The sequence below is a fragment of the Phyllobates terribilis genome, unplaced genomic scaffold (genome assembly GCF_046119375.1).
Source record: "Phyllobates terribilis strain yellow unplaced genomic scaffold, ASM4611937v1 Scaffold_4__5_contigs__length_816908805, whole genome shotgun sequence".
NCBI lineage: Eukaryota > Metazoa > Chordata > Amphibia > Anura > Dendrobatidae > Phyllobates > Phyllobates terribilis.
Window position 1 is genome coordinate 214361023 of NW_027362764.1, and position 72089 is coordinate 214433111.

Sequence of the window (72089 nt, forward strand, 5' to 3'; positions counted from 1 at the left end):
GGTGATGTATTCTTGGTTTTGATGATGAATTTCTGTACCACTCATGGTTCTGATGATGAATTTCTGTACTGCTGGTGATTTTGCTGATGAATTACTGTACTGCTGTTGGTGCTGATGATGAATTCTAATGATGAATTTCTGTACTGTTGGTGGATTGGATAATGAATTTCTGTACTGCTGGTGGTTCTGATGATTCTGATGATGAATTTCTGTGCTGATGAGGGTTGTGATGCTGTGTTTCTGTACTGATGGGGGTTCTAGTGATGTATTTCTGTACTGCTAGTGATTCTGGCGATAGATTCTTGTGCTGTTATTGGTTCTGATCTTGTAGACATGTAACAATCCATAAATTGTAAGATTACATGATATATGGCTTTGTTTATAAAGTGTTGTGCCGTCTGACAAGTTAAGGATTACTATGTTTTTATTTATGTTGGGTTGTCCAAGTTTGTGATGAGTCTGCAGTCATTCTATGTGACTGCGGACTTCTGAATTCTTATAGCGTGTACTGCTGTCAGCATTCTCTGGTGCCGGCAGTGAAAGTGGGAACTCACGACACTGCAAGTATGCGATTTGCATACATGCGGTCACATGCCGACTAGACATGCGTGGAAATGAATTGAGTGAGGCCGGACACATCTCTAGTCGGAATGTGGCCAGAAGTATACAAATCCCATTCTTGTGCTTACATGACAGTCCACTCTTGCCACCGGCAAGGGAGAATCCTAAAAGTGGGAAGTACATGAACTGTGAGAATTCAGAAGCCTGCAGTCACAGAGTGACTGCAGACTTTCATCTCAAACCTGGACAAGCCCTTTAATTATAAAATGAAGCCCTGTAGCATGCCAATTCTAAAAGAGTGTAATATACTCACTGTCAGGTTTCAGCTCAGCTTGCAGGTTCCAGCAGTCATCACATGGCCTCTTCACTAATGCGTTTTTCATACTTATGGTCACGTTACAACTAGCTTTTCTTCCTGCTTCTCTCAGTTTTTCACTGAACGTTGAGAGAATTAGGGAGAGCAGCTCGTTGGCACATGACTAAGTGTGCAAATCTCATATAAATGATTGGTCACATGATGACTACGTAAACTGCTTGGGGGGGGGGCGCCGCCAAAACTGAATTCTTGCCCAGGGTGCTGGAAAACCTAGATACACCTCTGCATTATTAAAGAATAACCTCTGTAAATAATATGGTAGCACGATATCAGAACCATCGACTATATCGATAATATATTGTAAAGTCATCAAGTAACACTGCCAATTTGCACTGCTTCATTAATGCTGATATGCAATAACCAAATAACAGTTTAATATAAATTCTAAACAATGCAACCCAAAGTATAGTGTTGATAACGTGTCCCAGCACCTTTCCTCCTACCACGGCTTCCTTTGCTCATCGAGGTACCATGATAACCCAGCGCGCTCCTCTGATGTCACCCTTTTGGCAGTACACCCAAGTATTCTAGTGGTTTGGCTTCCTTGACGCTATCATACCGCTGGGCTCTGCTTCTCCCTTCTAGTGTGCCTCTTAACACACACATAGATCTCTGAAGCCTGGAGTCTGCTGTATTAAAATGAGTGCTTCCTGACATATTCAGCTCTGCTGAGTTGCTGACTGTGCTGTATTAAAATGTGTGCATCCTGACATACTCAGCTTTAATGAGATGCTTACCCTGCTGTATTATTTTAAGTGTGCCTCCTGATATACACTGTTCTGCTGAAGACTCCACTTAATTAAAATGTGTGCTTTCTAACACACAGCTCTGCTGCAACTCTGGCTCTGCTGCATTATTTAAAATGTGCCTCCTGATATGCACCTTGGTTCAGGTCCCATCCATCCACTGGTCACTGTGCATGTGAGGGGAGCCGCTCAACACTGCACAAGCGCCGGAAGCCGCTCGATACTGCGCAAGCGCAAGTTTTTAGAGCGCATTCCCGTGATATCAGCGCACCCCGGAACATCAATTAGAGATGTGAGCGATGACAATATGACGAGCCTGTGACTGAAAGAAAAAGAAGCACCACCCCATGCCTGAAAGAGAAGGTACTATATAACTATACAAAGTGATTTTTGGAGATGGTTACGGCGCCGTTTTGATTGAAAACAACATGTTAGTGATGCACATTGCATCACTAACAACGCACTGGGGACAGTTTAGTTGTTAAAATGACATGGCAGGTTCCCTTTAAGTTCTCTGGGAGTGTCAAAGCACTTCCCAAGTCTCTGCGTCCCTTGCTTTTTACCCCACCCAGCCACACCTTCCTATGCTTGACTGACAGCTCACTTGCTTGAAGACACACTTCAGTGTACACAGAGAAGCCAAAAATGCCAAGCAGAGCGTTGCTGGCACAAAGGTCACCACTGCCCTGGTACAGCTGCCACAGAGAATCAATCTTGACACCGGACCAGGGTAGTTCAATCTTTTTTTTTTTGCATTACACCCACAAACCTAAGTGTATTTTTTGGGGATTTTATGTGCTATACCAACACAAAGTAGCAAATATATGTGAAGTATAAAGGAAATAATACATGATTTTCTAATTATATCTTAAATCTGAAAATTGTGATGTGCATTTGTATTCAGCCCCCTGTAGTCTGATACCCATAAATAAAATATGAGTAACCATTGTCTCCAGAATTCACTTAATTAGTAAATTGGGTCCACCTGTAAGAAGGGTTCTATGACAAGTCTGAAGGAGTCACAAGCTCTTACAAGATGTGAATGTTTGATCATATGAAGTGTGATTGGTGAAGTTTTCGGAAAACAATCAGTGGAAGAGGTGCGGAAAAACCCCAATATCATTATTAAAGGATATGACATTTTGGCTATACCATCATCACAATAAAGCATGGCACTGGGTTGTTCTTCGCACAATATCCTGAGAATCTTGGCAGGTTGAAGATAAAATAGATGCAATAATACACAATAAAGCAGTTAAATCATTCTTCAGTCTGCAAGAGAACTGTGACTTTAGAATATTACTTTCAAGCAAAAGAGCAGCCATGAAGACATTGCCAGGACATAAATATAAGAAAAGTGCAAGAAATACCAAAGTAAAGAAAATGTACAGGACACAAAGGACTCATTACCCCTGTGAGCAACATCAGAGTATTGATAGCCTGAAAGAGCAAAGGACTTCTTCTAGGGGCAGGGTACATGGCCATGATATTTTGAAATGTAGAATACTTTGTTTCTGTACTTTTTATTAAACAGATTTTTACATGATTCGGAGCTAAAAAAAAGTGAGAAGTGTTGAGTTTTTAAAATTTTTACTTTTGAATCATGTAAGTCTGGATTTCCTTTACATTGTAACTTATGTGGTTTACTTTCAATTGTACTGTAGCCAAAGCATCGTGTGACATCTGCTGGCAAACAGAGGAGATAATATAGCAGAATATATGTAGCAAACATCAAGCGAGCGAAGCGATCTATTTCTCCCCACTCTCCCCCTCTAAAGAACAATTTAGTGGTGGGTACCAGGCTCTTCATCCTGCCAACTGGAATAAGATGTGCTAGTGACTCATTTCTATAGAAATGTGAGTGGGAATCGGGGTTGCTAACCGCTCATATATTCCTAGACTGATCGTAAATAATAGAAATATGGGGATTTTATTTTGTGTTTGCGTAAAGAAAAATTAGACTTATATTATTATTTTTTTTATTATTTAAACTATAGATTCCTGTGCAGATTATTATGATTGTAACCACATTTTACGGCTCACAGTGAATTCTGCTGATGTGTTCACACTAGTATTCCAGGCTATAAAAACTTAAAACTTATTTTTTAAATTTATAATGGATTTTCAATGTGTCCATGAAATTTTTTTTATACATTTTCCTGGAAAAAGAATAACATGTTGGCATGTCTGGTGGTAGTGCCAAATCTGACATAATCTAAAATGACAGCCTTAAAAAGGGGTTGTCCAGGATTTAAAAAAAAAAAGTAAATATAAAATAGGTTGAGACCATGAAATGTGTTAAAATAGTAAAGCAAGCAATACTCATCAATTCAATCCCCCATCTATCCAGCAGCGATGACATCACGTCCATCATTCATATGATTGCTACAACTAATCATTGGCTTGAAAGTATGGCTTCAGTAGTCACTGCTGCATGCCTGATAACCAGCAAAGCCAAAGCGCTGGATCAGTGAGTGATTGAATATATATATATATATATAAATATATATTTGTGTGTATACAGAATGGCATGCCCCACTTCGCATTTTTCATGTTTTTATACCTCACAATGTCGAATGTCGCTGTTTTTTTGACGGTTTGCATCTGTTTATGTAAAGAACATGCCTACAACTGTGAACATTTTTTTTTCTGTTTATTGTGAAGCAAACAACAAATAGGTCAAAATATCTGAAAAATTCAGTGGGCATAACTATTCACCTCCCCCTAAAGTCAGTACTTTGTAGAGCCTCCTTTTGCTGCAAATACAGCTGCAAGTCGCTTTGGATAAGTCTCTATGAGCTTTCCACAGCTTGCCACTGGGATTTTTGCCCATTCCTCAAGGCAAAACTGCCCCAGCTCCTTCAAGTTGGTTTCCTCTGCTGAACAGCAGTCTTGAAGTCTGACCACAGAGTGTTGCTTTAGCACTATGCTTTGGGTCATTTTATTGTTGGAAGGTGAACCTCCGTCTCAATCTCAAAACACTGACAGACTAAATAAGTTTTGCTCAAGAATATCCCTGTATTTCGCACCATCCATCTTCCCCTCAACATGTACCATTTTCCCTGTCCCTACTATCAAAAAACATCCCCATAGCATGATGCTGCCACCACCATGTTTCATTGTGGGGATGGTGCTCTTGGGGTGATGAACGGTGTTGGTTTGGCACCAGACATAGCGTTTACCTTGGTGGCCAAAAAGTTCAATGTTGGTCTTATCTGACCACAGCGCTTTCCTCCATACATTTGGGGAGTCTCCCACAAGTCTTTTGGCAAACTCAAAACAAGGCTTACAATTTTTGTGTGTAAGTAAAGGCTATTTTCTGCCCACTCTTCCATAAAGGCCACTTCTATGGGGTGTACGGCTTATTATGGTCGTATGGACAGATACTCCAGTCTCTGCTTGGGAACTCTGCAGCTCCTTCAGAGTCAACTCCCTGACTTTTTTGGAGATCTCCTTGGTCTTCATGGTGTTTGATTCGTGGTGCCTATTGCTTAAAGGGAACCTGTCAGATTCCCCATGCCCTCCAACCCAGCAGCATTCACCTATGTATGATTACACCACTGCCTAATTAGCCTTGTAAAACGTAATTTAGATAAAAAAGCATTAATAATGTCCCCATTTCCTATGCTAATGAGGGCTTTGACTAGTCGATGGGGCGTTAGTTCCCCAGACTAGTCAGCCCTCTTTCCATTTTATCATGCCCCTGTGGACGTGATAACATAATTTGCATGAGCCGGCCTCATCCCTAGCTCATGCAACTCTGCGCACACACACGGCTCATTCTGGCAGCATCACTGCGTCTCTGAAGTCAGGTGTACGCTTCCTGGCTTCAGAGGCGCACTGTCCGTGACTGGAAGCCATCTTCTGAATATATGCAATATGTCCAATGGCAATTGTGAACCGGAAATCCCTGAAATAGTAAAAACAAAAGTTAAAACACGAAAGACACAAAAAAATATAAAATGTGCACATATATAGATGGTACGAATATATATATCTCTCACGCAGCAGACAGGAGATCACAAAAATCAGACAAAGCTTACGTTTTCGTTTAATCCAGCAGGATGCAGCGTATTTAGAGTCCAGATCCACCTGGACTCCAATTGAGCTAAGGGTTGCAATATCTTACCCACATGGATATCTAGTTTGATGGAATCAATGCCCCTAACCCTAAGGAGACCTCCATTCCAATGATGGTGAAATTTGAAGTGGCGTGGAATTGTCTTTAGTGTGGATGCGTCCGTGTGGTCCGCCACAGCAAGTATACCCAATACATGCTTTCGCACTCGTACCTGAAATTGGTGTGTGGTCAGACCAACATAAATGAGCCCGCAGGGACATATAGCATAATATATCACGTTTTTGGACGTACATGTGATATGTTTTTTAATTTTATAGCTCTTGGATCCACTGGATTCTAAAAAAGAATCACCGTGATCAATGTTAGGGCATGCCACGCAGCGACCACACGGAACAGATCCACACCTAGCGCCAATATTATCCAGAAATGTCACCCTAGGTTTGCCGGTATAGTGACTCTGGACCAAATGGTCTCGTAGATTTCTAGAACGGCGAAACGTGATAGTAGACTTATCTTGTATTAGTTTGGAAATTATTGGATCTGCCTTTAGGATGGGCCAAGATTTAGTAAGGGCCTCCCTCATATATCTAGCCTGTGAATGAAAGTTCGTAATAAATTTCACATGATCATTGGGCTGCATGCATCCACACTAAAGACGATTCCACGCCACTTTAAATTGCACCATCAATGCAAATGTGGTCTCCTTATTGTTAGGGCCTTGATTCCATCAAAGTAGACTTCCATGGGGGTAAGATATCGCAACGCCTTGCTCAATTGGAGTCCAGATGGATCCGCACTCTAAATACGCTGCATCCCGCTGGATTAAACTAAAACATAAGCTTTGTCCCATTTTTGTGATCTCCTGTCTGCTGCGTGATATATATATTCTTACCATCTATATATGTGCATATTTTATATATTTTTTTGTCTTTCGTATTTTTAACTTTTGTTTTTACTATTTCAGGGATTTCCAGTTCACCATTGCCATTGGACATATTGCATATATGTGCTCCTTCTTCTATATGTTATAATTCCATCTATATGTCATATTTTTATTCATAATGTAGAAAAAACTTCGGCACACCAAAAGATTCTTATGCAACTTGAATATATTTATTCAAAATTAAATCCCCTTATGGCAAAGTAGATGTGATAACCAATGTTTTAGCCCAACAGGGTCTTTGTCAAGGTATACAGGTGCATCTCACTAAATTAGAATATCATCAAAAAGTTAATTTATTTCAGTTCTTCAATACAAAAAGTGAAACTCATATTATATAGAGTCATTACAAACAGAGTGATCTATTTCAAGTGTTTATTTCTGTTAATGTTGATGGTTATGGATTACAGCCAATGAAAACACAAAAGTTATTATCTCAGTAAATTAGAATTAACAAAAAAAACACCTGCAAAGGCTTCCTAAGCGTTCAAAAGGGTCCCTTAGTCTAAGTAAGCTCCACAATCATGGGGAAGACTGCTGACTTTACAGATGTCCAGAAGGCAGTCATTGACACACTCCATAAGGTGTCAGAGTTCCAATTTTCATTTGGAAATCAAGGTCCCAGAATATGGAGAAAGAGTGGAGAGGCCACAATCCAAGCAGCTTGAGGTCTAGTGTGAAGTTTCCAAAATCAGTGATGGTTTGAGGAGCCATGCCATCTGCTGGTGTAGGTCCACTGTGTTTTATCAAGACCAAAGTCAGCGCAGACGTCTACCAGGAAATTTTAGAGCACTTCATGCTTCCCTCTGCTAATAGGCTTTTGGGAGATGGAAATGTCATTCTCCAGCAGGACTTGGCACCTGTCCACACTGCCAAAAGTACCAATACCTGGTTTGCAAACAACAGTATCACGGTGCTTGATTGGCCAGCAAACTCGCCTGACCTTAACCCCATAGAGAATCTATGGGGTATTGTCAAGAGGAAGATGAGAGACACCAGACCCAACAATGCAGACGAGCTGAAGGCTGCTAGCAAAGAAACCTGGGCTTCCATAACACCTCAGGTGTGCCACAGGCTGATCGCCTCCATGCCACGCCGCATTGATGCAGTAATTGATGCAAAAGGAGCCCCGACCAAGTATTGAGTGCATTTACTTAACATACATTTCAGTGGGCCAACATTTTGGATTTTAAAAACATTTTTTCAAGCTGTTGTTATAAAGTATTCTAATTTACTGAGATAATGACTTGTGTTTTCATTGACTGTAAGCCATAATCATCAACATTAACAGAAATAAACACTTGAAATAGATCACTCTGTTTGTAATGACTCTATATAATATGAGTTTCACTTTTTGTATTGAAGAACTGAAATAAATTAACTTTTTGATGATATTCTAATTTAGTGAGATGCACCTGCATCTACTATGTACAGGGGTGCCAGAATTCGCTAAGTTCGACTTCTGAGCACCCGACACCTGATGGTTGAGCATACTCTACATTTTAAATTTTTATTCATGTCATGGGCAGTCGTGTCAGTATTAATGTGTTTTTTATTCTGAGATTATTGGGTTGCCAACTTTAGTTGTTTCAATTGATATATATGTTTATATGCATTCCCACATGTTCTATTTAGCACATTTTATGCTATTATACATATGCGCCCCACTACTTACTATATAGTATACAATGAGAAACTCTATTACACATGTGTTAGATTGGCTCTAGTCCACACATGCTGTTGCATATAATATTTTATAGTGAAAAGATTATTGCCTTTGATGTAATATGAAGGCAATCTAACATACACTTAATATATCTTGATTCGCCATGTTTTTTTCCATTCATATTGGTCTTATTAGTAAGTACATTTCCATATGTACTCTTTCCCATCTATTCCTCTAGTATTAGTCATCTGATATGCGCATTCGTATTGCTATATACCCATGATACCGTACTATGTACCTGTAGGACCAGCACACATACGTGCTCCGACCCAGATATCCCCTCAGGCTTTCTGTATCTTTATGTGGCGGCCGACGTCTGAGCACATTCATCATGTGACTCTGATGTCGCCCGTCACATGATGCGGATGCCGGTTGGCATAGTAAAGCATGTGTCACTTCCGGTCCATAGTGTGATTGGTTCCGGTTCCCTTCTTAAACTCCCCACACTTTGCCCTGACGAAGGCTGGTCCAAAAAACGCGCGTCAGGGCGGAGGTACTTTGGAGCCCCTGTATACGCAGTAACGCATCGATTCAATCCTTTTGATATACATAATTATGCTTCATCTGCACTGATGTTTGTTGCCTATCATTGTGATTTGATTGCAGGGTACCCACATTAGTGGTTATATATTAGTGTCATATCATGCTTTACCCTCACTGATGTCTGTTGCCTATCTGTATGCAGGGTACTCATGCTAGAGCACGTTGTTTTTTATGTACACATATATTGTTTCCCTAGCCTGCTGTGATATTTTATATAGTAAAGTTTTGATATAATTCTACTAACTTGGAATCTTTTGATAATTTTTTTGTTCCCTCTCTCTAAGAACTATCAGGCAGTTAGTTGCTAACTACCTGCCTGTTCGCCTGATGCTGATCTCTGCTGGCGATTCAGTGGTTTCCACCGAAGTCAGGTCGACAGAGGAACAACTTCTCTTCCACGGTGTTCTATTGGCAGGGCGTGACTGCAGACGTCATGCTGATTGACAGCTGGCTCCCTACTGCAGGGAGCCAGCTGTCAATCAGCATAACGTCCGACAGTCACACTCCATCGACAGAGTAGCCCGTGAGAGTAAGAGCTGATCTGTTGATCTGAAGCAGCTGAATCGCCGGCAGGAGTGGTCAGTGATCACTCTGAGCCAGCGCCGGGTAGAACAGGTAAGTAGTTAGCAGATACCTGCCTGTTAGTTTTCAGGCCCATAGTAAAAATATATATATAAAATAGTCCTTGATAAGCCCTTTAATTGCTGCCAGACAATTCATCTTATATGAGACCAAAAGAATCCGGTTTTAAAATTCAACTTGCCCAATCCTTATCTCCCCGACATGCTCTGTTGGTAGAATGTTGGGAGGACCCCATACACTGGATGGTAAGTTTTTCCGCTGAAATGGGCGAGCTTGGCTAACTTTAATCCAATGTTTATCGGGGACTCTTAAGAACTTTTTTTGTGATAAAAATGCAACATAAAAGACAAAGGAAAAATTTTAAAATTTCATGGTAGAATTATCTGCCATTAAACTAATCAATCAGTTGCTGGAAATGACAGACATGACACTTTTTGTCAGAGTGTAGATGATTTATTAACCAAGACCCCAGTCCACAGATAGAAGCAAACATCTTTTACATGCAATGCCACCACAAACCTTTGTCTACATGAAATACAAAGCATTTTTTTTTGTTTTTATTTTTTTTGTTTTACATACAGCTTGGTAACTTACACAAAAGATTAAGTTGTTGGAAGCAACTTTGGAAACAATGCAAATCTGGATATGGTGTTGAGCTATGAATACAGTAGGCTTGTGAAAGGAAAAATACACCCAAACTGGGGGGGTTAGGCTCACTTATGTCTGAATAACATGCAATATTCTCCCTTGTTCTGGCACCTGCGACCAAGTAACCAACTTAAGTAAACATAATGGCTGCCTACTGTGCCATCGTTTCAGCAACTATATTATTAAAGGGTATGTTCACTGGCCAACACCTTTTTACAATTTATATATGAAATAATCCAGCTAATTGTGATTTATTTTGTAGTGATCCATAGTTGCAGCTGCAGTTCTACAGATTGTTTCAGGTGACAATCAACAATCTTGTCTAACAGCATGGCCGAACTCCTGAACAGAGTGGGACAGTTCAATTGTCATGCATTTAAGAACTATACATTGTACCAAACAATCATGATGCTTTCCAATTTGCAACACAAGCTCTGTGCAGAATGTGCACCAACAAGGAACAATGGGATATTTCTGTTTGAACCATGCAGAATTATGAATGCAGCTCTTGAGCATAATACAATTTAGAGAGGTTAAAGGCAGTCCGTCAGCAATTTACAACTGAACCTATATGCTAAAAAGCTAGCCCAATTTATAATGAGGGGGTAACAGAACCAAGATAGATAACCTATAAAGAAATGTATAGGTCATAAAGGTTGGCAGTGCTAAATAAAAGACATAAAAAGCTGTTTAAACACATATCTTTGTGCATATTGTATGCGCAAGTTTTAAATACCCTTTAGTGCCTCGAAAGCATTCCATTCCTGTGCAGTGCCCCAGGATCTCCCGAAACCCTGCCCACGAGATTGGCACAATGTACATGAAGGGACTGCCTTCAGCGCACTTTGGATGGCACCAAGGAGGAATAGAATAAAAAATTAAAAAAAATTAAATAAAAAGTCTTCTTCGAGGTCTTGCTGATAGTATGAACATACACAAAGATATGTTTAAACTCCTCCACACCCCTTCTTTCTTGTACTAGGGTAAAAATTGCTGACAGATTTCCTATAAAAGTAATAGGATGTATTTTGCAAAGATGCTTCATTTATTATTTAGATAAATTCTACGTAAATGGCGACGTGCCTTTAACAAGTAGACATACCCCTTAAAGTATATATATATATATATAACGTTCAGAACTTTACAATGCAAAATTAAATTATTTCAAAACAACTCAGCCAAAAGGTAGCCCCAACGTATTTTGGGTGTAGTATCCCTTTAATTGTAAAATGGATATGAACGTGTTGTTAACCTTGGAGAGGCACTACAAATCTGAATCATTTCAATGGGCATGTACACATTTTGCAGAATAAAAAGAATATTTAAAAATAAATTAAAAAGGTCCGCAAAGACCTCAAAAGTCAACCTCTCCGGTTATTACACACACATAACAGTAGCCAATCCCACCCAACTTTGTATTTCAAAGATTTAAAATAAACATCTGATTTAAAGAGTCTTTACTATGTCAACTTATTCTAGACTGTGGGAAGAGTCAGCCGCACAGAACAATGACACTGAAGACAAGATGGAAGATCTGAGCGGAAACTAGCATTTGTCTGGTGCCAAGTGTCAGTCCGTATGTGGATATGAATAGTCAAATGTGGTCTGGCGACTGGTCAGACTGATCCGGTTATTGGCCTATGGCTTCTTTAGTAGAGTGGATGAGCCAGAAATCAAATTGACTTAATAGTAAGTGGACTGAATGGAGGATAATGGAATACACTTTTAGCAACAAATGATTCCCAGATCAGCTATATTCTACTCCGATTGCACAAATCTTTCCAATATTCAAATTCTAATCATTCAGGATGACATAATGGTCTCATCAGGAGGAGAAGATCATGTATAAAAGGAGGACAGACCAGAATACCTGATGCTTAACATGCGATTAGGCTTCACACCGCAGATTTCTGCACTATTTCTTATGCAGGACTCCTGGAATTACATTTTAAGTTTTAGGTAAAATGCAAAGCAAGGCGATCTTACAGCAGTAAGTCTGCCATATACTCCATCAAAATCATCATTCCATCACTTTATAAAAACTTCCCAGAGATGAGATCTTTATAAAAGAAATAAATAAGTACTCGTTACCAACCCACCCCCAAACTCCCTCCACTCTAGCACTGCCACTCTAGTGGTCTCCATCAAAACGAGAATTGATAATGTCTATTTTTTTCCATCCACTGACCACGAAAGCCATGGGTTTGCTGCAACATCAGATGACTGGACGTCATTCTGCTAGAAGTGGGGATCCTGCAATTGGTGGGATCAACAATCAGGTGACTCTACAGACAGGGTGACATTACTTCAAGTTCTGGGAGAGACCCTCAAATCTGAAGTGGAGGGGTTTCTGAGGGGTACGTAATATTTTTTTTATAACAAGGTGGTGGAAAATCCCTTTAACCTTCTATGACCCATTTTGAAGTTACAATATCTTCCTTCTGCTTTCTAGGCAATTCTTCACAGATTGACTCCCCTGCCCGTGTCGTTTCTATACTCACTGAGAGCTCTCTAACTGCAAAATACTAAGAGCCAAGGAGATCCCACTACTGTAACAGTGGGATACTGTGAAGATGAACGCAGCAGAGAGATCAGGGGGATCGGATATGCGACTGTAACCAATGTATGGGAGGTGATATGGTGGATAAGGCGCATGAACTGCAATGAGAAATATCTGCCCGCTTGCACTGGAGTTACACTTTGACAAGTTTTCTAATACTTCCAGATAGAGCTATTGCAATGAATATGACAGTAACTGTCGCTTACTGCTATCAAATTACTGCATTTACAGAACTTTATCATTTTAAAGTTACTTGAATCTATTTTTTACAAAAAATTTGTAAATTTGTCAGAAATACTTATAAGTCTGGGCAAGCCTCCTTGTGTCTTCTATCATCTGTTCTGCATTTATTCCTCAAAATGAAGACTTGGAGGGGCGGGGATCTGACAAAAACATGGTGCTTGACAGTCTTGTTGTAGGCAATGTGTCATAGCAGCCAGACAAATCAGCTGTCCAGCCTACAGCTGATCCAACGCCATGCTGGACATAATGTCAAGCCAGAGGGTTCCCCATCTTAGAAGGTTTTTGTAAAATAACGTTTAGATGGAGAACTCATAAGACATCATTATGAAATTTAATCAATCTGACTAATTAAAGGGGTTGAACAAAATTAGAGCTTGTTTCTAGAAATAGCGCCACTCTTGCTCATGGGAGGTGTCTGGTATTGCAGCTCATCCCATTGTGCCTTCTTTTGGAGAGATAAGACAGAGGGATTCATCTGCAATAAATGGCTGCACCCTATACCACTATACGGGCATACAATGGTATAGCTAGTACAAAGGAGAAGAATGAGGGGAGTATTTTTCCTGTACGCTATTGCATAATAATTTACAGTGAGAATATGTCAAGGCATGGTGTATACCAAAAGGACACGCTTGGCATATGCCAAGTAGAAGTCCTATAGATAGATTCAGCAGACGTAGTTTACAAATGAAGAGTAAACAATGACTTACGTTACAAATGGTGGTAAGAAGTGGCGCCATTTCTGGAAATTGCCTTTAGTGACTTAAGATGTGAACATACTGTATGTTTCACTTACATATTACTAGTCTTAATATTTTACAAATGATGCTAAATTGCTACCATTGTGGTTTGTACTCACTTTAGACATCTTACTTCAAATTATGACAATACCTGTAGCATTGAAGTTGCAGGGTACATCTTACCCAATGAATTAAAGAAAAAATAAAGTATCATGTTAAATTAATATTACGTTGGGAGTATGCAGTTGATCTACATGCAATATTGTCATAATCCCCCCACTTAACTGTATGTTATGTAGTGTCAGCCCCGCTAGCAAAAAAAAGCAACAGGAGTCTGGAATGCAAGATATCTATGCATGCTATACTAATATGGCAAACTTGGACACAGTCGTCACAAGATCCTTGTCGCAGAAAGTGTTCAGATAGAATACAATGAAAGATTAATAATGAGTAATTTGCTAAATATGTTAAGGTATATATTTCCTGCTCTGTGTAATGAATTCCAGTTCAACCAATACAGTGCAAATTATGCAGCCCAGCAGAGGTCACCGGCATCTCACGAATGTCTGCAGAACATCCTGGGGCAACCTGCTGATAACCGGCGAGTGAAAGAAATCCTTAGACCGGTTTTACACGCCCAAAATTCACGGTCCAAGTACAGGCAACAGCTTCATAGGCATACATGAGGGTGTTGAGTACGGGTCTGGACATGGTAGTCCCTACTCAGATCGTGAATGTTGGATGACCTTAGTCTTCACGTCCACCATCACTACAATTCTCTTATCTGGTGCAATGCAGTGCCCCACTCGTAACAAGTACATTATGGAGGGATAGCATTACTCACAGGAAGCCACGATGTTTGTTTAACAGCAGAACGTATAGATGTGTACATTAAACAAAATTCAGCTTGGGGCTCTTCTCTCACAATTGACGTTCCTTATATTAAAAAAAAAAAAAAAAAAAAAATCCCAAAATGTATGGTTTACGATTTCGGTCTAGTCTACTTCTGATGAGAAATACCGATCTAATAGTAATATTGAACTTCTGCAGTTTGGAAGGACTTTTTCCAAGTACAGAACTCTCATATTTTTACCATTGTCTGTTTTAGTAATAAATAATGTATATAACATTTGTAATACATTAAATAATTTATCAGATGGACTACTTATTGGCCACTATGATTTATAACATTTAGATAACAAAATAGTTTCCTTGCCGTACGGGGTGTAAGAGTTTATTAAGCCATACCACCTCTAAAGCTCAGGAAAAAAGTGTATTTACTAAGGAATCCATTTCTGGGGCTATAAACTTCATATGTTAATATATTTTTTTTAGAATTGGTTGCTCATCTAAGAGGGAACATTTATCACTTGGTACACCAGCGCTTTCTATTGCTTCTTGATAAGGTAAGACATTCTGTAACGACTAGCCAAATTTGACCCAGTGTTTAGTTTGGGCATCTAGGTAACCAGGCTAAGTGACGCCCTTGCTCCTTCATCGAGATTTGATCACTAATAATGGAGTTTCCAAAAAAATCTAATTCTACTCTATGGGGGTGGGAATGTGTACTTATGGAAAAGAAAACAAGACATTGGATTTCTATTTGGTCTTCCTCAAAATAGAAATAATATTCAGTGCTCGCTATGTTCACTTAAAAAATGTCTGTCATGAATACTAACTTTGGGCCATGTTGTTTACAACCAATATGGCTCCCCATCCATTGTTATCGAATAGCAAATCCTATTAGTCAGATCCATTCCAAACTGAGCCCAACAACCTCAAAAACAATGATAAAAATTCTAGAATCAGAAATGGATGGAAAGCAACAAAACTCCCATGGAAACGCTGCTGTCGGCAAGCCTGATGCTCCGCTCGCTGTGAGTGTTTCTGCATTTTTGTCAAAATGTGTTTACTATTACATTATGTTGGGTTTGTTTTCCTTCCTATAGGGGATAGCCTAGGTCTTCTACTGCTGGCTGACCCCCATCTGCTGGTGATCTGCCTCTGGTTCCTCCTCCTCCACGTCTGCATTGTATTCTTCAAAAGTGTCGTCATCCACATCTGGGAGACCGAGTAGCTGTAGGAAATAAAAGAACGAATCCATCAGAGACCAGGACCCAGTACAAAAATAATATTAATAGCTCATAAAGAAAACAGCAAGTAGCACCTTGCGATACCTTTCTACATGATTAACATAGGCATTATTAGGTCTAAAGGCCTCCATACATATTAGACTAATGTTGGCCAAACCCGCCGATATCGACAGGTTGGGCAGCCATTCTACTGTATCTGGGGTCCTGCCCAACTGAATATTGTGGGAGATGATAATTAGGAATGTTTTATTCTCCAAGGCTGCGTGCCCACTATGCGTTTTTCAAGCGTTTTCACCACAGAATTTCTGCAGCGAAAACGCTTAAAAAACGCTTGGTAATACGTGTCCCATGGTCCCCAATGATAATGCGGAAATTTCCGCTGCGGATTATCATTGCGGAAAATTCCGCAGCATGTCTATTAATTTTGCGGAAACACGGCATAATCGCCGCCATTGACTTGCATTGAATCGCTTAATATCCGCATGACTACATGTGCACATGCGGATATTAAGCAATTCAATGCGCGGATGGTACCCGGGTCTGGAGAAGAGGGTCTCCCCTACACAGCCGGGTACCATAGTACCTGTAGTTAAATAAGAATTAAAATAAAAAAACATTATACTGACCTTCCAATGGCCCCCGGTCTCCTTCTCCGGTGTCTTGGGTGGCTCGCGGTGGTGTAAAAGGACCTTCCATGACATCATTTAGTCATGTGACAGGTCACGTGACCGCTGACGGCGGTCGCGTGACCTGTTACATGACTAAATTACGTCATGGAAGGTCCTTTTACACCACCGCGAGTCGCCCAAGACACCGGGGGCTATCGGAATGTGAGTATAATGTTTTTGGTTTTTTTTATATATTTTTTTACCATTTTTATTCTTTTTTTAACTATTAACTTGGTCACACTATATAAATCCATGCTGGTTGCATGGATTTATATAGTGTGACCAAGCTGTCAAGCACTTTTCCAAGTGATGGTTTTAAATTAGATTTTAAAAAAGGATAAATTATCATCATTTCTATCTAGGGAGAGCCATTGAAGAGGTTGTCGGGGCATAGGTATGATCCTCACTCCCGCAGCTTACTGACATTACAACTGCCGAGAGAAGAGCTGTGCCATACAACGCTATGGTGCCATCCTAGGTTTCAGGGTATGATGCCCCGGCACAGGGGAAAAAGAACACACCCGGAGAAGAATCTCAGCTAACTTCACCTTGGTTGAATAGGAAATTAGCACATCGGGTGCCCGAAACTTTACAAGACAATAACACCGCAGCGGAGAAGAGAAATAAAAACGTTGTTTTATTCAGCTCTTCAGCCCCTTTATGATGAGATAACAAGTTTAACATGTAAAAAGTAGCAATAGGTCCTCTTTAATATAACTTTTGGAGCCATTCAATAGTCACAGGTGAACATCTGCGAGCTGTGACCCCCACAAATACCCTAAGGTGCCAAGCAGGAACCCTCTGTGATTTCAGTTATTTAACACGGAAAATTTGATACAGAGAGCTAAGGATTTCAAGGGTGCTCTACAAATACCCCTAATGTCTGGTCATCCAATGTTAAGCCAGGACATTAAGCTTATCTTTTCACTACAAAGATAACCCATTACAGAGAATAGAGTTTGCTGAATAAGGCAAGGCACTGCAGAGTGCCTGTAACATGATAAGGGCACATTACTCCCTGTATTGTGAGCAAAGCGGCAGGGAAACCGTTTCATTGTCTTACTCATGGATAATGCAATATAATCATTAAGGTGTTGGCAAGATCCAGCAGCCCTCAGCATAAGTATGGAGTCTCAGAGCTTTGGCATACTGCGGGCAAGCCACAGATGTCACCATGACAAGGCCAGACATCACAAGGGTTAATGATGAAGCACTCCATCTGTATGGCTTTATCTCTAGCCGAGAATTACAGATCCTGTATTGGCTGCAGGAATCAGAAGGAATCAACCCGCGGAGCGGAATAATATGCATCCTGGGACTAGGGATAACCACAGTGATAAACAACAATAAAGATAGTACTTTTCAGCATCAAAATGATTCTCAATAAAAGTAAATATAAAGTGTGTCTTGCGCTGGTAAGATTAGGCCGTAGGAGTAAGATGGTTAGATTAGATAAATAAATATTAAGAGCATAGGTGTATTTCACATGAAATTTTTATTTTTAAAATAAGTTTCATTTTAAAAATTTTTTAAAAAGAAGATAAGGATTATAAAAAGTGATTCCTGAAGGGTAGAATAGGGCTCTATACGGGATTCTTTTTGTAGTGGGCCCGTGGATTTCTGGGCTGAATGGAGTTAAGCGTTATGGGGATAGTCCAGGGGGTTTCTTGGATTAAAGTAAAAGGGGAAAAAAATAGATTAGTGAGCGGGTTTACTCACCTATGGCCAGAAAAAAAGAGAAAGTGCAGTATACCTGGTTCAGATGTGGATCGGGGTTGGATCCGTAGCGTGAGACAATTTTGATAGTCGTGATAAATGGTAGCAAATCCCAGACTGTGGACAGCTCATATGAAGAGCATGGCCTGGAAGATACGGAGTAGGGTAAGTATTTGTATAGGCTTAATTTAGTACATAGATAAATCGAAAATTGAGCACATAAATAACAATGTGAGAAAGGAGGTTCAGTTACCTGTAGGGTGTTTATATACAGATTCAGAGCTATGCGGACTTGAGGTGGTCGCTGGAGAGCGACCCACCCAAGACTAGCTGCCTTCTACTATTTACCTAAAATACACAAATCACTTTCTCATCCCCCAGGTAGACCCATTATTTCTGGAATCCAATGCTTAACTTCCAATCTATCCAGATACATCGATAAACACCTACGAGATTTGGTACCCCTCTTGCCAGCATATTTAAAGGACAGCCAACATGTCCTTCGGCTCTTACAACAGGTTAAATGGTGCAACAATTTTATCCTGGGCACCATAGAAATCTCTTCACTCTACACAGTAATCCAACACGAAGTAGACTGTCAGGCGGCCACTCATTTTCTTCAGAAACAAAATAAACTACCAAATGAGCAAATCCAGTACATCAAGGAGTGCATGAAGTTTATTCTCACACACAATTATTTCAAATATGACAACAAATTTTATACGCAAAAGTGGGGTACAGCCATGGGGACCAAGTTCGCCCCAAGTTATGCGAATCTTTACGTTGGCCGGTGGGAGTAGTCTGCAATCCACCCCGGCGGGGCTCTCAGACCGAACCTGGTGCTATGGCATAGATTCATCGATGATATTCTCTTCATCTGGTCTGGGGATCAACAATCACTTGACTCCTTTCTTAAGGAGATTAACAATAATGAATTCTACTTCGAATTCACCTCTAATACCAGTCCACAACAGGTGAATTTTCTAGACCTCAATATTTATATACATGACAACAAAATCCAGATCAAAACCTACAGAAAACCTACAGACTCAAACAGTTTCATTTCGCTGGACAGTTGTCATCTCCCTAGCTGGCTTTTAAATATCCCAGGCAGCCAATATATGCGGTTACACAGGAATTGCTCGAACATTGAGAATTTTGATGAAGAATCTTCACAACTTACCAAAAAATTTTTGGGAAAAGGATATAACATACATTTTCTCAACGAAGTGAGAAATAAGATTCAAGCAATATCCAGGGACACACTTTTTAAGAATCATAACGCAAAACCTCATGTACAGGACCCCATGACACAACTCAATATCCCTATTATTACCCAATTCAATTCTAATACTCATCTATTAAAGAAAATTATTACTAAGCACTGGCATACTCTTCATGATGATAAAACGATAGGTGATCTCATCCCACCAAAACCCAGATTCATTTTTAAGAAGGCCAAAAACCTGGGCAACTTCATTGCTCCCACAATCTAAACTTCCAAACTACTGAACGATCTCCGTTCACTAAAGAAGTTTTTGGTTTCTCTACCTGTAATAAATGTGCAGTATGCAGTAAACTTCACACTACCAAACAAAAAAATCATTAAAGAAGGCCAAGTTACCCATAGCAATTCAGACTTCATTACCTGTAATACTGAAGGTGTTATCTATAGACTCAGATGTCCATGTAACAAACTATATGTAGGTAGGACAAAACGTCCCCTACATATACGTATTAAGGAGCACCTGCGCAATATCTCCAAGAAATTCGATAGAGTAATGTTTCGACAACGGGTGTCCGAGAAACACGGAGGCTCTATAAAGGGAACCGTGATAACAGGTTTACAGAAGGTATACAAACAATGGCGAAAAGGTGATTATTTAAAACAGATGTCAAGAATTGAAAGCAAATGGATCTTTACTCTAGACACACTCAAACCAAAAGGACCCAATTCAGAGATAGAACTATTTGCATTTAATGAGGAATAGATCTGACATCAAAGGAGTCACCATCCACAACAGCAATAAGCTATGTATTACACTGGAACTTGCAGTAAACTCCGCCCCTATTACTAGCATTGGAGGAGTGCACATATATAAGGGACCCATTTCCATCCACAGACCAACCCTGAAGAAGAGAACCGTAGTTCTCGAAACGCATTGGTTTCTTGGTCTGTTCAGGCCCCCGTACCGGTACGAGTCACGTGTGTCACGTCACGTGCACCTACGTCACGCAGGTCCTTCTGCTCCTTTGCCAGGCGCTCACCGCAGGTCCTATCCCGCTTCCTGCACGCAGCCGACGGAGGACGCTGAGAGCATAGTGGGATAACAGCTGGTCACCGGCCGGGTCCCTGTTCTACTCCCCTGCTCCCTCATTATCCTACCTTCCAAACGCAGTATTTTGAAGCTAAGAAGCAAGATTCAAAAGACGCCCCAATCCAGCATCGCCGAGGACACCATGCACTGGAACACCTCCAGACAAACTCACAACAGTAAGTGACGGAGCAGTGCTCTGATAAGAGTTTGTTGAACTATCCACTACACCGCACTGCATATGTATTGTATTAACAGTAACGGATCGACGCACTGTCACCCACAGCGCGCCAGTCACTATTAGCATCCCAGTCCGAGGACAGGCTACAACTAAGGTAATAACACGCCAATTGCCACACAAGGAGAGCGTAATTACCGCAGAAACGAGCTCTCCAGCGACCACCTCAAGTCCGCATAGCTCTGAATCTGTATATAAACACCCTACAGGTAACTGAACCTCCTTTCTCACATTGTTATTTATGTGCTCAATTTTCGATTTATCTATGTACTAAATTAAGCCTATACAAATACTTACCCTACTCCGTATCTTCCAGGCCATGCTCTTCATATGAGCTGTCCACAGTCTGGGATTTGCTACCATTTATCACGACTATCAAAATTGTCTCACGCTACGGATCCAACCCCGATCCACATCTGAACCAGGTATACTGCACTTTCTCTTTTTTTCTGGTCATAGGTGGCTAGTCTGAGAATCAAAATGTCAGAAATAGATTCTGGTCAATGGCTAATAGTAAAGATACGGTACACGAATCATGATGAGGTCTCTTTATGGGGTTTTTTCCAATCTCTAAGGGCAGAAATGAAGCAAACCAAAATAGTCTTGGCGTTGTACCAATCACAGGCTGCAGGGGTACTGACTTATGAACGGAGCAGGAATTGCATCTGGAGCCGGCATCTGCTAGATCCGCAGGAGAGCGGGAAGATGTGTTTGCAATGTTATAGTTTTATATTATTTATTATTTTTAATGCATCCATGCCTGAAAAAAAAAAATTCTATATCAGACAGCCCCTTTAAGCTTTCATTTAGAATTTCATTCTGTGACCCAGTTAGGGTCGTATTCCATATATGAAAAAGTTAAAGGGGACAAAGTCCCACGTGCAGTCCTCCAAGTATGTTCTGTAGGTGTTAAACAACAAAAGCAAACAGAAATTAAAGAGAAAGTAACATACAAGTTTGTCTTTTGCGCCGTATTTCCATTGTAAAATAGGATCTACCATTATATAATGATCGGAAAGGGAACAATCCTGGGAATGAAGAGGCTGCATCATCTTTAGTTTTTCCTCTGCGCAGAGTGTTCCTGGCAAAACAGCTGTGCAGGTATCTGCCGTCTGACCCATTCATCTGAATGGAGTCGTAGTGTAACAGGTGGCCTGGGAGCGCTCCTCTGCAGAGAAAACTCTGGCGAGGACACAGGACTGAAGACTCCTGTATTCTCAGAGATTGGACCCCCGTAGATTATTAAAGGAAATTATCAGCAAGATTTTACCCCCCCCCCCCAAACTATTTATATGCACATGTAGCTCTTTCAATGACAAGTCCAGCCATATTTTTACATGACCGGTCTGTTTCTCTGTTACTGAGAAATCAGCGTATGAATCAATATGCAAATGAGCTGAAGAGCTATTGTAGATCTGAAGCCTTTGTCACTCCAGCTCTATTTTCCCACCACCTCCTGCTTGACTGACAGCACCTTTGCCTGATATCACACAACATAGAGCCAGTCAGTCAACCAGTGAGGAATAGAGGAACAGAGTTGGAGTGACAGAGGCTTCAGATCTACCTTATCGATTTGCATCTCAATTAAAACACTTCACTTCTCAGTAATGGAGGAACGGACCGGCCATGTAATGGAATTGCTAGACTTGTCTTTGAAAGAGCTATATGCACAAATAAATAGTTTGGGGGATTACATTAATGATGGAATGTGGATAAGCGGAGACACCAGCAGAGGACTTTGACTACTTTCACAACGTATAAGTAACCAGTCACCTAGCTAAAAAAAACAGAGTAGTCATTTATGTTTACTGGGCTAAACATGGGACTTACTGGCCTAAAAGACTTGAAGACTTTCTCCAGTATTTCATGAAGAGTTTTCTTCCCACAAGATGAAATGTAATCCTGCGCTAGCTGCAGGAAAGGCAAGCAGTCTTCACTTTCACTCCACACATGCTGCAAGATAATGAAATAATACCAATGAGCCATTATTCCGCCACAAATATAAGACACATTATGTAACGAGATCGAGGCAGACCCCGCGCAAGGGGTAAAGGGTCATTCCCGCCTCTCATGTATTTAAGGAGACATCAGAGGATGTTTATTTTTACCCTTTGGACTGTCATGTCTTCTGCCCACATATCCGCCAAGCGCAGAGAATGCCCCATTGTGGTCCACGATAATGACTGGATAATTACACCAACAGAGCGAGGCTGTGACAATAACATTTGTGTCTTGTGTCGGATTATAGTGTTCTGCTTGCACAGCCATCGGAGCTAATCATCTTTGTGTCTACAGGCTTTTATTAGTCAAACTAATAATGGAGAGCTCATCATCTAACGTTGTGCAGAATGAGATCAAGCGCTGGCACAGATGTTACCTCTGGTGGTCATTCCTTATTCCATGCTTCTAGCAACATTTAAAAAAAACAACAACTTTCTACCTGGTCCAAGAAGTTGCACTTTGTCATGCATCAAAAATTACTTCAGAATTTTACAGCATCGCTGTAGACTTTGTCCTTGGCTTGAAAAGTTAACCTTACCAATTAATCAAAAAAATATACCTTTATAAGAGTAAGAGACCTGTTTACTGATCCAAAACTCCAAATCCTCTGCATGCACTTAACATTTAAGCTATGTTCACACTAGGTTGTTTTGGTGCATTTTTTGTGCGTTTTTCAGGATCCCAAAGTTCAGTTTTGCTTCAACCACAGAAGCATGAACACAGGTCACCAATGCAAGACATACTGTATGTGAAACCATATTAACCAGAATTACAAATGTAACAGTGGGGGAAGGTGAATTGTTCAGGAATAGTTTACCCAAGACACTGGCAGTACATTGAGTTTGTAGGACACTATTTATTTTCACATTGAGTTGCTCAGAGATTGTTCAATTTCACACCTCCGTGGGCCACATGTATTGTTCAATCTCACACCTAGCTGAGCCAATGTTTACATTGTACACATCGCTAAGTTAATTAAATCATCATTCCATAATGATGAATATGAGAGAAGAGCACCAAGAAAAGCCCTGCCCATAGGCCGCCCCTGAGCATCAGCATATCGTTATTAAACAAGAACCACAGAACGGATTTCATCAACCCAGGTATCATTTTAATCAGTGTAAGGGTGCCAACCTGACACTGCCTGTAGTTTACTTAGCACAATCCTGATGACAGGTTCTCTTTAATAACTACCTACCTGTTCGGCCCTGCCGACTCAGAGCTGTCACTGGCGATTCACCTGCTTCCATTGACATCACGTCAACAAAGCAGCGTCTTCTTTTTCGCTCTGCTAATCGGCATGCATCTGCCTGTTCTGCTAGGGGACATCCTCTCCCGGCTCAGCCAGCGATTTCCCCTGCATCATTTCACCTCACGTCAACAGAGCAGTGCCTTCTTTTCTGGTTTGCTCTGTGGATGGGGCGTCTCTGCCTTTGTCATGCTAATCAACAGCCTGCTCCCCACTGCCTAACTGTGGGGAGCCAGATGTCAATCAGCAGGACTATGGTAGTGATGCCTGTTGGCAGAGCAGACCAGACAAGAAGGCACTGCTCTGTTGATATGAGGTGAAATGAAGCAGTGGAAAACACTAGCTGAGCCGGGAGAGAACGTCCCCATGCAGAACAGGCAGATATATACCGGTTATTATTTTTGTGTATGGGCTAAAAACTAAAAGTCCTGGATAACCCCTTTATAACTCTGGCTGCCTGTTTAAAGCTCACTGCAGTTGACTTACACATTGTCCTCAATGATAAAAACGTGACTATGTTCCTATTGTGTTGTCGATGCTTATGTTTTGTATTTGCTAAGCTCCCAATGTCTACATTATATACTGTTATGGTTCACCTGTCGGCTATGAAAAAGATATTTAAATAACATATCTGTTCAACTGACTAATTTAAATCTTACCTGTCATTTCAGGTAACTTTTTAGAGTAAGTGTGTGTGTATATATGAGGGATAATACTATTCCTGGCCATTTTAAATAAATTTCCACCCTCGTGGGATCCATTTCTATTTTTCAGTTCTCTCTGAGCTAGTGAGTAGAGACCAGCTGTTATGTCTTGTATACATGGAACAGAAACATGAGGGATTCCTGCTCTCTTATCTGTGTAACAAATCAACAGAAGCAGTAGCATGTAGGATATTACTGTATACAGCTGTATGACTGATTGACATTACACATTGGTACCGAGCTGTGTGGCTGTGAATCCAGGACATAAAGGGGTTGTCCTATCCTGTTTTCTAAAGTGCACTGCGACGACCCAACCTCCTACTTTCCAGCGACTGTGCACTTCAACTTGACTGACAGTTCTGACCCATAGCATCGCAGGCCTGAACTGTGCGGTTTCTAATGCTGCAAGAAGGAGCGCACTGAAGCTGGCTGGATCGGGAGCTATCAGTGCACTGAAGCCAGCTCAAAGTAGCACTTACAAACTTTATTAAAAACAGCCTGTAAGCACTGCATAAGTTCAGCCACCTAGACTGCAAGGGTGGCTGGTAACCTAGGCAATGAGCAATTAACAGAATTAAAAATTCCTCTGTGAACAGAGAGGATTATTAAGAACCAGTAAATTTCAAAGTTACTTTTTTATTTTTTTACAAACACTTTTCAATTTCAACCAATAAATAACATGTGAAAAACACATTTAGTAGAAGCTGCAGCATAATTTGCCCATTTTCTTACGTTGTTCCTGCCTCAATGTCCTCCTAACCCTATTCATACAATATACTAGCTCAGAGCGTTCACCCTTTGCCTAAGGGTGTAGTCAGACGGCTACATGTATTTCTACGCAGCTGTTCCGCTCAGGTCGGGAGAGTCGCCGGCCAGTCCGTGCACTGGGTTTTGATCTCGTTCCAATTTATAAAGCCGTCTGAATTCGCCCCAAGACAAATTGTACCAGTAGTTGCAGACTGAGTTCAGAAGGCCGAGGGTGGGGGGTAAGGGAGGGAGAATAGAAGTGGCTCATAAAAGATATATATATATTTCAAAGTTTCTTATATACATCTCTATTAATTTTTAGTATATTTAAAGCCTTTATATGACTAATGGATCACAATGGAAATATTTGGTGTGCATGGGAGGCAAACATAGGGCAAAAACATAGGGCAAAAACATAATATGAATGGCTCCTCAGGCTGAAGTCACACAGTGTCTCATGGTGTTTGTCATGGCCTTTTTGCTAAGGTTTTTATTAAGCAAAAAAAAAAAAAAAAATGCTGCAATTAAATGTTATTTCAACTGCACTCTACAGTAAACTACTTGCAATATGGAAGCACAGTTAAGTCCTTTTGAGAGAAAAATGGATTTAAAGGGAATTTTCACCTTTTAAACATTAGTTACGTGGCTACTTAAAAAAACAGCCATACTTAAAAGCATCTTTTAAAATAATTTTTTTAAACTACTTATCTTAAAACGAAGCATTTTTATTGGCCAAAATTATGCTCATTTTTAATCCCTGCTTCCATTTCACTGGGAACACTCAAACTGTTTGGAAATGCGCCTGAAAACTGGTAAAAAATTAGGTGTATAAAACGTGTATTTACAGTGGTACTCCCATAGAAGTGTACGGTTAAGGAGCGATCCCTAAAGTGGAACTCAGGATCAATATATTGTGAAATTCCTGCCACGTCTGCACTTTTCAAACAAATCTACTTGGTGAATATGTAACTTAAGCGACAACCTCTGAACATTGTAGTAGCTTCCTTAAAGGGAACTTGTCACTTGAAAAAAACACTATTGGGGTTAATCTTCAGGTTAATAGCATTCTAAACCTGCCTGGCGCCTGCACTTAATTTCCTTCTGGCAACGAGGGTCTAACTTCCCCCCACCCTGGCAGCGTTCGGGTTTCAGTCATGTTGATGGGTCCGATACAGGTTCAGTCACAGCTCTGTGTATAGAGAATGACAGCTATAACTGCGCCCATAGCTCCGACCTTCCCAATTTGAGGGCTAAGTCCCACCGTCCCGACTTCTAATACTCACCTCTTTCTGATGTCTTCATTGCTCCGTTGCTCCTCCCCCTTGAGGGGTGGGGCCGCATCTCTGTATTGACTAATTAGTGAATATTATAATCTTCTTGTCTAGTGATCGGGTCTGCCCGGGACTCGAAATCCCGTTTCCATGTTTACAGGCAGGAGCTCTAGCAATAAGCAACAGCCCACAGTGATGTAGATAGAATTTGGTAATCTTGAGCTGTATTGCAGGCAGTGAACCCAGAAGCAGATTATACAGGTACATATAGATACATTTTAACAGTGTATTTCTATGTTCCCTGTATTGCAGGAGTCAAGAAAGTGTCTTTTTTTCCCTAAAAAACTGCTAAAAATAATAAAAGAAATTGCAAAAATGTCTTTTTTTGTGAGTCTCACAAGTACTCGAACCCACAACCTTCAACATAACAGGCAGGAGCTAAAGCAATTGATGATGATGTCTCTGGGAGAATTTTGTGTACTTGATCTGCATTGAAGCCTCTGACTCTACAGGCAGATTATACTGATACATTGCACATAGAAATACACTGCTATGTCTCTGTATTCTAGAGGGAGGATAAAAGAGATGCTTTTTCTTCCTATAAAATTACTAAAAAATAATGAAAAACAATTACAATAATGTAAATTTTTAAGGGTGCTGAACTGTGTGCTTTAGTGCTGTTTATTTCTGCAGAGGTTGCTATGTGGAGCCTAAAAAAAAAAAAAAAAAACATGTAAGAAACTGCAGCTCCTTTTTAAGATTAGAATTAGTGTTGAGCGAACATGCTCGACACTGCTCGGTACTCGCCCGAGCATCACGCTACTCAGGATGTTCGGCGAGCACCGAGCATTTCCGGGTTACTCGGGCGGGAGCTCGGGTCTCCGCCCTGCATGTTTGGTGCTCTTTACAGAGCCAATGAACATGCAGGGATTGCCAGCCAGTCACTGTAATGCCGCAGCCATGTTGTTTGTGGGCATTACAGTGATTGGCTGGCCGCACAGCGTCACCTCCCAGACGATCAGCCCGTCATGATTGGTGTGTGTGGGTGTCTGCGAGTGTGTGCGGGGTGTCTGTGCGTGTGTCTGCGGGTGTGTGCGGTGTCTGTGCGATGTCTGCGAGTGTGTGCGGTGTCTGTGCGATGTCTGCGGTGTCTGTGCGATGTCTGCGGGTGTGTGCGGTGTCTGTGCGATGTCTGCGGTGTCTGTGCGATGTCTGCGGGTGTGTGCGGTGTCTGTGCGATGTCTGCGGGTGTGTGCGGTGTCTGTGCGATGTCTGCGGGTGTGTGCGGTGTCTGTGCGATGTCTGCGGGTGTGTGCGGTGTCTGCGAGAGGTCTGCGGGTGTGTGCATGCAGGCAGACATAGGCCGATGTGACACTACTACTCCCATCGGCCTATGTCTGTCCCCCGTCCACTCGTGCCAGCAGGATCAGCTCGATGGGAGCAGTAGTTCCCATCAGCCTGATCCTGCTATATAAATTGCCCTACTGTGTCCCCAATAAATTTTAAATACATGTCATTGGTGGCCAGTGGTTGCCTACAATAAATTAGTTCATACATTACCTGTCCCCGCCGATCGCCACCTAAAATAAAGTAAAAAATAAAAAACTACACCTATACTCACCTAGACACCTAATTCCCCGAAGCCATCGATCTCCTGTAATAAAATATAAAATAATAAACCACAACCTTATCCTTACCCCTCCGTAGTAGTCCACGAGTGTCCCACGATGATCTCCAGTTTAGAGCAGCCACATAGAATGTGACCGCTCTGAGCCGCTGCCGCCGCTAGAATGATGGGGCCGTAAAGCAGCCCCGTCATTGCATAAGCGGGTTCGCCGGAGTTCAGGCAGCGCTGCTCCGGTTAGCTCCTTTACGGCCCTGCTGTATCGTGAAAAATTCCCACGGTACAGCAGTGCCGTAAAGGAGGTCTCCGGAGCTGCGCTGCCTGAATGCACTCCGGTGACCTCAGTCAGTGGCTCCCGCTGCCGGGAGCGGACGTGTTCCCGGCAGTGTGAGCTTACAGCAGCCATGCACAGCTGTCACCATCTCCAGATGTGACAGCTGTGCATGGGAGATCAGCGCAGGAACGTGGACAGGTAACTATTTTTTTTTTTGTAAACTAAGAATTAAATAAAATGGTGTGTTTTATTTCAAATAAATTATTTTTTTCTGGGTGTAGTGTGTTTTTTCTTTTTAACACTTTGTAGGTTAGTAATGGGGGTGTCTTATAGACGCCCATCATTACTAACCTGGGCTTCATGGCAGCTGGCGCTGACATGAACCCCAACCCTATTACCCCCTGCCACCGCACCAGGGCAGCGTGGAAGAGCGAGGCTAAGTGCCAGAATTGGCGCATCCTATGGATGCGCCATTTCTGGGGCGGCTGACGGCTGGTGTTTCTAGCCAGGGAGGGGGCCAATATTCATGGCACCCTTCCTGGGCTATTAATATCAGCCCCCAGCTGTCTGCCTAGCCTTTGCTAGCTATTAAATTAGGGGGGACCCCACGTCATTTTTTTGAGGGGGTCCCCCATTTTAATAGCTAGTAAAGGCTAGGTATTCAGCTGGGGGTTGATATTAGTAGCCTGGGAAGCTCCGTGGGTATTACCCCCTTCCCAGGCTTCAAACATCTGCCCCAGCCGTCTGCTTAACCTCCGCTAGAGACTAAAATTACGGGGAACCCCACGCCAATTTTTTTTTTAATAAATCCTTTATTTTAACACTAAATGACAAGTACAGTAATCAACACTGTCACTGTACTTCATATATATATGTTACTGACATGTTTCTATCTATCTAATCTATGTATGATTCTCTATTCCTTCTATTCTAAATTGTCGGGTACAGATGCTGAATTGCCGGCCGGCTTTTTTAAAGAGACGGTGCATGAAAACACTATTATATTTTTAAATAAATCCTTTACACTAAATGACAAGTACAGTAAGCAACACTGTCACTGTACTTCATATATATGTGACTGACATGTTTCTATCTATCTAATCTATGTGTGAAGCTCTATTCTTTCTGTTGTAAATTGTCGGGTACCGGTGTATGCCGCTGATGAATTGCCGGCTTTTCGCGTAATACATTCTACATTATTCTTAGTTGATTTACTTCATGTAGAATTAACCTACCAGGAAAGAAAGGGTTTATTTTCATTCCGATATTTGTGTCCCATTGACTTGCATTGGTTTCCTGTATCGGAATCGGCGATATCCGATACTTTTTGGGTATCGGTCCGATCCAATCCGATACGATATTTCCTGATACCGGAAGGTATCGCTCAACACTATCCTTAACATATTTCACATGAAAGCACTTTCACTTTTGTTTTTGAACGTTTTATTGTGAGCCCGTAAAAGTGGCTTAATACCTCTGACCACGTTGTTGACAGCAGTGACCTGGGGGTCAGAAATGCTTCCTGGGGCGATCCCCATGCTGTCCCCATGTCATTTGAGCACTGTCACTATCGTTTTGGGCACTTGTTAAGACTGCTGGGGGAGCCGCCGCAAAAATGCTCGAGTCTCCCATAGACTAACATTGGGCTCGTTGCTCGGGTCGAGCACCCGAGTATCACGGCGAGCTCGGCCCGAGGTTCGAGCATTTTAGTGCTCGCTCAACACTAATTAGAATCAAAATTTTTCTGCACTATAAAGAAACACATTAAAAACGTGGCTTCACATCAGAATCAAAAACGGATCAAATAAGGGGGAAAATGCCTAAAAAATGAAGCAAGGATGAAATAACCAGAGAAGATTGTTATTATGTAGTTTGGTGAGGATACCTGCAGAAAACAAAAGGCACATTATTTAGGCTGTGTGTGAACATGGCCTTACAAACACCAAAGAGCTAGATGTGATATAATGAAGCTACATAAAAGGTGAGAAAGTTCTAGCTGCTAGGACTGTGAATGAATGAATAAAAAAGGAGTCCATATGTCCCAAGATACAGTACTTTGTCCCTATCTTTGTTCTTCAAAAGCTGAGCAGTACAAAAGCGCTCCAGTCACTGACTGACAGCTTGCTCAGAATTAGAGCCCGCTGTCAGTCAGTGCCAGGGCACGCGTTTTTGCCACCGCTTTCTATACACAGAGAAGCGACTGAACATGCGCAAGTGCCACCCCTGTGATTGAAAATCGAACAATGCCGAGGGGGGATAAAGTTAATTTCCTCCCAGCAGTGAGGGTCTAATTGCGGGCACTGGGCAGGTTCAGAACGCAAATTAACAGCGTTTTGCCAAGTGACAGGTTCCCTTTAAATGGTTGTCAACAAGAAGTTGTTACTTGAAAGCATTAAATTCACATAACTCAAGAGACATAGTGGGATAGCATAATCATCTCAGCTGAGGTTTATTTTTTTTTTTACTTTGAAATCGCAGACTTCTGCAGGATGAAGTTTGGGATACATACACAGATTATCCAAGAATCCTTAAAGGGAATCTCTCAGCAAGATTTCACCCCCAAACTATTTATATGTGCATGTAGCTCTTTCAGCAATACCTTTATTATGGGCAGTCTGTTCCTCCATTACTGAGAAATCAGCATTTAGATTATTAAAGGGGTTACCAGGGACCATTTCTGGCAAGTAGCTAACTACCCGCCTGTTGTGCCCAGCGCCGATCTCTGCCAACTCACAGCAATCACGGCCCACTCCTGCTTGTGATTGTGCAGATTCCGGTGAGGTCACGTCGACAGGGCAGCCTCTTCTCTTCTGCTCTACTCTGTTGATGGAGAGTGACTGCCGATGTCATGCCGACTGACAGCCAGATCTCCACTGTTAGGAAGGGAAAGACCAAAATTGCCGGCAAGAACAGTCTGCGATTGCTCTGAGCCAGCGCCAGGCAGAACAGCTACCTGCCTTTCAGTTCTTAGAATCATGAATAAAAAATCCCAGATAACCCTTTTAAGCAAATGAGGCTGAAGTGCTTTTAGCACATTGAAGCTCTTCTCAAGCTTCTGTCACTCCAGCTCTATTTCCGCCTGCTTGACTGATTGCTACTTTACTGTGGGACTTCAAGGAGCTGTCAGTAAAGTACGAGGAGGCAGCGATTGGCAGAGTATGGAGCCGGAGTGACAGACTTTGGAAGAGCTCCTACACTTCTAAAGTGATTTCTCAGTAAAGGAGGAACAGACTGGCTAGGTAAAGGTATTGTGACGCTAGTCACTACTCACGGAAAAGCCGAGAGGCTGAGTAATCAACCAGTCCGAGTTCAAAAGCCAGGAGGGTGTGTCATAGACAGAGGGGTGCGGCAAAGGCGTAGTCGGGTAACAGTCCATGGTCAGAATTCCAAGAAAGTAGTGGATCCCGACCAAAGGGCTAGACAAACGGATGGTCAAGGCAAAGAGAAAATCAGGCAACAAAGATCAGAATACAAGACTAGGAACACAGAGAAAACACATGCTACTTGAGCAAGGCTACAATTGGCAGAAATCTAAGGTAGAGAGCCAGTTAAATAGCCAGGTAATTACTCCAAATAGGAGACACATGGATGAAGCCCCGGCACGCCCTAGCCCTGATTGGACGGCTAAACTGTCACTCAGAAACCGACAGATAAGCCCGCCCCAGCTCCCAATGGTATGGCTGTGCTGTCAATCATCATACAGACAGCTCAGCGGCTACCCTAGACTGGACTGCAGAACAGTCATTCAATGAGTCCAGACACATCGATAGGCGTAATTGTGACAGGTATTGTTGGCTTTAACTTTACAAAATCAACATGTGCACATAAATAGTTTGAGGGGTGAAATTCTGCTGGCAGTTGCCCTTTAATAGTTATGTACATCTTTGACCAGTAAAATTATTTTTTTACATATATATGGTACTAGTTGCCTTTAGTTTGCAGCTTGATCCAAGTTTCAGATTTTTCCTTTTGCAGGAGTGTCCCGCCTAGTAATGTAGGCTGGATGTTACCTCTGTGTATATCCTCAGAGATTATAAATGCTTTCTCCACTGTCCACATTGTGAAAATCTGTGTACAGCCCCCTCCCCATCACTACTTCTCTCTCTCTAAGGCCACATTCACAAGTTCAGTATTTGGTCAGTATTTTACATCAGTATGTGTAAGCCAAAACCAGGAGTGGAACAATCAGAGGAAAAGTATAATAGAAACACGTCACCACTTCTGTATTTATCACCCACTCCTGGTTTTAGCTTACAAATACTGAGGTAAAATACTGTCCAAACACTCAATGTGTGAACATGGCCTAACACTTAGAAAAGCAAGAGAAAAGGCAGAACTACTGTTGAGCGAGTATGTTCTGTTAACCCTTTCGGCGAGTATGCTCGGGCCGAGCTCCGAGTATTTACAGCTGCTCGGTGATATGGTTGAATCACTCCTGTGCATGATTTGCGACTGATTGACAGTTTTATTACATGTGAGGAATGTCTATTTCTTACACATTCCTCACATGTAATAAAGCTGTCAAACAGTTGCAAATCATGCACAGGAGTGATTCAACCATATCACCGAGCAGCTGTAAATACTCGGAGCTCGGCCCGAGCATACTCGCCGAAAGGGTTAACAGAACATACTCGCTCAACACTAGCAGAGACAACTGTCAGAACCAGGAGCTCTGACGGATTAGTATCAGTTTTGAAAGCTCTCAGCTAGATGAAGGACTTGCAGACACTCTGCAACACTAAGATAACAAAAATGTATTTTATAAGGAAAACGTAGACAGTTGGTGAGCCGAGTGTCAGTGCTCTGTGCTCCGATCCTCTTATATGAGAGAATCGCAGCACAGGTGCGGAGTAAATGGAGAAAGGAATTTCTCCATCTCCTCCATTGCCGGCATCCGCGGTAATCGGACTGCACTCGGATGACATCCGAGTGCAGTGATGTTTCACAAACACCCATATACTTGTATAGACTTGTATGGGTGAGTGTGATCCAATTCTCGGATGCAATCGCGACGTGCTGCAATTTTTTTCTCATGCCGAATCGGCACGAGAAAATAATCAAAGATCTGCAGTGCCCCATAGAATAACACTGGGTCGAGTGCTATCTGATAAAACATTGCAGTGCACTCGGCCATGTTATACGCTCATGTGAACGAGGCATTATGATGAGAAACCTTGGGTCGTGACACTCACTGATGGTACTTTAATATGTAGGACCTACTAAAACAATGTTGGAGAACAAGGACACCTTTTCTGGCCATCAGCTTCCCTAATGTCCGTGTTCTCCTTCAGCATAGCGCCCCCTACTGCACTGCAAAACATGTTCATGAATGGTTGAACAAAATTGTCATATATCAGTCTAATTGAGCATTTGTGGGATATGCTGGAGAAACCAGTCCGATCCATGGAAAATCCATCTCACGATAAATCTTGGCCTCACCCAAAAATATTTTGATTTTTTTTATTGTCCAGTTCACAATGAAGAAATGATTTATTGCACAGGTTGTTCCTAGTGTTGGTTAGTGGCAGTTTTTTGCTTTTTGCCGTCTGCTGCACTCTACTACTCCATTCAGGTTAGCTCTTATGGCTTCTTTAGAAATGGAGATCCTGATACCAGAGGACCTGAGTGTAGGTTATGTGAACTATACCACAAACGGACACCTTAGTGATTGTATCACGGGGTTAAAAAAATGGTGCTTTACCCACCCTACCTGGGTCCAGTGACAAGTTTCAGTCGCTGCTGCCAGTGTCTGCTATTGTTGGCAGTGCTGAGGTCACATCGACAGGGCTGCAGTCAATAAGTGAGTTCAGTTATTGGTGGCAGTGCTCTAGACATGACATCAGAGCTGAAGACAATAAGAGACACCGAGAGCAGCGCTGGACCCGGGGAGGGCAAGTAAACAGCAGTTTGTTTTTCTAAAACAAACTGCAGAAAGAGGACAAGGGTTTTCCAAAACCCCTTTAAAAAAAGGTGTTCTCCCAATATCACAAGCTATTCACAAAAGAGGGGACAACTTGTTAACGTTTACCACGCCCCCTGTTGAAGAAGGGTGAACGCGCGTTGGGGCAGCAGGGACACGTGGAGACCAGCTACATTACATGTAAGCAATTTTAAAATCACTATGGATATACTTTAGTTTGGTCAACCTTATTATTATGTATGGGATTATTGATATACCCTCATCTTACTATATTAAGATCTGTTGTGTTATCTAGACCAATTTAACTACTATGTATGTGCTGAATTAACCTTTATGTGTGCCCTTCCATTACACGCAGCCCTTTGCTACAATATTAGTCGTATTTGATGATATTATCTTTCGTAAACTATAAATAATAAATATATTTTTGGGGGTAAAATATACTCTTTGAATTGGGCTTTTCTTTATGCCCTCTGATAGCAGGTGTCTCCGATGATAAGGAGCCTGCTGAAAACTCTTCCTGAAAGGACAAATAGCACATATCTAAAAAAATCCCCAGTGGCCAGTGTGAAGAAAAAAAAACAAAACAACCATTAGCAATTTAAAAAAACAAAAACAAAACAACCACATGTAAAAAAAGCACTGATTTAGCTAATAGGTCATTTCTGATGATGACGTCCCTTTAACTTTGAGACACTGAGCCAATGACGCAGGTAACGGACCATACAAGTCTTCACCCTTGAGGGCAACGCACACCAGTGTTTCCTTACAGCGGGCAATGCCCTCTATCATTATTTATACATGGTCAGCTATAAGCCCTGTGGAATATCACACGCTGGTGACCCCAAATTAGCCAGAACCAATGTTACCATGTGAAACAGATAAATGATGACATCACGCAATGACTGCTCCTTATTCTGACACCTCTGGGCATGAAGGAGTTAACAGCTCTTGGGAATAAAAATGAAATTTACTGTTCAGTGCCCACCCACCTCCGGGGGGTCTGCCCACCACCGTGCCAGTCCACCTGTTCCTGCCCACCTCTGTGCCCCGGGGGGCATGCTCACATCCGTACCCGCCTACCTCTGTGCCTTGGGGGGGGGGGTGCCCACCCACCACTGTACTGGGGTGGGGCTTCCCATCTCTGTCTAACCTCTGCCTGGTGGTGCCACCTCCATCGTCTACTGCTTATTGCCAGGCACGTGTGATAAATGCCAGTATGTAATTGTGCCTTGTGTAGATTGTACTGCCCCATTAATAATGCCGCCCGGCCACTCTCTGCCCAAGGTATGTTGGCACTGTGCAGGGCACTTCCTGAAATTGCTGACCAGTGAGTAATCTCCCCAGGGCAGTGGTCTGAATGGGGTCTGTGCCAACAGGGGAGCAGCTGGTGAATGTAATGTAAATGCTCCATGTACGGTGGGCGATGGTGCCAGTGGTACGTGCTGCCCCTGTACACAGTGCCAGGCCTGAGCCCTGCAGTGCAGCAGACAGGACACTCGCCAGTCCATCACACACACTAGGCCTATGGGATCCACACGCAGCGCCCACCATAAGCGCCTGCCTGCACGCTCGGTCATGCCCACCTCGGGTACCAGGCCTTTGTACGCAGCGCAGGGCACCTGGCACGTCGCAATACTCACAAAATTGTCCCCGCAGCCGTTGTCGGGGCACAGCACGTAGAAGGAGACCCCGGGGTCGGCGTAGAAATCCATCCTCCGCTCCGTCTCCTCGGTGGCGATCAGATCGAAAGGGGTGTTCGAGCACCATTTGTCGGCGACGTCTGCCAGCTGCTGAAAATCCATCCTGGCCCGTGCCCACTGCGATCTCCAGGTGACAGCTATGTATGCATTGTTTACATGCTGCTCATGGAGGGCGGGGGCAGAGAAGGCCGCGGCGATGCAGCGGATGCTCGGGTATTGTTCACCTCCCCAGCCGCTCCGAGCGCAGTTGCCGTGTGACGGAGATAATGCAGGTCGGTGACGTCACGGCAGGCCCTGCCTTGCGAACAGCTGGGTCGTCAGTGCCCGTGACGTCATTAAGGCGGTGCCCAACCGGCTTCTGCGCTGCTGAGAGGATGAAAGCTGCAGTATCCCCGGTGCTATAGACGGCGTCCTACCGACCGCACCGCCTCCTGTGCAGGGGCCCCGGAGACCCGTATGCGGCAGACCACCCTGCATGGGTCGCCTACAGGGGGGTCCGCCAATAAGGCCGCTCTGTGGAGTACGAGACGCTGCAGGGAGCGGTTCCCTAATGCAGCTGCTGCCATTAACCTGCAGGGCAGTAACCTCGGGGTCGGCTCCGGGTTTAGTGGGGTCTTGGGCTGCTGAGTCCTAGGCAGTCGCCTCATGGACACAAAGAGCTTTGAAACGTCTCAATTTTTGTGCAATTTGAGACTGTGCAAAGTTTTAGCAATTTTTGGCATTTGGACGCCATTTTTGCCCAGTACCAGACTGGAGTAAGCTTTGTGGCTAGGTGCACTCCCCTATCGCCGCACCAGCGTCTTGTTTTTTTTAAAAGTCTATGGGTGCATGCAAAACATCGGACTGCACTCGGATGTTATCCGGGTGCAGCCCGATTACGACAGATGCCGGCAACGGAGGAAATGAAGAAATTACTTTCTCCGTCTCCTCCGCAGATGAGCTGTGATTCTCTGATGTGAGAGGATCAGAGCACTGACACTCATGCTAATGTTCTGCTATGAGCGAGAGCTATCGCATCCGATTCTCTCGCATGAAAGAATCATCGGATGCTATCCGGGGCATACATAGAAATCATGGGGCCCCATAGCAGAAGCTCTAACTGGGCCCCCCTCCCCACAAAAAAATAAATATTTGCGTCACAGAAGAGCAGATCTCACAACTTTCCAGCCTTTACATAGTAATTTTCCTCCTGCTGAAGTCCTGGATGCCTCTTTCATTGCCCCCATAAAGTATGATGCCAATAAAAGTGCCCCCCAAACACAGTATGATACCCCCATGGTGCATTCTCCACATTAGCCTCCACATGCACAGTATAATGACCCTATTGTACCCCACTTCAACTCCCAAGGCAAAGTATGGTGACATTAACACAGTATGATCCCCCAACTATGACTCCCACACAGCCCTCCATACAGTATAATGGTTCACGCTAGCCCTCCAAACAGTATAATGGCCCCACACAGCCCTCCAAACAGTATGATGGACCCCACACAAACCTTCACACCGTATAATTGCTTTCATACAGTATAATGGCCCCACATAGCCCTCAAAATATAATGGCCCCATATAGCCTTCCATATATTATAATAGGCCCCCCATAATCCTCCATATAGTATAATGTGCCCCCCATAATCCTCCATATAGTATAATGAACTTCCCATGGGCCTCCATAGAATATAATGCACTCCCCATAGTCCTCCATACAGTATTTTAGACACCCCATAGGGTAAAATGCAGTCCCCATATAGTATAATGCACCGCACAGTCCTGCAGTATTATGGGCACCACGTACTCACTGATTTTAAAATACCTTATATTTTTTTAAATAAACTGACCCGAGTATACGCAGAGGCCCATAATTTTACCACAAAAAAGTGGGAAAACTTATTGGCTCGAGTATAAGCCTAGGGTGGGAAATGCAGCAGCTACTGGTAAATTTCCCCATCCTAGTACGCATTTCTCCTTCATCACCAATACTGGTATGTATGGTCCCCTCATCCCCCAATCCTGGTACGTATGACACCCTTTATCCCCAATCCAGGTACGTATGGCACCCCTCATCCCCAATCCTGGTATGTATGGCACCCCTCATCCTCCAATCCTGGTACGTATGGCACCCCTCATCCCCCAATCCTGGTATGTATGGCCCCCTCATCCCCCAATCCTGGAATGTATGGGCTCTCTTCCCCCAATCCTGGTATGTATGGGCCCTCTTCCCCCAATCCTGGTATGTATGGGCCCTCTTCCCCCAATCCTGGTATGTATGGTACCCCTCACCCCCAATCCTGGTATGCGTGGTCTCCTCAGCCCCTAATCCTAGTATGCGTGGCCCCCTCATCCCTCAATCCTGGTATGTGTGGCCCCCCTCAACCTCCAATCCTGGTATGCATGGCCCCCCTTATCCCCCCAATCCTGGTATGCATGGCCCCCCTCATCCCCCAATCCTGGTATGTGTGGCCCCCTCATCCCCAATCTTGGTATGTGTGGTCCCCTCATCCCCAATCTTGGTATGTGTGGTCCCCTCATCCCCCAATCTTGGTATGTGTGGTCCCCTCATCCCCCAATCTTGGTATGTGTGGCCCCCTCATCCCCCAATCTTGGTATGTGTGGCCCCCCTCATCCCCCAATCCTGGTATGCGTGGCCCCCCTCATCCCCCAATCCTGGTATGCGTGGCCCCCCTCATCCCTCAATCCTGGTATGCAAGGCCCCCCTCATCCCACAGTCCTGGTATGCGTGGCCCCCCTCATCCCCCAGTCCTGGTATGCGTGGCACCCCTTATCCCCCAATCCTGGTATGCGTGGCTCCCCTCATCCCTCAATCCTGGTATGCGTGGCCCCCCTCATCCCTCAATCCTGGTATTCGTGGCCTCCTCATGCCCCAATCCTGGTATGCGTGGCCTCCTCATGCCCCAATCCTGGTATGCGTGGCCTCCTCATGCCCCAATCCTGGTATGTGTCGCCCCCTCATCCCCCAATCCTGGTATGCATGGCCCCCTCATCCCCCAATCCTGGTATGCATAGCCCCATCACTGCGCACACAAGAAAATAAACACTAATACTCACCTTCCTTCCTCGCCTCTGCTCCAGTGCTGTGTCCTGTCTGCCAGCAGCTCATGTCGGCATCTGAGCAGCGTGGGCTCTCAGACGCTGATGTGAGCTGCCGGCATATTCACTCCTCTCCATGCCGGGACTATGGGCGTGGAGAAGAGTGAATATGCATTTTCCTTAGTAGCGGGCACTGTCAGCAGGAGCTGCGGCTCAGCGCTCCTCTGTGCCCGCTACTAAAGAGAATGAATATTCATCCTTCTCCACACCCATAGGCGCGGAGAAGAGGGAATATTTATTTACCTTTAGCAGCGGGCACATGTGGTAGCTGCAGCAGCGGCTACTAAGTGTGCCCGCTCCTCCGCCACCACAACCTCCCGTCTTCCCCCTAAATACAAATACTCACCTATTCTCCTCGTTCCTCCGCTGCTTCGGGGCCCCCCAGCTCACGAGCCCGATAGCAGTGCCGTGGCCTGCCGCCATTGGCTGCTATACATGCAATGTGACCCTGGCCTTATATTGTGTATAACTCTTCACACTCCATTTCCAATCTCCTATATGCTACTCTCACAATGGACAGCTGCTTCTAAGGCTATGCTTTTTTTCTGCAGCAAAAACCCTGCTTTAACCCCTTTACAACCCAAGGTGGTTTCCACGTTAATGACCAGGCCAATTATTACAATTCTGACCACTGTCACTTTATGAGGTAATTATTCTGGAACACTTCAACAGATCCCCCTGATTCTGAGATTGTTTTTTCGTGACATATTGTACTTCATGATTGTGGTAAAATTTCTTTGATATCACTTGCGTTTATTTGTGAAAAAATGGAAATTTGGTGAAAATTTTGCCATTTTCAAAATTTGAATTTTTATGCCCTTAAATCAGAGAGATATGTCACACAAAATAGTTAATAAATAACATTTCCCACATGTCTACTTTACATCAGCACAATTTTGGAACCAACATTTTTATTAGGGAGCTATAAGGGTTAAAAATTGACCAGCGATTTCTCATTTTTCCAACAAAATGTACAAAACCACATCACATTTGAAGTCACTTTGAGGGGTCTTTATGACAGAAAATACCCAAAAGTGACACCACTCTAAAAACCACCCCTCAAGGTGCTCAAAACCAAATTCATGAACTTTATTAACCCTTCAGGTGCTTCACAGGAATTTTTGGAATGTGGAAGAAAAAATGAACATTTAACTTTTTTCACAAAAATGTTACTTTAGACCCAGTTTTTTTTTATTTTCGCAGGGGTAACAGGAAAAAATGGACCCCAAAATTTGTTGTGCAATTTCCCCTGAGCACTCAGATACCCCATATGTGGGGAAAAAACACTGTTTGGGCGCACGGCAGGGTTCGGAAGGGAAGGAGCGCCATTTAACTTTCTGATTGTAAAATTTGCTTGAATAATTAGCGGACGCCATGACACGTTTGGAGAGCCCCTGATGTGCCTAAACAGTGGAAACCCCCCACAAGTGACACCATTATGGAAACTAGACCCCTCAGGGAACGTATATAGATGTGTGGTGAGCACCTTGAACCCCCAGATGCTTCACAGAAGTTTGTAACATTGAGGCGTAAAAATAAAATTTTCACATTTTTTCCCGCAAAAATGATTTTTAGCCCCAATTTTGCATTTTCATAAGGGTAATAGGAGAAATTGCAACATACAGTTTGTTGTGCAATTTCTCCTGAGTAAGCCAATACCCCATATGTGGGGGAAAACCACTGCTTGGGCATACGGCAGGGTTCGGAAGGGAAGGAGCGCCATTTCGCTTTTTGAATGTAAAATTTGCTTGAATAATTAGCGGATGTGCCCCTGATGTGCCTAAACAGTGGAAACCCCCCACAAGTGACACCATTTTGGAAACTAGACCCCTCAGGGAACTTATCAAGATTTGTGGTGAGCACTCTGAACCCCCCAAGTGCTTTACAGAAGTTTATAACATGGAGCCGTGAAAATAAAAAAACAAACTTTTTCCACAAAAATTATGTTTTAGCCCCAATTTTTTATTTTCACAAGGGTAAGAGGAGAAAATGGACCCCAAAAACTTTTGTGCAATTTTACCTAAGTACGCCAATACCCCATACGTGGGGAAAATTCAGTGTTTAAGCACACGGCAGAGTTCAGAAGGGAAGGAGCACTGTGTGACTTTTTGAACGCAAAATTGGCTGGAATCGAGAACTGACGCCATGTTGCGTTTGGGGAGCCCCTGATGTGCCTAAATAGTGGAAACCCCCCACAAGTGACCCCATTTTTGAAACTACACCCATCAAGGATTTTATCAAGGGATATAGTGAACATTTTGAATCCAGAGGTACGACACAGAATTTGATAACATTAGGTCATCATATTGAATAAGTTGTCATTACTCTTGAGCGCAAGTGCTCACTACTTGAGTTTGCATCGGGTACTCCAGTATGCACCATGTATCACGGGTGCTCAAGTGACATGCTCGAGTCCCCGCCCACATGTTTCATGGGTATTAGACACCCAAAAAAAACATGTGGGGATCGCTCGTGCATGGCAGGCAATCCCCGCAAGGTTTTTTTGGCTGCGAAGCATATGGACCGGAGACTCGAGCATGTCACTTTAGCACCCGTGATACTCAGTGCATACCCGAGCACTCGATGCTAACTCAAGTAGCGAGCACTTGCGCTCAACACTAGTCGCCATATCATCATCTTTTTTTTTTCTTTTGAAAAAAATCCCAACCCTAACCCTAGCCCAATCCCAACCCTAACCCAAACCCTAACCCTAGCACAACCCTAACCATAGAGTTTATTTTTTATGCCGTTCCTCGTGCGGTATAAGTGATTAGACAACTTTATTCTTCGGGTCGGTGCGATTACAGCGATACCAGAATTATATCAGGTTTTTATGATTGACAGCTTTCACACACGCATTTTTTTGTTAAATATAGTTTTTGCATCGCCATATTTTGAGAGCTATAATTTTTCCATATTTTGTCCGACAGAGTCATGTGACGACTTGTTTTTTGTGGGATGAGTTGACGTTTTTATTGGTACCATTTTCGGGCACGTGACATTTTTTGTTCGCTTTCTATTCTGATTTTTGGGAGGCAGAATAAACAAAAAACAACAATTAAGGAATTGTTATTTTTTATGCTGTTCCGCGTGTGGTAAAATTGATATGGTAGCTTTATTCTTCGGGTCAGTTCGTTTATAGCAGTACCACATTTACAGTGCCTACAAGTAGTATTCAACCCCCTGCAGATTTAGCTGGTTGACACATGCGGAATTAACTTGGCATTGTGGCATTTGTACTGTAGATCAGCCTGGAAGTGGGAAATGCACTGCAGCAAATTTTGTTTTTGTTTTTGTTTTTTTTGTTTTTTAAAAACGTTAAAAGTTAATTCAGAGTGTCATTTATTATTCAACCCCTCAAACCACAAGAATTCTGTTTGGTCCCCCAAAAGTATTAAGAAGTAGTTCAGGCACCAAGAATAATGAGCTTCACATGTGTGGATTAAAGATCTCTTTTGCCAGCCTTTTCTGACTATTTAAGACCCTCCCCAAACTTGTGAACAGCACTCAGACATTGTCAACATGGGAAAGACAAAGGAGCATTCCAAGGCCATCAGAGACAAGATCGTGGAGGGTCACAAGGCTGGCAAGGGGTACAAAACCATTTCCAAGGAGTTGGGCCTACCTGTCTCCACTGTTGGGAGCATCATCCGTAAGTGGAAGGCTTATGGAACTACTGTTAGCCTTCCACGGCCAGGACAGCCTTTGAAAGTGTCCTCCCGTGCCGAGGCCAGGCTTGTCCGAAGAGTCAAGGCTAACCCAAGGACAACAAGGAAGGAGCTCCGGGAAGATCTCATGGCAGTGGGGACATTGGTTTCAGTCAATACCATAAGTAACGTACTCCACCGCAATGGTCTCCGTTCCAGACGAGCCCATAAGGTACCTTTACTTTCAAAGCGTCATGTCAAGGCTCGTCTACAGTTTGCTCATGATCACTTGGAAGACTCTGAGACAGACTGGTTCAAGGTTCTATGGTCTGATGAGACCAAGATCGAGATCTTTGGTGCCAACCACACACGTGACGTTTGGAGACTGGATGGCACTGCATACAACCCCAAGAATACCATCCCTACAGTCAAGCATGGTGGTGGCAGCATCATGCTGTGGGGCTGTTTCTCTGCCAAGGGGCCTGGCCATCTGGTCCGCATCCATGGGAAGATGGATAGCACGGCCTACCTGGAGATTTTGGCCAAGAACCTCCGCTCCTCCATCAAGGATCTTAAGATGGGTCGTAATTTCATCTTCCAACAAGACAACGACCCAAAGCACACAGCCAAGAAAACCAAGGCCTGGTTCAATAGGGAAAAAGTCAAGGTGTTGGAGTGGCCTAGTCAGTCTCCTGACCTTAACCCAATTGAAAACTTGTGGAAGGTGCTCAAGAATAAAGTCCACATGAGACACCCAAAGAACCTAGATAACTTGGAGAAGATCTGCATGGAGGAGTGGGCCAAGATAACTCCACAGACCTGTGCCGGCCTGATCAGGTCTTATAAAAGACGATTATTAGCTGTAATTGCAAACAAGGGTTATTCCACAAAATATTAAACATAGGGGTTGTATAATAATTGACCCACACTTTTATGTTTAAAATTTAATAAAATTCAACTGAGCAACATAACTTTTTGGTTTGTAAGATTTATGCTTCTGTTCATAAAACCTACTCTCGTTTGCAGTTTGAAGGCTCTAACTTATTTGCATCTTATCAAACCAGCTAAATCTGCAGGGGGTTGAATACTACTTGTAGGCACTGTATATAGTTTTTCTATGTTTTTGCGCTTTTACACAATAAAAACTATTTTATAGAAAAAAATATTTTTTTGCATCGCTTTATTCTAAGAGCTATAACTTTTTTATTTTTCGGCTGATGGAGCTGTATGGCGTTTTTTTTTGTGGGACAAGATGACGTTTACAGCGGTACTATTTTTATTTATATTTGTCTTTCTGATTGCGTGTTATTCCATTGTTTGTTTGGCGGTATGATAAAGCATTGTTTTTTGCTTCGTTTTTTATTTTTTACCGTGTTCACTAAAGGGGTTAGCTAGTGGGACAGTTTTATAGGTCAGGTCGTTCCGGACGCAGCGATACCAGATATGTGTACTTTTTATTGTTTTTTTGTTTTTTTTCATAATAATATTTATTGATGGGTACATTATATTTTTATTTTTGGTGGATTATTTTTTTGATTTTTTTTTTATATTTTTACAATTTTTTTTTTTTTCATTTTTAAACACTTTTTTTTACTTTTATTCTTTGTCCCACTATGGGACTTTCACTTTTTTATTCTGATTGCCTGTATAGCATAGGGATGGAGCACCATCCCTGTGCTATACAGGCTGTCAGCGCTGCAAATGCAGAAGATACTTTGGTCATGCACTGCGCATGACCAAAGTATCTTCCTGCTGTCTGGTGACCCGGATGTTGTCATGACGACATCGGGTCGTCATGGCAACATCCGGGAAGCCGTGGCAGACAGCATTGGACGCCCGCAGAAGAGGTGAGTATCCCGATCACCTCCCCTTTCCACCGCAATGCTGCGATCGACTTCGATCGCAGCATTGGGGGGGTTAATGTGCCAAGAGCAGTGCAGGACCGCTCCCTGCACATAGCACCGGGTGTCAGCTGTGACAATCAGCTGACACCAAGCGGCGATCACACCCGCACAGCCTGTGTGCGGGCGCGATCGCCATGACGTACTAATACGTATCAGGCGCTTAAGTCCCAGAGCGCAGATACGTATTAGTACGTCTTGGGCGTTAAAGGGGTTAAAAACACCTTTTTTTTTACTTGTTTTTTTATGTGGATTATATGTGTACTTTGTCAACAGTAAATGTTTAATAAAGTTACTTTTATTTACTCAAAACGCTCAAAAAACACAGATTTTGCTTTCTATGGGTGAAAAAAACGCTGTAAAAATTGGCATTCTGCAGATTTAAAAAAAGTAGCAGTTTTCCGATTCAGTCAAGAAAAAAATAACAATATGTGCATGTGATTTCTGAAATCTCATAGCTTTTGCTGGTACTGTAAAACACAACTTTTAATTTGCAGAAAAAAGCATAAATAAAAAAAATGCTGCAAAAATGCAACATGTGAACATAGCCTAACATTACAGCAGTTAGACACAGGTGACAGCTGTTTTACATAGTTGGCACCCATGATCATAGAAATCATAGAATCATAGAATGGTAGAGTTGGAAGGGACCTCCTGGGTCATCTGGTCCAACCCCCTGCTCAAAGCAGGATTCACTAGATCATCTCAGACAGATGTCTGTCCAGCCTCTGTTTGAGGACGTCCATTGAAGGGGAACTCACCACCTCTCGTGGCAGCCTGTTCCACTCATTAATCACCCTAACTGTCAAAAAGTTTTTTCTAATATCTAATCTGTGTCTCCTCCCATTTAATTTCATCCCATTGCTTCTAGTCTTTCCTTGTGCAAATGAGAATAAAGATGATCCTTCTACAATGTGACAGCCCTTGACATATTTGTAGACAGCTATTAAGTCTCCTCTCAGTCTTCTTTTTTGCAAGCTAAAAATTCCCAAATCCTGCAACCGTTCCTCATAGGACATGGTTTGCAGACCAGTCACCATTCTGGTCGCTCTTCTCTGAACTTGCTCCAGTTTGTCTATGTCTTTTTTAAAATGTGGTGTCCAAAACTGTACACAGTATTCCAGATGAGGTCTGACCAAAGAGGAGTAAAGACTGATAATGACTTCACGTGATCTAGACTGTATGCTTCTGTTAATACATCCCAGAATTGTATTTGCCTTTTTTGCTGCTGCATCACACTGTTGACTCATGATCAGTCTATGATCTATTAGTATACCTAAGTCTTTTTCACATGTACTGTTGCTTAGCTCTATTCCTCCCATTCTGTATATGCTTTTTTCATTTTTATTGCCCAGATGTAGTACTTTGCATTTTTCCCTGTTAAAAACCATTCTGTTGGTTGCTGCCCACTGCTCCAGTTTATTTAGGTCTTTTTGAATCCTCTCTCTCTCTTCTCTAGTATTAGCTATCCCTCCTAGCTTTGTGTCATCAGCAAATTTAATCAGCTTACCCTCAATTTCTTCATCTAAATCATTGATAAAGATGTTGAACAATACAGGTCCCAGGACGGAGCCCTGTGGTACCCCACTTGAGACATTCATCCAGCTGGATGTGAAGCCATTTACAACCACCCTTTGAGTCCGATCACTAAGCCAGTTATGAATCCACCTAACAGTTGCCTGGTCCATTGCATACTTGGTCATTTTTTCAATAAGGATGGTGTGAGATACTTTGTCAAATGCTTTGCTGAAGTCAAGATATACTATATCTACAGCATTTCCCTGATCCACCCAGTCAGTGATTCTGTCATAGAAGGAAATTAAGTTAGTCTGACATGACTTGTTAGTTACAAACCCATGCTGACTCTGGTTAATCACTTCATTCTTATCCATGTACTTACATACATCCTCTCTTACCATTTCTCCATTTTCATCCTGTAAAAATCCTATAGCATCTTTGACTTTTCTTTTACTTTTGACATACCCCCAAAATCCTTTTTTATTGCTTTTGACATCTCTTGCAAGCCTTAATTCATTGTCAGCTTTAGCTAACCTGATACGTGCCCTGCAGGATCTGCAGACTGCATTATAATCTTCTTTAGATATGCCTCCCTCTTTCCATTTAATAAACATTTCTTTCTTTCTTTTTAGCATGTGTTTAAGTTCTGTGTTCATCCATCCTGGTTTCCTTAAAAGCTTCCCATTCTTCCTACTTTTCGGGATTGTTAACGATTGTGCTTTGAGAATCTCATTTTTAAGAATTTCCCATCCTTCCTGGACATTTTTGTCCTTAAGGACATCCAGCCATTGGATCCCTCCTATTCTCTTTCTGAGTCTCTTAAAATCTGCCTTTCTAAAATCTAACCTTGAAGTTTGAGTCTTCACATGTCTTCCTCCTCTAGTTATCCAAAATTCTATAATAGCATGATCGCTGCCTCCTAGGGTCCCAGCCACCTTTACCTCCTCAACCATTTCCTCCCTGTTTATAAGGCTTAGATCCAAAGTAGCAGATCCCCTTGTTTTCTCCCCTACCTTTTGGAAGATAAAGTTGTCAGCAAGAGAGGATAAGAATTTGCTTGACCTGTTAGTTTTACTTGAGAGAGATTCCCAACAAATGTCTGGATAGTTGAAATCTCCCATGACCACTACGTCATATTTTTTGGAGAACTTGGTCATTTGATACATAAAGAGTTCATCCATATCTTCAGCTTGCCCAGGTGGCCTGTAGTAAATGCCTACAATGGTGTCCTTTCCGTTGTTCTCTCCTTGTATTCTTACCCAAACAGTTTCCACAGAACTCCCAGTCTCTGAAGCTTCAATCTCTGTGCAGATATACGCTTTTCTAACATACAATGCAACACCTCCTCCTCGTTTATCAAGTCTGTTTCTTGCAAATAAGTTGTATCCTTTTAGCCTTTTATTCCAATCATGTGTATTGTCCCACCAAGTTTCAGTGATTCCAATGACATCATATTCCTTTTCCTGCATTAGTAGTTCCAATTCTCCTTGTTTGTTGCCCATGCTTTGTGCATTTGTATAAAAACATTTTAGTTTGTGATTGGTTTCTCTTCCTCCCATATTTTTATTATTTAAATTGTTTTGTCTTTGTTCTTCTTTTCCACTTCCAGTAGCAGAGATCTCAATAGTATTTGTCAGCTGTATGGCTTTTTCTGGCCTTTTGCTTCCCTTCCCACATTGTTCTAGTTTAAAGCTCTTCTGATGAGTGTAGCAAGGCGACTTCCAAATACATGTTTTCCAGTCATCGTAAGGTGCACCCCATCTCTAGCAAGTAGTCCATCGTATAGGTAATTCATTCCGTGATCCAGAAATCCAAATCCTTGTTGACGGCACCATCGACGTAGCCAGTTGTTCACCTGTAGAATCTTATTCCACCTCATTGTTCCATGGCCATCCACTGGGAGGATGGATGAGAAGACCACCTGCGCTCCCAATTCTTTCACTTTCTTGCCTAAGTCTTCAAAGTCACTGCAGATGGTTTCCAGGTCCTTTCTTGCGGTGTCATTTGTCCCCACATGTATTAGCAGGAATGGGTAGTGATCTGTAGGTCTGAAGAGTCTTGATATCCTGTCAGACACATCTTTAATTTTTGCTCCTGGAAGACAGCACATTTCTCTTGAGGTTATGTCTGGTCTGCAGATAGCGGCCTCTGTTCCTCTTAACAGGGAATCCCCCATAACCACCATTTTCCGTTTTTTCTTCACAACATTCTTCTTTCTCCATCCAGGAGGATTCTGAGGGCTTACAAGGTTATTCATTGCTGGCAAAGTCTTATTTTGCTGTATTTCTTCATGGTTCTCCTGCGTGAGAGCCTGGTACTGGTTCCTGAGCAGTATGGGTGCTGACTGCCTCTTGATCCTCCTGCTTCTGTGGGTCACATGCTTCCATTCCTCGGTTTCGTCAGGTGCAGTTCGAATTTCTTCTCTTTCTGAATCATGAAGAGATAATTCTGCTCTGTCTAAGAACTCTTCACCTTCCTTAATGATTTTCAAGGTAGTTAACCTCTCTTCTAGATTTCGCAACTTTTCCTCCAACAGGGACACAAGCTTGCATTTCTGGCATGTGAAGTTTGGCTTTTCCACTGGCAAGTCTGTGAACATGTAGCAGGATATGCAGCTCACCAAATGGCTCCTGGACTCTTCCATGCTCTTATTGTTAATGTTCTGAAAACAGTGAAAAAAGCTTAAAAAAAAAGCTTCAAAATGCGCGGTTTACCGATGTCCTCTTTTCAGCTCCAACAGCCAAAATCCAGTGTTCTTTGAGCTCGCGGAGACTCTTCACTTACCCCAAAATGCAGTGGGAATATGCAAATTATCTCCTCAGGACTCCTCCCCTGATGTATGGAGCAGACTCAGCTCCAGTGCACACATCCACTAGTGGGCCCCAACACATGCCCAAGTTTGATGGGTGCTGGTGCCCAGAGCTGTGGAGTCAGTGTCGGTATAAAATGGACCTATTCTGACTCCTAAAATATATAATAAATTGGGATCATTAGCACAATGCAGGATGCGCTGTAAATGTTTTCATAAGAATTTGGGAGAGTTATTAAATGTCCTATAAATGTCTGTTCTGTTCCTGATCTTAGCATCTCGGCTTTTAGTTGAGATGACTCTGTGCTACACTTTATGTACACGCTCAGTAGTGAGGCAGAGCTGTGGAGTCAGAGTCAGGAAAATTGAGGAGTTGGAGGTTTGGGTTACCGACTCCACAGCCCTGCATGGTGCTGACTGTAGCGTCGGCGTCTCTGCATCCTGCCGGGCAGAGACGCCGTTCCCCTCATCGCCGCGGTCCCGGTCCGGCGTCCTCCAGCTTCCCTGCTGCTGTTGCGCGCACCGAGCGCAGCTTCCCGGGCACTGTGCTCAGGGCGTGTGCGCTCCCTCCCTCTTAAAGGGGCCGCGCTCACCATCCTAATGAGTCCCTGGCCAATGGCCGGTGGACCACTCCTATTTAAAGCACCTCCTCCAAAATGGAGGTGCCTGTGCAAGGTTGTTGTTTGTGTGCTAACACTCTCCTCAGTCCTCAGGTTCCAGTGCCCGCCAGTCTGTCTGACAGCCGTGCCTGCCTGTCTATCAGCCGTGCCCGCGAGCCTGTCTCTCTGCCGTGCCCGCCAGCCTGTCTCTCTGCCGTGCCCGCCAGCCTGTCTCTCTGCCGTGCCCGCCAGCCTGTCTCTCTGCCGTGCCCGCCAGCCTATCTCTCTGCTGTGCCCGCCAGCCTGTCTACCTGCCGTACCCGCCGGCTTGCCTACCCAGATAACCTGTCAGGTTATCTGCTGTACCCGCCTGCTTGTTTACCCGGATCACCTGTCTGGCTACCTACCGTGCCCGCCTGCTTGCCTACCCGGATCACCCATCAGGCTACCTGCTGTGCTCATCCGCTGTACCTGTCAGCCTCAGCCACCTGACCCATTGGGGGTCGCCTGCTCTCACACAAGGTCGGTCCCAGAGTGGCACCTGGTTCACCTGCCCGGTCCCTCCTTGGCTCACGGAGTCGACTAAGCCGCCATGTTGCCAGGGTCGGTCCGAGAAGGCACTTAGTTACTCCCCTCTGGTCCCTCCTTGCATCCCAGCACAGAGGTTCCACCACCCGGATCCGTAAAAGTTTGCACAGGCCATGGAACCTGGTGGCTCCCAGGCTCCTTTGCTCTCAGACCTGAACCGAGAGGTCTCTCGCCAGAGATCCCAACAGGATACTATCCTGTCCTATCTGCGGACAGTCAACTCCCGTTTGGACGCGCTGTCCTCCCCGACTGTGTCCGCCTCTAACCGAGTGGCACCTCGACCCAGTGGCGCTGTGGTACCCTGGTTTGGACCCCGGCTTTCTGCGCCTCCACGTTTTGGTGGTGACCCTGTCCTTTGTTGGGGCTTTATAAATCAGTGCACGCTGCACTTTGAACTCCTGTCACACCAGTTCACCTTCGACCGGGCCAAGGCATTGGCGTGGCTTAACCCTCTGTGGGAGAGAGGGGATCCTCTGGTGTCCGATCTCCAGGCTTTCCTCGCGGCTTTCCAGAAGGTGTTCGATGAGCCTGGACGAAAACCTTCTACTGCCTCCTCACTCCTCCGACTCCGCCAAGGGAGTCTCTCTGTGGGCCAGTATGCCATGCGTTTCCGAACCCTCGCATCTGAACTTGCCTGGAACAATGAGGCCCTGGTGTCCACCTTTTGGGAGGGCTTTCCAGACGGATCAAGGATGAGCTAGCCGGTCGTGACATACCTCCCTCCCTGGATGACCTGGTGTCATTATCTACCCGGATTGACATCCATTTTCTGGAACGCGCTAAGGAGATGACCCGTGAGAGGAAACCTCTGCGTCTCGCTCTCATCCTCCAAAGTCCAGTCTCGCAACCTGCACTCCCTCGGGTGTCTTCTCCAGAGCCTATTCAAATTGATCAAGTTAAGATGGTCAAGTCTCGCCAGTAGACCCGTCGTGCTGAGGGGAGTTGCTTCTATTGTGGCAATATAGAGCATCAGATCCGCTCTTTCCCGGTGAGACCGGGAAACTCGAGTGTCTAGGACCGCTCGGAGAGGTCGTCCTAGGCAAGAGTTCTTCCTCTCCGCTCTTGACTCTGTCTGTTTCTGTTACCAGTGGCGAGACCCGCTTCTTCGAGACTGCCCATCTGGATTCCGGAGCTGCTGGGAATCTCATCCAACAGGCCATTGTGGAGCTTTTTCAGATCCCTACCATACGTCTGGCGGATCCTTTAGCGGTTTCCTCTGTGGATGGAAAGCTTCTCCCTGAGACCATCTTGTTGGTCACTGAGCTGTTAACTCTTCAGGTGGGAATGCTGCAGTCGGAGAAGATCTCCTTTTATGCACTGCCCAGTCTCTCTCATCCCCTCTTGCTTGGCCTGCCATGGTTACAGAGACATGAGCCTGTCCTGAATTGGAGCTCGGGTGAGGTGCTCCGTTGGGGTCAGGAATGCCATAAGACCTGTCTGGTTCCGGTTTGTCCTGCTCAACCCCCGTCTACTCCGGCTAACCTACCTTACCTGCCAGCACCCTGCTGGTCCTATGCGGACGTCTTTGATAAAAAGGAGGCAGAGACACTACCACCTCATAGGCCGTATGGTTGCCCCATCGACCTAATACCTGGTGCTTCACCTCCTTGCGGGCGAATCTACCCCTTGTCTCTGGCAGAGACCCATGCCATGTCTGAATACATTGAAGAAAATCTTACTAGAGGCTTTATCCAGAAATCCACCTCTCCGGCTGGAGCAGGATTCTTCTTCAACAAAAAGAAAGACGGCTCTCTTCGTCCTTGTATCGACTATAGGGGCCTAAACCAGATTACCATCAAGAATAATTTCCCCCTGCCTCTCATCTCGGAGCTGTTTGACCGCCTAAAAGGCGCAAAGATCTTCACTAAGATCTGCCCCGTCTCATGCTGCACATAACACATCTGCATCTCTGGCTGCTATGGGCATAAAAGGGGACAAACTTATGGTGTGGCACCCATGCTCCCCTGACCTCAACCCCATTGAGAACCTCTGGAGCATCATCAAAAGGAGTGTCTATGATGGCGGGAGGCAGTTCACATCTAAGCAACAGCTCTGGGAGGGTAGTCTGCCCTCATGCAAAACAATTGAAGCAGAAACCATCCAAAACCTGACAAATTCAATGGACGAGAGAGTTCAGAAGCTCCTTTCGAACAAGGGGTCCTATGTGCAAATGTAACATCACCTAGAATAAAGTTTTGAGTTGAAAACTGTTTGATTTCAGTTTGTAATAACCTGCTAATGCTTATAATTTCAAAAATGACCATTTTTTTGTTCTTTATTAAAATGAAAAGGTTGAAAACTCTGCTGTGCATAATAATTTGGAACATGCATTTTGAGTGCAGTTTGAGTTTTTTATTTTTTTAAAAATATACTGTTATCATAGGCAGTTTGTACAAAAAACTTTCAATTGTACTCTAATAGTTATTTGACTGGAAAATTACAATGACTGCAATTCATATAGGTAATTTGGGAAAATCTGAGAAAATATTATTTGCATAATAATTTGGAACACAGTGTTAGTCACGACAAAACATTCTCAGAATCAGCGGGATCCATTGAAGCGTTCCAGAGTAATTACCTCATAAAGTGACAGTGGTCAGAATTGTACAAATTGGCCCGATCATTAACGTGCAAACCACCCTCGGGGGTAAAGGGGTTAAAAACCTACAAATTCTAGAATATAAATACAAATACACCTCAAAACATAACTCAAAGTGATAATATAAAAAAATTATCAAGTAGTCAAGAGTAAAGGGGGAAGGGGAGGCCACCCCATTTAGTAACTACTTGTCCCTAACTGTCTCTGGAGGTTGGTGCTCCCGCTCCGCAGCCACTCAACAGCCTCCACTCAGCAGCATCCCCTCACCAGCCTCACCTCCATCACCAGCATCCCCTCACCAGCCTCCCTCCCCTCATCACCATCCCCTCAACAGCCTCCCCTCCCTCAGCAGCCTCCCCTCCCTCATCAGCATCTCCTCAGCAGCCTCCCCTCCCTCATCAGCATCCCCTGAACAGCCTCCCCTCCCTCATCAGCATCCCCTCAGCAACCTCCCCTCCCTCATCTGCATCCCCTCCCTCATCAGAATCCCCTCAGCAACCTCCCCTCCTTCATCGGCATCCCCTCAGCAGCCTCCCCTCCCTCATCAGCATCCCCTCAGCAGCCTCCCCTCTCTCATTAGCATCCCCTCAGCAGCCTCCCCTTCCTCATCAGCATCTCCTCACCAGCCTCCCCTCCCTCAGCAGCCTCCCCTCCCTCATCAGAATCCCCTCAGCAGCCTCCCCTCCCTCATCAGCTTCCTCTCAGCAGCCTCCCCTCCCTCATCAGCTTCCTCTCAGCAGCCTCCCCTCCCTCATCAGCATCCCCTCCCTCATCAGCATCCCCTCAGCAGCCTCCCCTCTCTCATTAGCATCCCCTCAGCAGCCTCCCCTTCCTCATCAGCATCTCCTCAACAGCCTCCCCTCCCTCGTCAGCATCCCCTCACCAGCCTCCCCTCCCTCATCAGCATCTCCGCACCAGCCTCCCCTCCCTCATCAGAATCCCCTCACCAGCCTCCGCTCCATCATTAGCATCCCCTCATCAGCCTCGCCTCCATCATCAACATCCCCTCATCAGCCTCCCCTCCCTCATCAGCATCCCCTCACCAGCCTGCCCTCCCTCATCAGCATCCCCTCACCAGCACACCAGCATCCCCTCAGCAGCCTCCCCTCCCTCATCAGCATCCCGTCAAAAGCCTCTCCTCCCTCACCAGCCTCCCCTTCCTCTTCAGCATCCCCTCACCAGCCTCCCCTCCCTCATCAGCATCCCCTCACCAGCCTCCCCTCACTCATCAGCAGCCTCCCCACCCTCACTCATCAGCATCCCCTCACCAGCCTCCCCTCCCTCATCAGCATCCTCTCATCAGCCTCCTCTCCTCATCAGTACACCAGCATCCCCTCAGCAGCGCAACCCACAACACACAGCAGCGCAACACACACCGCCTTACCGCCCGCCGCCGTCCCCGCAACTCATGTGGAACGCTGCTGCTCTGCTCCGAATTGAAGATGAGCGCGCAGCATGTCACATGACCGGCGTCAGGACCATGATGCACCCGGCCGTGGATTAAAGGTACAGCGCTCATTTCCATTCGCCGGGTGCATCGCATGCGACACAGGTACTTTAGATGCAGTGACACAGAAACACAGAGCAGCCAGTACAGGGTTAATAAACGGGGGGGATTTATTGTAACAGGGTCAATCTCCACGCAAGGAGTAACAGGGGAAATATCGTGACAACAAGGGAAGTAGCAGGTAACAGGCTATAACCGACAATCCACAGTTTGGCTAGGTTGTAACGAAACCTAGCCAAACTGGTAAGGATGAAACGGTTGTAATCGGCAGTTTTACACTTAGCTGACTCTTGTTCCCCTCAAGGCAGTTGCCGGCTGATGCCGGTGTTGTTTTCTTCTGGCTTCCCCGCCTAAACCATGCTTCGTCTGGCGGCAGCGGGCGGTCTCTGGTTTGACCCACTGAGCCCCTAGTCCATAACACTGCACCTCACTTGCTCGGCTCCATGGACCCTGCGTCTCTTCTCTCTCTAGTCGGGCTTGACTCCAACTGTTAACTGCCTGCTTTCCCATGCAAACCTCCTTTTTCTCCCTCTTCCTAGACACACCCCCAGCTCCCTGGTCACCTGACTCCTGAGCTCTTGCTCTGGAAACGCCCCCAGCTTCCCGGTCACCTGACTCCTGTGCTCGCAGTCTGTCTTCCCCCTGCAACCAGAGGCACAGCCCCGGCAGTTCCGGATCCCTTGTTCTGAAAGTACTTACACCCCGGTCTTTCCCCTTACACATGCACCGAACTGTGGTCCTTAAGGGGCCCGGTAAGCAGAAGCAAAGACATGGGGGGCCGTGGGCCTTTTTGCTTCTGGTCATAGTCTCACTGCTCTTACAGTAAAGAATCCGCGTCTGTGATATTGATTAAACCTTCTTTCCTCCAGACGTAGAAGATGCCCCCTTGTCCCCGTCTCAGGCCTCAGAGTAAAAAAATCAGTAGAAAGGTCTTTGTACTGTCCCCTCATATACTTGTACATAGTAATAAGATCACCCCTAAGCCTTAGCTTTTCCAAAGTAAATAACCGCAAGTGTAATATAATAACCTGTCTTGGTATTGCAGACCCCCCAGTCCTCTAATAACCTTGGTCGCTCTTCTCTGCACCTGCTCTAGTTCAGCTATGTCTTCCTTATACACCGGAGACCACAACTGTACATAGTATTCTAAGTGTGGTCGCACTAGCGACTTGTATAGAGGTAAAATTATGTTCTCCTCATGAGCATCTATGCCTCTTTTAATGCATCCCATTATTTTATTTGCCTTTGCAGCAGCTGCCTGACACTGGCCACCAAACGTGAACTTGTCGTCCACCAATACACCCAGGTCTTTTTCAGTTACAGTTTTACCCAGTGTTTTACAATTAAGCATATAAATATACATTTTATTTCCTCTGCCCAAGTGCATTACCTTTCATTTATCAGCCCAAGCTTCTAGTTTACATAGATCCTCCTGTAATACAAAATTGTCCTCCTCTGTATTGATTACCCTGCAGAGTTTAGTGTCATCTGCAAATATGGAAATTCTACTCTGTATGCCCCCTAGAAGGTCATTAATAAAAAAGTTAAAAAGAAGCGGGCCCAATACTGACCCCTGTGGTACCCCACTGTTAACTGAGACCCAGTCTGAGTGTGTTCCATTAATAACCACTAGTGTTGAGCGAGCATGCTCGACACTGCTTGGTACTCGCCCGAGCATCACGCTACTCGGGATGTTCGGCGAGCACCGAGCATTTCCGGGTTACTCGGGCGGGAGCTCGGGTCTCCGCCCTGCATGTTTGGCGCTCTTTACAGAGCCAATGAACATGCAGGGATTGCCAGCCAGTCACTGTAATGCTGCAGCCATGTTGTTTGTGGGCATTACAGTGATTGGCTGGCTGCACAGCGTCACCTCGAGTATTTAAAACCGGGCGCCGCCATCTTGGACACAGTCGCTCCGGATCAGACAGTATAGGGACAGCGCTGCTGATTTAAGGAGAGATATATCCTGCAAAATAGTTAGTGTAGGGTCTGTAAAGGCTGCCAGATCAAACAAACAGTCCTTCTCAGGACTAATATCCATCCCAGATATCAGGCAGACAGGCAGGCTGTATAGGAGACGCAGTGGTTATACCAGCAAACGCTGCATTACAGTACTGTCTGCTCCTGTTGCTGAAATTGCTGGACTTAGCTCCAGGTCTCGGGGGCCAGGAAAAATCCCTTTTTTTATCATCTAAATCCTCTTTTTTTTTTCCCTCCTTCACACTATACAAATACCAGTCTTATTAACCTTTTGGTGACCCCCCCCCCCAAAAAAAAAAATGTGTCTCACATTTTTCAGACACAAATATATCTGTTGAAAATAGTCTGGTGTAGGCTAGAGAAATAGAAGTGTGGTTTTGCAGTTCCATGGTTCAAACCTCTGTATTACTGTATCTAGTTTTGGGCCATTTGTATCTAAAAAAAAACAGTTTGAGTGTGTCGCTCACCATACAGCCGCAAATATATATATTTAAAAAAGTCTGGTATACATACACCAGTAAATTATAACTGTGGTTTTGCTGTTCCATGGTAAAAAATCTCTATTATCCTGCTTTTGGCATTTTTTGGTGTAAAAAAAAAACTAATAGTGTCTCCCTGATTTTTCATACACAAATATATCTGTTGAAAATAGTCTGGTGTAGACCCGAGAAATACAAGTGTGGTTTTGCAGTTTCACGGGTCAAATCTCTGTATTATCCTGCTTTTGGCATTTTTTGCCGTAAAGAAAAACAGTAGTAGTGTCTCCTGATTGTTCAGACACAAATATATCTGTTGAAAATAGTCTGGTATACACCAGTAAATTATAACTGTGGTTTTGCTGTTCCACGGTAAAAAATCTCCATTATACTGCTTTTGGCATTTTTTGCCGTAAAGAAAACCAGTAGTAGTGTCTCCTAATTGTTCAGACACAAATATATCAGTTGAAAATAGTCTGGTGTTGGCCCAAGAAATACAAGTGCGGTATTGCAGTTCCACGGGTCAAATCTCTGTATTATCCTGCTTTTTTGCATTTTTTGCTGTAAAGAAAAACAGTAGTGTCACCTGATTGTTCAGACACAAATATATCTGTTGAAAATAGTCTGGTATACACCAGTAAATTATAACTGAGGTTTTGCTGTTCCACGGTAAAAAATCTCTATTATCCTGCTTTTGGCATTTTTTGCCTTAAAAGAAATAATAGTGTCTCCTGATTGTTCAGACACAAATATATCTGTTGAAAAGAGTCTGGTATACACCAGTAAATTATAACTGTGGTTTTGCTGTTCCACGGTAAAAAATCTCTATTATCCTGCTTTTGGCATTTTTTGCCGTAAAAAAAAATAATAGTGTCTCCTGATTGTTCAGACACAAATATATCTGTTGAAAATAGTCTGGTGTAGGCCCGAGAAATACAAGTGTGGTTTTGCAGTTCCATGGGTCAAATCTCTGTATTATCCTGCTTTTGGCATTTTTGCCGAAAAGAAAAACAGTAGTAGTGTCTCCTGATTGATCAGACACAAATATATCTGTTGAAAATAGTCTGGTGCAGGCCCGAGAAATACAAGTGTGGTTTTGCAGTTCCACGAGTCAAATCTCTGTATTATCCTGCTTTTTTTGCATTTTGGGTTGAAAAGAAGAACAGTAGTGTCTACTGATTGTTCAGACACAAATATATCTGTTGAAAATAGTCTGGTATAGGCCCGAGAAATACAAGTGTGTTCTTCCAGTTTCACGGGTCAAATCTCTGTATTATCCTGCTTTTGCCATAAAGAAAACCAGTAATAGTGTCTCCCAATTGTTCAAACACAAATATATCTGTTTAAAATAGTCTGGTGTAGGCCCGAGAAATACATGTGTGGTTTTGCAGTTCCACGGGTCAAATCTCTGTATTATCCTGCTTTTTTGCATTTTTTGCCGTAAAGAAAAACAGTAGTGTCTCCTGATTGTTCAGACACAAATATATCTGTTGAAAATAGTCTGGTATACACCAGTAAATTATAACTGTAGTTTTGCTGTTCCAAGGTAAAAAAATCTCTATTATCCTGCTTTTTGCATTTTTTGCCGTAAAGAAAACCAGTAGTAGTGTCTCCTGATTGTTCAGACACAAATATATCTGTTGAAAATCGTCTTGTGTAGGCCCGAGAAATACAAGTGTGGTTTTGCAGTTCCACGGGTCAAATCTCTGTATTATCCTGCTTTTGGCATTTTTTGCTGTAAAGAAAAACAGTAGTGGTGTCTCCTGATTGTTCAGACACAAATATATCTGTTGAAAATAGTCTGGTATACACCAGTAAATTATAACTGTGGTTTTGCTGTTCCACAATAAAAAATCTCTATTATCCTGCTTTTGGCATTTTTGCCGTAAAGAAAACCAGTAGTAGTGTCTCCTGATTGTTCTGACACAAATATATCTATTGAAAATCGTCTTGTGTAGGCCCGAGAAATACACGTGTGGTTTTGCGGTTCCACGGGTCAAATCTCAGTATTATCCTGCTTTTTTGCATTTTTTGCTGTAAAGAAAAACAGTAGTGTCACCTGATTGTTCAGACCCAAATACATCTGTTGAAAATAATCTGGTGTATGCCCGAGAAATACAAGTGTGGTTTTGCAGTTCCACGGGTCAAATCTCTGTATTATCCTCCTTTCGGCATTTTGTGCCGTAAAGAAAAACAGTAGTAGTGTCTACTGATTGTTCAGACACAAATATATCTGTTGAAAATAGTCTGGCATACACCAGTAAATTATAACTGTGGTTTTGCTGTTACACGGTAAAAAGTCTCTATTATCCTGCTTTTTGCATTTTTTGCCGTAAAAAAAAAAATAATAGTGTCTCCTGATTGTTCAGACACAAATATATCTTTTGAAAATAGTCTGGTATACACCAGTAAATTATAACTGTGGTTTTGCTGTTCCACGGTAAAAAATCTCTATTATCCTGCTTTTGGCATTTTTTGCCGTAAAGAAAAACAGTAGTAGTGTCTCCTGATTGTTCAGACACAAATATATCTGTTGAAAATAGTCTGGTATACACCAGTAAATTATAACTGTGGTTTTGCTGTTCCGCAATAAAAAATCTCTGTTATCCTGCTTTTGGCATTTTTTGCCGTAAAGAAAACCAGTAGTAGTATCTCCTGATTGTTCAGACACAAATATATCTGTTGAAAATGGTCTTGTGTAGGCCCGAGAAATACAAGTGTGGTTTTGCAGTTCCATGGGTCAAATCTCTGTATTATCCTGCTTTTTTGCATTTTTTGCTGTAAAGAAAAACAGTAGTGTCACCTGATTGTTCAGACCCAAATACATCTGTTGAAAATAGTCTGGTGTAGGCCCGAGAAATACAAGTGTGGTTTTGCAGTTCCACGGGTCCAATCTCTGTATTATCCTGCTTTTGGCATTTTGTGCCGTAAAGAAAAACAGAAGTAGTGTCTCCTGATTGCTCAGACACAAATATATCTGTTGAAAATAGTCTGGCATACACCAGTAAATTATAACTGTGGTTTTGCTGTTACACGGTAAAAAATCTCTATTATCCTGCTTTTTGCATTTTTTGCCGTAAAAAAAAAAATAATAGTGTCTCCTGATTGTTCAGACACAAATATATCTTTTGAAAATAGTCTGGTATACACCAGTAAATTATAACTGTGGTTTTGCTGTTCCACGGTAAAAAATCTCTATTATCCTGCTTTTGGCATTTTTTGCCGTAAAGAAAAACAGTAGTAGTGTCTCCTGATTGTTCAGACACAAATATATCTGTTGAAAATAGTCTGGTATACACCAGTAAATTATAACTGTGGTTTTGCTGTTCCGCAATAAAAAATCTCTGTTATCCTGCTTTTGGCATTTTTTGCCGTATAGAAAACCAGTAGTAGTATCTCCTGATTGTTCAGACACAAATATATCTGTTGAAAATGGTCTTGTGTAGGCCCGAGAAATACAAGTGTGGTTTTGCAGTTCCATGGGTCAAATCTCTGTATTATCCTGCTTTTTTGCATTTTTTGCTGTAAAGAAAAACAGTAGTGTCACCTGATTGTTCAGACCCAAATACATCTGTTGAAAATAGTCTGGTGTAGGCCCGAGAAATACAAGTGTGGTTTTGCAGTTCCACGGGTCCAATCTCTGTATTATCCTGCTTTTGGCATTTTGTGCCGTAAAGAAAAACAGAAGTAGTGTCTCCTGATTGCTCAGACACAAATATATCTGTTGAAAATAGTCTGGCATACACCAGTAAATTATAACTGTGGTTTTGCTGTTACACGGTAAAAAATCTCTATTATCCTGCTTTTTGCATTTTTTGCCGTAAAAAAAAAAATAATAGTGTCTCCTGATTGTTCAGACACAAATATATCTTTTGAAAATAGTCTGGTATACACCAGTAAATTATAACTGTGGTTTTGCTGTTCCACGGTAAAAAATCTCTATTATCCTGCTTTTGGCATTTTTTGCCGTAAAGAAAAACAGTAGTAGTGTCTCCTGATTGTTCAGACACAAATATATCTGTTGAAAATAGTCTGGTATACACCAGTAAATTATAACTGTGGTTTTGCTGTTCCGCAATAAAAAATCTCTGTTATCCTGCTTTTGGCATTTTTTGCCCTATAGAAAACCAGTAGTAGTATCTCCTGATTGTTCAGACACAAATATATCTGTTGAAAATGGTCTTGTGTAGGCCCGAGAAATACAAGTGTGGTTTTGCAGTTCCATGGGTCAAATCTCTGTATTATCCTGCTTTTTTGCATTTTTTGCTGTAAAGAAAAACAGTAGTGTCACCTGATTGTTCAGACCCAAATACATCTGTTGAAAATAGTCTGGTGTAGGCCCGAGAAATACAAGTGTGGTTTTGCAGTTCCACGGGTCCAATCTCTGTATTATCCTGCTTTTGGCATTTTGTGCCGTAAAGAAAAACAGAAGTAGTGTCTCCTGATTGCTCAGACACAAATATATCTGTTGAAAATAGTCTGGCATACACCAGTAAATTATAACTGTGGTTTTGCTGTTACACGGTAAAAAATCTCTATTATCCTGCTTTTTGCATTTTTTGCCGTAAAAAAAAAAATAATAGTGTCTCCTGATTGTTCAGACACAAATATATCTTTTGAAAATAGTCTGGTATACACCAGTAAATTATAACTGTGGTTTTGCTGTTCCACGGTAAAAAATCTCTATTATCCTGCTTTTGGCATTTTTTGCCGTAAAGAAAAACCGTAGTAGTGTCTCCTGATTGTTCAGACACAAATATATCTGTTGAAAATAGTCTGATATACACCAGTAAATTATAACTGTGGTTTTGCTGTTCCACAATAAAAAATCTCTGTTATCCTGCTTTTGGCATTTTTTGCCGTAAAGAAAACCAGTAGTAGTATCTCCTGATTGTTCAGACACAAATATATCTGTTGAAAATGGTGTTGTGTAGGCCCGAGAAATACAAGTGTGGTTTTGCAGTTCCATGGGTCAAATCTCTGTATTATCCTGCTTTTTTGCATTTTTTGCTGTAAAGAAAAACAGTAGTGTCACCTGATTGTTCAGACCCAAATACATTTGTTGAAAATAGTCTGGTGTAGGCCCGAGAAATACAAGTGTGGTTTTGCAGTTCCACGGGTCAAATCTCTGTATTATCCTGCTTTTGGCATTTTGTGCCGTAAAGAAAAACAGAAGTAGTGTCTCCTGATTGTTCAGACAAAAATATATCTGTTGAAAATAGTCTGGCATACACCAGTAAATTATAACTGTGGTTTTGCTGTTACACGGTAAAAAATCTCTATTATCCTGCTTTTTGCATTTTTTGCCGTAAAAAAAAAAATAATAGTGTCTCCTGATTGTTCAGACACAAATATATCTTTTGAAAATAGTCTGGTATACACCAGTAAATTATAACTGTGGTTTTGCTGTTCCAAGGTGAAAAATCTTTATTATCCTGCTTTTGGCATTTTTTGGCGTAAAAAAAAAAATAATGGTGTCTCCCTTTTTCAGAATCAAATATATCTGTTGAAAATAGTCTGGAATACACCAGTAAATTATAACTGTGGTTTTGCTGTTCCACGGAGAAAAATCTTTATTATTCTGCTTTTGTCATTTTTTGCCGTAAAAAAAATAATAGTGTCTCCTGATTGTTCAGACACAAATATATCTGTTGAAAATAGTCTGTTGTAGGCCCGAGAAATACAAGTGTGTTTCTGCAGTTCCATGGGTCAAATCTCTGTATTATCCTGCTTTTGCCATAAAGAAAACCAGTAGTAGTGTCTCCTAATTGTTCAGACACAAATATATCTGTTGAAAATAGTCTGGTGTTGGCCCGAGAAATACAAGTGCGGTATTGCAGTTCCACGGGTCAAATCTCTGTATTATCCTGCTTTTTTTGCATTTTATGCTGTAAAGAAAATCAGTAGTGTCACCTGATTGTTCAGACACAAATATATCTGTTGAAAATAGTTTGGTGTAGGCCCGAGAAATACATGTGTTGTTTTGCAGTTCCACGGGTCAAATCTCTGTATTATCCTGCTTTTTTGCATTTTTTGCCATAAAGAAAAACAGTAGTGTCTCCTGATTGTTCAGACACAAATATATCTGTTAAAATTAGTCTGGTGTAGGTCAGAGAAATACAAGTGTGGTTTTGCAGTTCCACGGGTCAAATCTCTGTATTATCCTGCTTTTGGCATTTTTTGCCGTAAAGAAAAACAGTAGTAGTGTCTCCTGATTGTTCAGACACAAATATATCTGTTGAAAATAGTCTGGTATACACCAGTAAATTATAACTGTGGTTTTGCTGTTCCATGGTAAAAAATCTCTATTATCCTGCTTTTGGCATTTTTTGCCGTAAAAAATTATAATAGTGTCTCCTGATTATTCAGACACAAATATATCTGTTGAAAGTAGTCTGGTATACACCAGTAAATTATAACTGTGGTTTTGCTGTTCCACGGTAAAAAATTTCTATTATACTGCTTTTGGCATTTTTTGCCGTAAAAAAACACCTAATAGTATCGCCCTGATTGTTCAGACACAAATATATCTGTTGAAAATAGTCTGGTGTAGGCCCGAGAAATACAAGTGTGGTTTTGCAGTTCCACGGGTCAAATCTCTGTATTATCCTGCTTTTGCTATTTTTTGCCGTAAAGAAAACCAGTAGTAGTGTCTCCTGATTGTTCAGACACAAATATATCTGTTGAAAATAGTCTGGTGTAGGCCCGAGAAATACAAGTGTGGTTTTGCAGTTCCACCGGTCAAATCTCTGTATTATCCTGCTTTTTTGCATTTTTTGCTGTAAAGAAAAACAGTAGTGTCTCCTGATTGCTCAGACATAAATATATCTGTTGAAATTAGTCTGGTGTAGGCCCGAGAAATACAAGTGTGGTTTTGCAGGTCCACGGGTCAAATCTCTGTATAATCCTGCTTTTGCCATTTTTTGCCATAAAGAAAAACAGTAGTAGTGTCTCCTGATTGTTCAGACACAAATATATCTGTTGAAAATAGTCTGGTATACACCAGTAAATTATAACTGTGGTTTTGCTGTTCCACGGTAAAAAATCTCCATTATACTGCTTTTGGCATTTTTTGCCGTAAAGAAAAACAGTAGTAGTGTCTCTTGATTTTTCAAACACAAATATATCTTTTGAAAATAGTCTGGTATACACCAGTAAATTATAACTGAGGTTTTGCTGTTCCACGGTAAAAAATCTCTATTATCCTGCTTTTGGCATTTTTTGCCGTAAAAAAAAATAATAGTGTCTCTTGATTGTTCAGACACAAATATATCTGTTGAAAATAGTCTGGTGTAGGCCCGAGAAATACAAGTGTGGTTTTGCAGTTCCACGGGTCAAATCTCTGTATTATCCTGCTTTTGCCATTTTTTGCCGTAAAAAAAAAACTAATGGTGTTTCCCTGATTTTTCAGACTCAAATATATCTGTTGAAAATAGTCTGGAATGCAACAGTAAATTATAACTGTAGTTTGGCTGTTCCACGGTAAAAAATCTTTATTATCCTGCTTTTGGCATTTTTTGCCGTAAAAAAAATAATAGTGTCTCCTGATTGTTCACACACAAATATATCTGTTGAAAATAGTCTGTTGTGGCCCGAGAAATACAAGTGTGGTTTTGCAGTTCCACGTGGCAAATCTCTGTATAATTCTGCTTTTGGCATTTTTTGCCGTAAAGAAAAACAGTAGTAGTGTGTCCTGATTGTTCAGACACAAATATATCTGTTGAAAATAGTCTGGTATACACCAGTAAATTATAACTGTAGTTTTGCTGTTCCACGGTAAAAATTCTCTATTATCCTGCTTTTGGCATTTTTTGCCGTAAAGAAAATCAGTAGTGGTGTCTCCTGACTGTTCAGACACAAATATATCTGTTGAAAATAGTCTGGTATACACCAATAAATAATAACTGTGGTTTTGCTGTTCCACAATAAAAAATCTCTATTATCCTGCTTTTGGCATTTTTGCCGTAAAGAAAACCAGTAGTAGTGTCTCCTGATTGTTCAGACACAAATATATCTATTGAAAATCGTCTTGTGTAGGCCCGAGAAATACAAATGTGGTTTTGCGGTTCCACGGGTCAAATCTCAGTATTATCCTGCTTTTTTGCTGTAAAGAAAAACAGTAGTGTCACCTGATTGCTCAGACCCAAATACATCTGTTGAAAATAATCTGGTGTATGCCCGAGAAATACAAGTGTGGTTTTGCAGTTCCATGGGTCAAATCTCTGTATTATCCTGCTTTTGGCATTTTTTGCCGTAAAGAAAAACAGTAGTAGTGTCTCCTGATTGTTGAGACACAAATATATCTGTTGAAAATAGTCTGGTATACACCAGTAAATTATAACTGTGGTTTTGCTGTTCCACGGAAAAAAATCTCTATTATCCTGCTTTTGTCATTTTTTGCCGTAAAAAAATAATAGTGTCTCCTGATTGTTCAGACACAAATATATCTGTTGAAAATTGTCTGGTATACACCAGTAAATTAAAATGTGGTTTTGCTGTTCCACGCTAAAAAATCTCTATTATCCTGCTTTTGGCATTTTTTGCCGTAAAAAAAAATAATAGTGTCTCCTGATTGTTCACACACAACTATATCTGTTGAAAATAGTCTGTTGTGGTCCGAGAAATATAAGTGTTGTTTTGCAGTTCCACGGGTCAAGTCTCTGTATTATCCTGCTTTTTTGCATTTTTTGCTGTAAAGAAAAACAGTAGTGTCACCTGATTGTTCAGACACAAATATATCTGTTGAAAATAGTCTGGTGTAGGCCCGAGAAATACAAGTGTGGTTTTGCAGTTCCACGGGTCAAATCTCTGTATTATCCTGCTTTTGGCATTTTTTGCCGTAAAGAAAAACAGAAGTACTGTCTCCTGATTGTTCAGACACAAATATATCTGTTGAAAATAGTCTGGTATACACCAGTAAATTATAACTGTAGTTTTGCTGTTCCACGGTAAAAAATCTCTATTATCCTGCTTTTTGCAATTTTTGCCGTAAAGAAAACCAGTAGTAGTGTCTCCTGATTGTTCAGACACAAATATATCTGTTGAAAATAGTCTGGTGTTGGCCCAAGAAATACAAGTGTGGTATGGCAGTTCCACGGGTCAAATCTCTGTATTATCCTGCTTTTTTGCATTTTTTGCCGTAAAGAAAAACAGTAGTGTCTCCTGATTGTTCAGACACAAATATATTTGTTGAAAATAGTCTGGTGTAGGCCCGAGAAATACAAATGTGGTTTTGCAGTTCCATGGGTCAAATCTCTGTATTATCCTGCTTTTTTGCATTTTTTGCTGTAAAGAAAAACAGTAGTGTCTCCTGATTGTTCAGACACAAATATATCTGTTGAAAATAGTCTGGTATACACCAGTAAATTATAACTGTGGTTTTGCTGTTCCACGGTGAAAAATCTTTATTATCCTGCTTTTGGCATTTTTTGCCGTAAAAAAAAAATTAATGGTGTCTCCCTTTTTCAGACTCAAATATATCTGTTGAAAATAGTCTGGAATACACCAGTAAATTATAACTCTGGTTTTGCTGTTCCACGGTGAAAAATCTTTATTATCCTGCTTTTAGCATTTTTTGCCCTAAAAAAAAATAATAGTGTCTCCTGATTGTTCAGACACAAATATATCTGTTGAAAATAGTTTGTTGTAGGCCCGAGAAATACAAATGTGGTTTTGCAGTTCCATGGGTCAAGTCTCTGTATTATCCTGCTTTTTTGCATTTTTTGCTGTAAAGAAAAACAGTAGTGTCACCTGATTGTTCAGACACAAATATATCTGTTGAAAATAGTCTGGTGTAGGCCCGAGAAATAGAAGTGTGATTTTGCAGTTCCACGGGTCAAATCTCTGTATTATCCTGCTTTTGGCATTTTTGCCGAAAAGAAAAACAGTAGTAGTGTCTCCTGATTGATCAGACACAAATATATCTGTTGAAAATAGTCTGGTGTAGGCCCGAGAAATAGAAGTGCGGTTTTGCAGTTCCACGGGTCAAATCTCTGTATTATCCTGCTATTTTGCATTTTTTGCTGTAAAGAAAAACAGTAGTGTCTCCTGATTGTTCAGATACAAATATATCTGTTGAAATGAGTCTGGTGTAGGTCCGAGAAATACAAGTGTGGTTTTGCAGTTCCACGAGTCAAATCTCTGTATTATCCTGCTTTTTTTGTATTTTGTACTGAAAAGAAGAACAGTATTGTCTACTGATTGTTCAGACACAAATATATCTGTTGAAAATAGTCTGGTATAGGCCCGAGAAATACAAGTGTGTTCTTCCAGTTGCACGGGTCAAATCTCTGTATTATCCTGCTTTTGCCATAAAGAAAACCAGTAGTAGTGTCTCCTAATTGTTCAGACACAAATATATCTGTTGAAAATAGTCTGGTGTTGGCCCGAGAAATACAAGTGTGGTATGGCAGTTCCACGGGTCAAATCTCTGTATTATCCTGCTTTTTTGCATTTTTTGCTGTAAAGAAAAACAGTAGTGTCACCTGATTGTTCAGACACAAATATATCTGTTGAAAATAGTCTGGTGTAGGCCCGAGAAATACATGTGTGGTTTTGCAGTTCCACGGGTCAAATCTCTGTATTATCCTGCTTTTGGTATTTTTTCCCTTAAAGAAAGACACTAGTAGTGTCACCTGATTGTTCAGACACAAATATATCTGTTGAAATTAGTCTGGTGTAGGTCAGAGAAATACAAGTGTGGTTTTGCAGTTCCACGGGTCAAATCTCTGTATTATCCTGCTTTTGGTATTTTTTCCCTTAAAGAAAGACACTAGTAGTGTCACCTGATTGTTCAGACACAAATATATCTGTTGAAAATAGTCTGGTGTAGGCCCGAAAAATGCAAGTGTGGTTTTGCAGTTCCACCGGTCAAACCTCTGTATTATTCTGCTTTTTTGCATTTTTTGCTGTAAAGAAAAACAGTAGTGTCTCCTGATTGTTCAGACACAAATATATCTGTTGAAAATAGTCTGGTATACACCAGTAAATTATAACTGTGGTTTTGCTGTTCCACGGTGAAAAATCTTTATTATCCTGCTTTTGGCATTTTTTGCCCTAAAAAAAAATAATAGTGTCTCCTGATTGTTCAGACACAAATATATCTGTTGAAATTAGTCTGGTGTAGGTCAGAGAAATACAAGTGTGGTTTTGCAGTTCCACGGGTCAAATCTCTGTATTATCCTGCTTTTGTCATTTGTTGCCGTAAAGAAAAACAGTAGTGGTGTCTCCTGATTGTTCAGACACAAATATATCTGTTGAAAATAGTCTTATATACACTAGTAAATTATAACTGTAGTTTTGCTGTTCCACAATAAAAAATCTCTATTATCCTGCTTTTGGCATTTTTGCTGTAAAGAAAACCAGTAGTAGTGTCTCCTGATTGTTCAGACACAAATATATCTATTGAAAATCGTCTTGTGTAGGCCTCAGAAATACAAGTGTGGCTTTGCAGTTCCACGGGTCAAATCTCAGTAATATCCTGCTTTTTTGCATTTTTTGCTGTAAAGAAAGACAGTAGTGTCACCTGATTGTTCAGACCCAAATACATCTGTTGAAAATAATCTGGTGTATGCCCGAGAAATACAAGTGTGGTTTTGCAGTTCCACGGGTCAAATCTCTGTATTATCCTGCTTTTGGCATTTTTTGCCGTAAAGAAAAACAGTAGTAGTGTCTCCTGATTGTTCAGACACAAATATATCTGTTGAAAATAGTCTGGTATACACCAGTAAATTATAACTGTGGTTTTGCTGTTCCACGGAAAAAAATCTCTATTATCCTGCTTTTGGCATTTTTTGCCTTAAAAAAAAAATAATAGTGTCTCGTGATTGTTCAGACACAAATATATCTGTTGAAAATAGTCTGGTATACACCAGTAAATTATAACTGTGGTTTTGCTGTTCCACGGTAAAAAATTTCTATTATCCTGCTTTTGGCAGTTTTTGCCGTAAAAAAAAACCTAATGGTATCGCCCTGATTTTTCAGACACAAATATATCTGTTGAAAATAGTCTGGTGTAGGCCCGAGAAATAGAAGTGCGGTTTTGCAGTTCCACGGGTCAAATCTCTGTATTATCCTGCTATTTTGCATTTTTTGCTGTAAAGAAAAACAGTAGTGTCTCCTGATTGTTCAGATACAAATATATCTGTTGAAATGAGTCTGGTGTAGGCCCGAGAAATACAAGTGTGGTTTTGCAGTTCCACGAGTCAAATCTCTGTATTATCCTGCTTTTTTTGTATTTTGTGCTGAAAAGAAGAACAGTATGGTCTACTGATTGTTCAGACACAAATATATCTGTTGAAAATAGTCTGGTATAGGCCCGAGAAATACAAGTGTGTTCTTCCAGTTCCACGGGTCAAATCTCTGTATTATCCTGCTTTTGCCATAAAGAAAACCAGTAGTAGTGTCTCCTAATTGTTCAGACACAAATATATCTCTTGAAAATAGTCTGGTGTTGGCCCGAGAAATACAAGTGTGGTTTTGCAGTTCCATGGGTCAAATCTCTGTATTATCCTGCTTTTTTGCATTTTTTGCTGTAAAGAAAAACAGTAGTGTCACCTGATTGTTCAGACACAAATATATCTGTTGAAAATAGTCTGGTGTAGGCCCGAGAAATACATGTGTGGTTTTGCAGTTCCACGGGTCAAATCTCTGTATTATCCTGTTTTTTTGCATTTTTTGCCGTAAAGAAAAACAGTAGTGTCTCCTGATTGTTCAGACACAAATATATCTGTTGAAAACAGTCTGGTGTAGGCCCGAGAAATACAAATGTGGTTTTGCAGTTCCATGGGTCAAATCTCTGTATTATCCTGCTTTTTTGCATTTTTTGCTGTAAAGAAAAACAGTAGTGTCTCCTGATTGTTCAGACACAAATATATCTGTTGAAAATAGTCTGGTATACACCAGTAAATTATAACTGTTGTTTTGCTGTTCCACGGTGAAAAATCTTTATTATCCTGCTTTTGGCATTTTTTGCCGTAAAAAAAAAACTAATGGTGTCTCCCTTTTTCAGACTCAAATATATCTGTTGAAAATAGTCTGGAATACACCAGTAAATTATAACTGTGGTTTTGCTGTTCCACGGTGATAAATCTATATTATCCTGCTTTTGGCATTTTTTGCCCTAAAAAAAAATAATAGTGTCTCCTGATTGTTCAGTCACAAATATATCTGTTGAAAATAGTCTGTTGTAGGCCCGAGAAATACAAATGTGGTTTTGCAGTTCCACGGGTCAAGTCTCTGTATTATCCTGCTTTTTTGCATTTTTTGCTGTAAAGAAAAACAGTAGTGTCACCTGATTGTTCAGACACAAATATATCTGTTGAAAATAGTCTGGTGTAGGCCCGAGAAATAGAAGTGTGATTTTGCAGTTCCACGGGTCAAATCTCTGTATTATCCTGCTTTTGGCATTATTGCCGAAAAGAAAAACAGTAGTAGTGTCTCCTGATTGATCAGACACAAATATATCTGTTGAAAATAGTCTGGTGCAGGCCCGAGAAATACAAGTGTGGTTTTGCAGTTCCACAAGTCAAATCTCTGTATTATCCTGCTTTTTTTGCATTTTGTGCTGAAAAGAAGAACAGTAGTGTCTACTGATTGTTCAGACACAAATATGTCTGTTTAAAATAGTCTGGTATAGGCCCGAGAAATACAAGTGTATTCTTCCAGTTCCACCGGTCAAATCTCTGTATTATCCTGCTTTTGCCATAAAGAAAACCAGTAGTAGTGTCTCCCAATTGTTCAGACACAAATATATCTGTTGAAAATAGTCTGGTGTTGGCCCGAGAAATACAAGTGTGGTATGGCAATTCCACGGGTCAAATCTCTGTATTATCCTGCTTTTTTGCGTTTTTTGCTGTAAAGAAAAACAGTAGTGTCACCTGATTGTTCAGACACAAATATATCTGTTGAAAATAGTCTGGTGTAGGCCCGAGAAATACATGTGTGGTTTTGCAGTTCCACGGGTCAAATCTCTGTATTATCCTGCTTTTTTGCATTTTTTGCCGTAAAGAAAACAGTAGTGTCTCCTGATTGTTCAGACACAAATATATCTGTTGAAATTAGTCTGGTGTAGGTCAGAGAAATACAAGTGTGGTTTTGCAGTTCCACGTGTCAAATCTCTGTATTATCCTGCTTTTGGTATTTTTTCCCTTAAAGAAAGACACTAGTAGTGTCACCTGATTGTTCAGACACAAATATATCTGTTGAAAATAGTCTGGTGTAGGCCCGAAAAATGCAAGTGTGGTTTTGCAGTTCCACGGGTCAAACCTCTGTATTATTCTGCTTTTTTGTATTTTTTGCTGTAAAGAAAAACAGTAGTGTCTCCTGATTGTTCAGACACAAATATATCTGTTGAAAATAGTCTGGTATACACTAGTAAATTATAACTGTGGTTTTGCTGTTCCACGGTAAAAAATTTCTATTATCCTGCTTTTGGTTTTTTTTGCCGTAAAAAAAAAGCTAATAGTATCGCCCTGATTTTTCAGACACAAATATATCTGTTGAAAATAGTCTGGTGTATGCCCGAGAAATACAAGTGTGGTTTTGCAGTTCCACGGGTCAAATCTCTGTATTACCCTGCTTTTTAGCATTTTTTGCTGTAAAGAAAAACAATAGTGTCTCCTGATTGTTCAGACACAAATATATCTGTTGAAAATAGTCTGGTGTAGGCCCGAGAAATACAAGTGCGGTTTTGCAGTTCCATGGGTGAAATCTCTGTATTATCCTGCTTTTTTGCATTTTTTGCTGTAAAGAAAAACAGTAGTGTCTCCTGATTGTTCAGACACAAATATATCTGTTGAAAATAGTCTGATATACACCAGTAAATTATAACTGTGGTTTTGCTGTTCCACGGTAAAAAATTTCTATTATCCTGCTTTTGGTATTTTTTGCCGTAAAAAAAAAATAATAGTGTGTCCTGATTGTTCAGACACAAATATATCTGTTGAAAATAGTCTGGTATGCACCAGTAAATTATAACTGTGGTTTTGCTGTTCCACTGTAAAAAATCTCTTTTATCCTGCTTTTGGCATTTTTTGCCGTAAAAAAAGCTAATAGTATCGCCCTGATTTTTCAGACACAAATATATCTGTTG

General features: G+C 42.2%; 1 protein-coding gene across 1 annotated transcript; it reads right to left on the minus strand.

Moving 5' to 3' along the window:
- Nucleotides 1–14683: 14683 nt before the first annotated feature.
- On the minus strand, nucleotides 14684–36611 carry MTURN (maturin, neural progenitor differentiation regulator homolog). The gene is made up of 3 exons (XM_073678064.1): nucleotides 36210–36611; nucleotides 22607–22729; nucleotides 14684–15823 (listed from the first exon to the last, which is right to left on the minus strand). Exons 1-3 carry the CDS (start codon nucleotides 36369–36371, stop codon nucleotides 15713–15715), a joined length of 396 nt encoding a protein of 131 aa, XP_073534165.1. The 5' UTR covers nucleotides 36372–36611; the 3' UTR covers nucleotides 14684–15712.
- Between the last annotated feature and the right edge of the window lie 35478 nt (nucleotides 36612–72089).

Excerpts from the sequence above, each read along its gene's own strand:
- MTURN (XM_073678064.1), bottom strand. The coding sequence starts at position 36,371 with ATGGATTTTCAGCAGCTGGCAGACGTCGCCGACAAATGGTGCTCGAAC. Across the intron at positions 22,730-36,209 it reads ACGGCTGCGGGGACAATTTT|CATGTGTGGAGTGAAAGTGA; the intron begins GTGAGTATTGCG and ends ATTATCTTGCAG. Across the intron at positions 15,824-22,606 it reads TCTTCAAGTCTTTTAGGCCA|CTACTCGGTCTCCCAGATGT; the intron begins GTAAGTCCCATG and ends TATTTCCTACAG.